The 72,089-nt window shown below is 38.5% G+C and overlaps 3 protein-coding genes and 2 long non-coding RNA genes across 5 annotated transcripts; 3 read left to right on the forward strand and 2 right to left on the reverse strand.

The window, feature by feature from the left end:
- The first annotated feature begins 11,084 nt into the window (after nucleotides 1–11,084).
- LOC137724860 (uncharacterized) lies at nucleotides 11,085–11,996 on the forward strand. Its single transcript, XM_068463523.1, has one exon. The coding sequence runs from the start codon at nucleotides 11,085–11,087 to the stop codon at nucleotides 11,994–11,996; it is 912 nt and encodes a 303-aa protein (XP_068319624.1).
- Nucleotides 11,997–25,728: 13,732 nt separating this feature from the next.
- On the forward strand, nucleotides 25,729–29,903 carry LOC137726954 (uncharacterized). Its single transcript, XR_011067707.1, has 4 exons — nucleotides 25,729–25,984; nucleotides 26,345–26,945; nucleotides 28,313–28,337; nucleotides 28,689–29,903. It is a non-coding gene; the product is annotated as an uncharacterized lncRNA (long non-coding RNA).
- A 3,091-nt stretch (nucleotides 29,904–32,994) lies between these two features.
- Nucleotides 32,995–33,723, forward strand: LOC137724861 (uncharacterized). Its single transcript, XM_068463524.1, has one exon. It carries the CDS (start codon nucleotides 32,995–32,997, stop codon nucleotides 33,721–33,723), a length of 729 nt encoding a protein of 242 aa, XP_068319625.1.
- A 1,443-nt stretch (nucleotides 33,724–35,166) lies between these two features.
- LOC137726682 (NAC domain-containing protein 6-like) lies at nucleotides 35,167–37,042 on the reverse strand. Its single transcript, XM_068465622.1, has 3 exons — nucleotides 36,793–37,042; nucleotides 36,418–36,686; nucleotides 35,167–35,825 (listed from the first exon to the last, which is right to left on the reverse strand). The coding sequence occupies exons 1-3, from the start codon at nucleotides 36,980–36,982 to the stop codon at nucleotides 35,403–35,405; spliced, it is 882 nt and encodes a 293-aa protein (XP_068321723.1). The 5' UTR covers nucleotides 36,983–37,042; the 3' UTR covers nucleotides 35,167–35,402.
- Nucleotides 37,043–43,451: 6,409 nt separating this feature from the next.
- Nucleotides 43,452–44,011, reverse strand: LOC137724552 (uncharacterized). The gene is made up of 2 exons (XR_011067456.1): nucleotides 43,761–44,011; nucleotides 43,452–43,670 (listed from the first exon to the last, which is right to left on the reverse strand). It is a non-coding gene; the product is annotated as an uncharacterized lncRNA (long non-coding RNA).
- Between the last annotated feature and the right edge of the window lie 28,078 nt (nucleotides 44,012–72,089).

Raw genomic sequence — 72,089 nt, forward strand, 5'->3', positions numbered from 1 at the left:
AAAACGCAAACACTTTGAAGAATAAAGAGCAAATTCAAAATGTGAATACTCTATTTCTTTAAAATAAAGGATTTGGCTACAAAGATTAAAAGCAAATAAAGCTTAATGAAGACATTACTAGAGAACTATGTTCCTAAAACTACAAAAACAATCCTCAAGCAGGCATTCCAAAGTCTTCAAAGTCTCCACATCGGTGGGAGACAAGGTAGGCAACTCCATAGCCATGCCTTTCTCTTGCTCTAGGCTTGACATCTCCTTTTGGTACTGAGAAATCGTAGCTTCCTGCTACGAGAGAACACCTTCAAGTTGTGATGCTTCGATTCCCAACTGCTCTCCCTCTCGCTCCAACGTTTCTCGACGCACTTGGACAGAAGCTAAGGAGGTCCCTGTGACTTGATAATCTTTCGAAAGAGCTTGCTACGAAGATCGAACTTGGACAATTGATAAATCCATTGCCACAAGTTGTTGAGCTCTAACATCTGGACTCAACTTCTTCGAGGAAATATCACGGAAGGAAGAATACTCAGTCGAGGCGGCCATAAGTTCAGCAATCTAAACCCTTAAAGGCGAGGAATCAACGTTAAGGTTGTCAATCCCAGAAACAAGTTTCGACAAGTCCTCCTTGAGCAACCCAAGGTCTTCCTATGGGCACTTTGAGTTCTTCTCCTTAATATGGTTTTTGACATCTATGGTTGCATTAAGTCTAATGCGATGGATAAGCTGCTCAGTACCATGAAGGTTCGACCCTCTTAAAGAGATCTCAGAGCTAGCTGGAAAAGATGTTGGACGCATGATGGGCCCTTGCATACCCTCACCTGCACACTGCAAATTAAGGCAACTTTGCGGATTCGGAATAAGTTGTGCATCAGACGGATCCCCAACCTCCTCGTTTATAGGTAAATTACGTCCAAGTAGCATCTCCATATAGGAATGAACGCCTCCGTTCACTAGATCAAAAGAACAAGAGGGCCCAGCCTAAACAAGACAAAGAAAGATGTTAGAAATCAAAGCTAAAACAGTGAAAGCAAAAGAAATCATAAGAAAGAAGGAAATATGTACATCTTTCTCAAGTGACACACAACCATCAAATTGAGGAAGCCTAAACACTTCTTTCTTCTTATAACGAAAATTGACGTCGCTGTCAGCATGAGCACCTTCAAGTGGTCGCTTGTTTATAATTTGTTGACGCTGCTGCAAAACAAGTCCACCTTCGCACGAATCAACTTCATCACCTGACTCTTCATAAGCATCCAGATGTTGAGGAGACAAGCACCGGCGCTGAAGAGCTAAAACCAGAGGTCTATCTTGCAAAAAAGCTGCAGTGGCACAATAAAGAGGTACTAGCTATGCAGGAATCACAAAACAACCTTCTATCGGCGCATAATTACGAGAATGAGAAGAATTAGTACCGCTTGCCATCCCCAAGTTTTCATAATGTAACTTTGACCACCAATTTATGTAAGAGCGGGTCACTGGGTTGTTCTTAAACTCATCCTTGGCCGGCAGGATGATAGAAGCATTTGTACATGAACGGGAACAAAACTCCCAATGCATATACGCGGCTTGCAGAAATTCCGATTGGGCATTTTCCTTCAACTTGCCTGGCACATGTTAGACAAAACCAAATTGCCTGCTGAGACGATGGGGACTATACGGCTGACCAATGCATCGGTCTCCTTGTCGCAAAGAAACATACCCCGGGCGAAGACTTATAAGATAAAACAAGTCTGAGAAGTAAAGATGCAAATCGTCTTTGATTCCTCGCCACGCCGAGGCAACTTTCGCTAGGTGGTCCATCTTCAAGCCTTCACAACTTCTGTACAACGCTTATGCCTGTGAATCATCAAGGCTCTTCATGGAAAGCACGCCAGAATACTTCACCATCAAAGGCCCCAACTTGACTGAAGTTAATGAAGAAGGCCCTGGTTTGCCTAAAGATGACATAGAAAAATGAGTGTCAAAGTACTCACCCAACCAACCGTACACAAAGTGGTAGGGAAGCACTGCAGCACGATCTTCAGTATTTGCCGAGTTTGAAACAATACTCAAGCCCTGGTAAATGTTAGCTAAAACCGGAATTGCAAGGCTAAAAGATTCGCCTACCGCCATCTTGCTAGCAACTTTAAAGACTTCGGGACGGATAAAGTTAACATCGTTTTTGGGGAAAACAAACTTACAGAGCCAACAAGCTAAGAAAGCGGCTAGGTAATATTCTTCCAAATACTCTAACACTATGCTAGAATCCTCAAATGCCCTCAACTCGGCAGGGCTACGGCGCCCAGCTGAACCAATGACACTGGACGGATCCAAGTTTCCCTTAGGCATGGTTGTCTTGTTGCGGCCACTTTTCTTCGAATGCCTCTTGTACTTCATGGGATCATAATACCAAAATCGGATCCATGAAGAAATCTTCACACCTGACTTACTTTGAGCTTATGGTACGCCCAGAACAAATAGCGGCAGCTCGCAGGCAATCCTCGACTGTTGCGATGAGAAAACTCCTTCGCGCTAGGAACAACCTTATCATAAAACTTTCCTTGGATCGGCAAGCCTCCTATCTTGTGAAGATCCCAAAGTGAAATCGACATCTCCCCTTGAGACGTGTGAAGTGTATTGGTCACTGAACACCAATGCTCAAAGAATGCACGAAGGACGGAAGGATGGCGATCATAACTGAACAAAGACGCATAGAAAACATGATAAAGGCCTACGTTGGTAAGTACATCTTTGGAGTGGCTCAAGACATCTTCAAGCCATTCCCAGTAAAACTCAGCAAAGGCAGCTTCTCCAATAGTCGACAAAGTGCTACTCCAAGTCACAACTCCATTACGGATACGATCGCCAAGAAGCTCAAACAAAGCCGGAGAATTATCACGCATGATGCGAAGGGTTCAAGATGAGAATTCTCGATGTACACACATTCTCCTTTGTATTTGGTCGACAAAAAACTGTCACCTCCCAAGACACTTCAGAAAACCACGACTTTATATGCATCGAGTTGTCTTTTGCAGGAAAGGTAAGTGCCTTAGAGCCTGACAATGACGCACAAAGCTTCAATGTCGTTCCCCTATCTTGCGAATAACCTTCTTTCGCAAGAATGGTGATGGTGTTGCTCTTAAAACACTTGAAAAATACCATGGCAGCAGCGGCAAAGAACCCACGGCAAGTAGCAAAGCCAGTGTGCAAGACAACGTCACCACCGAGGAAAGTTGTGACCAAAATGCACTACACAGCATAAACTCGTTGCAGTCTTTTGTACAACCCCACACGGTAAAAGTGACATACTGGAACGAGCTCCAAGCAACAACAGCAAAAAGCTCACGGCAAGTAGCAAGGTCAGTGTGCATGGCAACGTCACCACCAAGGAAAGTTGTGACCAAAAGGCACTACACAGCATAAACTCGCTGCAGTCTTTTGCATAACCCTACACAGTAAAAGTGACGCGCTGGAACGAGCTCCAAGCAACAACGGCAAAGAGCCCACGGCAAGTAGGAAGGTCAGTGTGCACGACAACGTCACCACCGAGGAAAGTTATGACCATAAGGCGCTACACAGCATAAACTCGCTGCAGTCTTTTGCACAACCTCACACGGTAGAAGTGACGCATTGGAATGAGCTCCAAGTAGCAGTGACAAAGAGACCATGGCAAGCGGCAAGAGGCACGGCAACGTCACCATTGAGGAAAGTTGTGACCAAAATGCACCACACAGCATAAACTCGCTGCAGTCTTTTGTACAACCCCACACGGTAAAAGTGACACAGTGCAACAAGCTTCAAGCAGCGGCAAGAGGCACGGCAACATCACCACCGAGGAAAGTTATGACCAAAAAGCACTACGCAGCATAAACTCGCTGCAGTCTTTTGCACAACCCCACACGGTAAAAGTGACGTACTGTAACAAGCTCCTAGCACCAAGACTCAAGGCGACGGCAGCAAGGGCAATGTGCACGACAAGAGAGAGATATATGTAGAAGATGTACAATTCCTCATACATTTGGTCTTTCTTATATAGGAAAATGAAGATGCAAAATGACAAATCAAAAACCTCCACTTACTTCACCTACAACCTCCACTCATTTCACCTACAACATCCACTCATTTCACCTACATCATCCACTTACTTCACCTACAATCATCACTCATTTCACCCACAACATCCACTCATTTCACCTACATCATCCACTTACTTCACCTACAATCTCCACTTATTTCACCTATATCATCCACTTACTTCACCTACAACCTCCACTCATTTCACCTACAACATCCACTTACTTCACCTACAATCTCCATTCATTTCACCCACAACATCCACTTACTTCACCTACAATCTCCACTCATTTCACCCACAACATCCACTTACTTCACGTACAATCCCCACTCATTTCACCTACATCATCCACTTACTTCACCTACAACATCCGCTACATAGTGGGCATTCATTTACCATCCATTCACCATCCATTTTCACAACAAATCTAGAATTTACATAACCAAAAAAATAAAAATAAAAAATAAAAATAAAAATAAAAATAAATAAATAAAGAAAAAAAAAATGTACATTGAGTCAAATAAAAGCTCATTTATTGATATCTCTGAAAAAAAATTATAGAAATGTGGATGTACATGAGTTAAAAAATAAAATAAAAAATAAAATAATTAAAAACATAATTATAAATAAAAAATAAAAAAAAATAAAAAAAGAAGAAAAGAGCCTTCATTGATCAGGTGGAGCCTCATCACTCGAAGGAACTCCAGGAAGAAGAGGCGCCGGAGGTTGATTGTTTGGAGTCTTAACACTCGATAAGACTCTAGAGATTGAAGGCAATAGGTGCCTCTGGAGTAAAGCAACAAACATCTGATGGTCACTCTGAATCCGACTTTCGGATTCCTGAAGCTGGTCAAGCTTTCTCTTCATGCTCGTTGAGTAACTATTGGCAAGCATGTGCAACTCTCTATTCTCGTGCTGGAGTCCTCTAATCTCTTGCTTAAGGCTCGCCACCTCAACCATCAAGGATTCAACCTGGCGAGTTCGAGCAAGAAGACGTTAGCCCATGTTTGATATAGAGCTCGCACACTGAACACTAAAAGCCAAAGAGTCTTGAACAGCTAGCTCATCAGACCGCTTGGAAAAGATCCTGTTATCTTTTGGGGTGAGAAGATTTCTAGCAACCACCGTGGCGGTTATGTCGTTCTTCATCACAAAGTCCCTAACTGTTAGAGGACTACTAGAGGATAAGAAAGATGGGTGCCATATGTTGTCTTGAGAAGACGTGTCAGCGTCTTCCTCAACATTCAAATCAAGATAATGGTCAAATGGGCAAGCTATTTGCAGGAATGATGAAGGAAGAAGAGGTCGTGTAAATAGAGTTCTTAAAAATACAAAAGGAGGGAAATTCCTACAGGCAGCAACTCTCTAAGTGTGTTTTTGGAACACGATTAATGCCTCTATAAAAAAAGAAGAGGTAACAGGGCCTATTTAGAAATCGAGGAGGCAGCATAGTCGTTCAGAAATCAAAGAGGCACCTCTCTAAAAGTCGGGCCGCTTGTTCAGAAATCAAAGAGGCAATAAGGCCACTTGTTCAGAAATCGAAGAGGCAACAAGGCCACTTGTTCAGAAATCGAAGAGGCACCGCTCTTCGAATTTCAAAAAACCGACTTTTCTGGATTTGTCATCACCTTCCACACGCAACCTCAGCTTTGCAGAAATCACGGGCAACTTTGTCAAAGATTTCTGACAAAGTTGAAAACACGTGAATCTTACTATTTCAATTACCCAACGATTGCTGACAAGAGTAAAGGAATAGCGCCACTACTGGCTATTGGGAAATTCCTATATATATCGACCTTCGTCCTCCAGAGCAAGGCAGACCTGCAAAAAAAATGCCCAACCCTTCCTCACCTTTGAGAGTACACTCCCAACAAAGCCTCTCAAAATGCTCAGTTTTCTTCCTTTCTGGGAATACCCTTGCAAACAAATGACACCAAAGAAAAAGTATCACGTATCATCAGGGTTGAAAGCAAAAGTATCTCATATCATGCTTTTTCCCTGTCTTTTCCTTTGCCTTTGCTCTTACCTGTAGGAAAAGGGGAAAGAGAGTGATCAGTCAGAACCTGAAATCAAACTTCCGACCTGGAACTGATTGCCTGGAACCTTTGCCTGGTTGCTTACCTTGCATTGCTCTCGAGTACTCATCATCACTGAGAAGTAATGTTCTGAAGAACCATTTAAATGCAAAGGGTGTATTCAACTCCTACATTAGGAACAAATATGGCAAGAGATTGAAGCATAAGGATCAATGATGAGCTGAAACAAATCATTATAGCACGACGCCCTTCCCTGCAAAATGGCATAATCCAGATAGAGGAGTTTAAGTTAAAACAAAGCTTAGCATCGTTGCTCTAATCAAAGAGCTCAAAAAGCTTCAACAACCTTTCACTGGCACCATCGCCGAAGAGCAAAGCCTCGATGTGCAACGCTGTCAAATCACCACCACTTCTTCGAAAGCAAGAGTTTCTCATATCGTGCTTTTTCCCTGTCCTTTTCTTTGTCCTTGTTCTTACCTGCAGGATAAAGAGAAAGAAAGCAATAATTCGGAACTTGAAGTCAAACTTCCAGTCAGGAACCGACTGCCTGGAACCCTTCCCTGATTGCTTACCTAGCATCGCTCTGCTGGGGAAATAGACAAGGCAGCAAAAGATACCACATTTGCCTGGAGAACAAATGAGGCAAACAAAAATGATACATTGAAGCATGTGGAGACAAGCACAACAAAACACGTGCTGATTCATCTCCTAACCCTCTTCAATATGAATTGGAAAGATTGAACAAATAAACAGGCCATCATCACCTCGCACTTGCCTGCCATATGTCCGAATCGTGAGAACGCTCGTGGTCCAATTTCATTCAAGATCAAGCCTCGACGGCCCTTAAAGAAATCACAAGTCCTGTTTAAGATCAAATGTCCACTACCCTTAAATCAATTTCAGCTCCAGATAAAAGAAGTAAATTTAGACATTTGGTGCAACTCTAGCAGAAGAAACCCCCCATCCCAGTTCAAGAATGAGCATGTGGAAAGTCAACGATTAGAGGAAACCAGAAAATCCTCCAACCCAGTTCAAGATCAAAGCTGTGGAAAGTCAACAAGTGCAAAGATCTACCACGTGAAGCTCCTTGTGGTCCAATTTCATTCAAGATCAAGCCTCGACGGCCCTTGAAGAAATTTCAAACAAAGTTCAAGAACAAGCCTCAACGGCCCTTGAAAAAAAACTTTCAGCCCAATTCAAGATCAAGCTTCAAAAGCCCTTGAAGAAATTTCCAGTACATTTCAAGATCAAGCTTCGACGACCCTTGGATCGACATCTACATTAAGGGACTTCAAAATGCATCTCCAACACGTGACAAGCACATGTATGGGACGCGCCTTGAAGTGGGGGCATTTGTAGACATCTAAATTTCAGTGAAATGAATGTTAACCAAAAATAAAATTTCAATGCTCACGTGTCACATAAATTTTACACGTAGCGTGTGACTCAACGAAAAATCGAAATGAATCGAAAAAGTCATCAAATAGGACATGTGGCAACACCTGGCAGAAATGATTTATTTCATCTGAATATTATATTCAAAATTAGGCCTTGAAAATTTCTATAAATAGAAGCCAATTTTATTCATTTCATTTCACCAATTCACATGACACCAAAACCTTGAAGCTTTGAAACTCTAAAGCTCTCAAGCAAATTCCAAAAGATCAAGAAAGCCTTCTTCATTCTTCGTCAAATCCTCCTTCAAGATCAAGCCCTGACGGCCATTAAAGAAATCCACACAACCATTATTCAAAGATCAAGCCCCAACGGCCCTTGAAGAAGCTCCCACTTGTTCATCATGAGATCAAGCCCCAACGGCCCTTTGGATCAACAACTTCAAGATCAAACCCCGACGGCCCTTGAAGAAACTTCCAATTGTTCATCCAAGATCAAGCCTCGACAGCCCTTGGATCAACAACACGTCAACAAACCAACATCTTACGGAGATCGAATCAGATGACCAAATTACAAAGAGATTGTAACCCCAAAATCATTAATACAAAATATTACTTTGTACATGTGTTCTTGTCTCGTTCGTTGTCAGGAAAATTCGTGTTTACAAGAAGAAAAAGGAAGTTTACTAAATTTGCCTTCTAAACAACTCTGACAAACAATAGGTGACACATCTGGTTTAATAGCAACTTTAGACTTTCTAAGTATAAGAGAGACTATGGGATTCGAAGGGTGACCTAGTCTGCAATGCCATAAGGTTGAATTCACAATATGTCCAAGAAGAGAAATAGCTTGATTAGCTTGTAGGTGAGGTGAAGAACCTACTGATAAGCCAGGAAAAGAAGGAATTAGTTACAGTCCATTGTTGCATAGCCCTTTATACAAGATTCTCCTTGTGATTTTATCTTGAATCCAAAAACAATAAGCATCGAATATTAACCAACAATTGTTGTCAAGACATATTCTATGAACTGACAACAAATCATGAGACAATTTGGGAATGTAAAGAACATAATTCAATTTGAAAGATTGTGAAGATGGTCGAATTAGTGAATTCCCAATATGAGAAACTTGCAAACCTTCCCCATTCGCAATTTGAGCAGTCTCATTATGTGGATATGGAGAGGCCAGAGACAAATTGCTTAGATCATTTTTCATGTGATTGGTTGCACTGGAATCCATCAAACAAACTTGTGGGGAGGCAGAATTGGACATGGCAGGAGCATAGGAAGTAGAAGCATTTATATAAGTAGGGGCATATGCCTGAGAACTTGCCATATGTGCAGAAGAGTTAAGATTTGGTGTACCAATTGAAGAGGACATATTAGGAGAGACCATATGCATCATAGAAGGCATATTAGAAGCATTCATCATAGAGGGCATATACAAAGGCTGTATATATCCAGGAAAAGTAGCTTGGATAACAGTCATCTGCAAGTAATTGAGCACGAAATTCTTTAAGAGGAATCACATTCTCTCTGCCACGAATTACACATTGAAATGTGTTATACTCCGCAGGCAAACCATTCAAAGCCAAGATAACAATGTCCTCATCTTCAAAATTAACCCCTGCAGCTGCAAGATAGTCCCTTGTTTCTTTAATCCGTTGAAGATACTGAGTGACAGAATATGGCCCTTTCTTGATAGTCTGAAGATCAAACTTGAGTTGAAAGATTGAAGTCTTGCTAACAATGGAAAAATGTTCTTGAAGACGAACCCATAAATCTCTAGCACTGGTACTCCTAATTGCATAAGAAATGGCTACAGACGATAAGGTTGCAGTAATAAGCTACATAAGAGCCCTATCATGCATCTTCCACACTTTGTAATCATCTGACTCAATTCTTGAACCAATACCCATTGATGAAACTTCAAAATCACTGGAAGAAATAGACGAAAATTGAGGAAGGCAGCAAGTCGAACCATCAACAAAGCCCATGATCCCATAACCTTCAACCAACAATTGCATCTGAAAATGCCATTGAAGATAGTTGGAATCATCCAACTTAACCGACACAGAGGATGATACAAAAGAAATCAACCTATTAATCGGAGACTACAAGATTTGCAATTGAGAAGCAGTAACCATTGTGAAGAATTTTCGCTAAGGAATCAAACCAAACTCTTGGTGTGCAAGAACCACCCAACTGAAGCGAAGAACTGAGGAAGGAAGAGAAACACCTAGAAAATCACAGAGAGATGAAAGATTAAGCAGAAGCACAGAAAACCAGAATCGAAGAAGCTGTCTAAGCTACTCGGGCGATTGATACCATGTTAACCGTAGTACTACAAAGCTTAATATAGAACAGAGAAGATTAGATAGAATTATGAAGAAGAAAATCGAAGAAGAAGATAGATAGATAGAGAGAGAGAGAGAGAGAGAGAGAGAGAGAGAGAAATCCTTGCATATATTTCCCTTAATAAATCAGATCAATACAATCACACATATATCTAGTGTAAGATTCTGTTACAATCTTATCCTTATCTTCTAACTCCATACAACTTGGACTAACTAACTAACCAACTCTTGTAATCTAGCTTTTCACACATTGACAGATGTCATAATCCTAATGACTTGAGTATATACTCTAACATGCTTCTGGGTTTAATTATTATACCCTTTCTACTTTTCTTAACTCAGGGAGGGCAAAATAATAAAAGAGTTAACTATGGTTATATTTAACAGACAAAAGTCTAAAAGAGTGAGTAGCAAAAGTACACCCAAAATTTAGAACTTCTCTTCGGCAATCCATTTATCAAGTTGATTACAAAAAGCAGTCATTTGTCTTATTTACAAAATATCTATCATAACCCAATCATCAAAAAATGAAATTTTAACTTGACCCCATGCATGAAATATTAAAAATTTGGGAGCAGGAAAAGATAAAACAAGCATTGCTGTATAACCAAGAAACTACACGTGATGATGAGGATTGACAGGTAATCGTAATCAATGGCGTAAATGTGTACAGTGGGCCGGCTCCAAAAGGTACTCACGTGTGCACAAGCGTGAAGCGGCCTCCTTTTGTCTTCTGGAGAGGTAGGCATGCCTAACTGAGAGGCTTTATCTTTGCGTTCCTCTCTAAATAATTCACATTACACAATGCAAATATGAATTTTGCATGAATATTTAAACCATGGCCCCTCGTGCGGCCCCATCACTAACTACTAGTTTTGCACATGAAGCAAGTCTCACTGGCTAATGACTTGGAGATATAAGTTATGATCGAGTTAAATTAATTGGGTAATGAGTTGGAGCTTGTGTTGGTGTTGGGGAACATTGCATGAACACCGCTGATAGTGTCGTAGATCGAAATCGAAATCATGCTATAGCTCGTTGATATGTGATAGGATAAGATGCTTTATGTCTCCCTACCCTTTTGAGTCTTTGTATGCCCCATTATATATGTATAGTAGGTGTCGAAGGAAAGCATAAGCAAATTTCAAACTGCTAAACTGAACTTCAAGCTTTCAAAGCCATCTCTCTCTCTCTCTCTCTCTCTCTCTCTCTCTCTCTCTCTCTCGCTAGCAAAGGAAAAAAAAAAATGGCTTCAGCCTCATCTTTAAACTCTAAATCCAACTACCATATTCGTTCGATCAGCTTGCCTTCGAAACCACACCCGCTATTTCAACAATGTGAAGATCATTTGTTGAGAATAGCAGCTTCTGATGTCTCCTCTTCGTTTTCATCATCATCGATAAGCCACAGATTGAGTAGCCTTTTGGATTTGCACAACTGTGTGAATGAGTTGTTTCAGTTGCCCCTCACCCAAGAAGCTTTTGTCCGGGAGCGAAATGAGAAATGGGTGGATGAGCTTTTGGATGGTTCTCTTAGGCTCTTGGATGTGTGTACAGCAGCCAAAGATGCCTTGATACACACAAAGGAATGCGTACGTGAAATTCAATCGATCATGCGCAGAAGAAGGGGAGGCATAAGCGGGTTCACTAACGAGGTTAGGAAATACTCAGCCTCAAGGAAGGTGGTCAAGAAGGCTATCTGCAAGGCCCTGGGGACTTTGAGGAGTTCTCAGAAGAAAGGCACCTTCTCTTCCACGAACAAAGACAATGTAGCCGTGGCTTTAATTAGCGCGTTGAGAGAGGTTGAAGCAGTCACTCTCACAGTGTTTGAGTCCCTTTTGTCCTTCATCTCCGGAGCAAAGTCACAATCAAAGATGAGTGGCTGGTCTTTCGTTTCAAAGCTTATGCTTACCAAAAAGGTTGCTTGTGATGAAGAAGATCAAGCCGATTTAAATGAGTTTGCTGATGTAGATGCTGCACTGAACTCCCTTTTATGTCAAGAGGCAGGCAAATCTGACAACGCGGTCGACAGTGAGAATGTGCAAAGAGAGCTGCAACAATTGGAACTGTGCAGTCAGGATCTTGAAGACGGACTCGAAGGTCTGTTCAGGCGATTAATCAAGAATAGAGTTTCCCTTCTTAATACTCTCAGCAACTAATTGTAAAACTTTGGCTGCACTATCATGAATATCCAGATTTTTGTTGCCCTAGAAGCTAGGTCTTTGTACATGAATGAAATATACATGTATTGTCATTTCTAATACAAAATGATATACTCTTTTGCTTAAATTTCCACTGCTCTTGTTCTCTCTTTAAAAGCATTATTTTTTGGATCATGAGTTCATGCAAGCTCTAAAATTAACATTAATCTTCGGTTTGCCTTCTCAATTTTTCAATTACGGTGCTGTGCATGGTATCCATGTAGTAAAATTGATTTAGAAAAGAACGTCCTTTTAGTCCAATTAAAAGATGAAAATAATTAACTGTAGGTCTATCAAAAGCTTTGTTAACTAATGCTATCATTATCCCCTGCAGCAGAAGCTCTCGTAACTACAATTAAGTCAATTATGTTCTTTCATTTAGCTTATGAGAGAGGTAGAGTTTTAGGAGATTTCGAGATTTCGATTGAGATCATATGGGATTTCTTTAAGCAAATTATATGAAGTTGCAAGGCTGTCAAGATTCCAAACTTGTCTCAAGGGAGATAATAGGTAATAATTAAACAGTCAACTAATGCTATTATTCATCTCACATAATTTAAGCACCAAGCGTATCCTAGCTGTCTTTCAGTTAGAAGGACAACAGGATAATTTGGCATGCTATCTCAGCATCTAAAGAGAGACTTGCATGAAATTAGAGACGCCGATGCAGGCAAACATATCAAGTGTCACTGTGCATTTGAACTTTTTCAAATAGCGTCGTCGCATGATAATTTGGGACACCAAAACTTTGGTGTCAGTGCATCATGTAAGTTTTTTTCCTGCCTCTAAACGTTTTTTTTATTAACAAAATAGAAACTTAAAAAACGTTTCAAGAAAAATAATAGTGACTAATTAAAAAGAGGTGTCAAGATATGATGTTGCTTCCTTCTTGAAATGCAATCATTTTGAAATCCATAAAATCCACGTGATTTTTTCATCAGTCAAAGTTTTTCTTGCATGTATTCTTGGTTGAATGTGGAACTTATTTAAATTGCTTGTTGGTGAAATGTGAATAAAATTTGCCCAAGTTGTGGGGTTCTTTGGCTAGTTGGTGCATACAGTAAACACAACCAGATATGAAGATTGCAGGAACTTCACATCGACGCTCTAGGAAGTTTTCTGTGACAAGTAGTGAATAATGACATCTTAATATAAATTAATCGATTATCGACACGAAAGTTCACCTCAGCCGTATTTATAGATCTAATATCTTGGATTGCAGCGCAAATAACACTGAAACATGTTTTTTTACACGTGCAGACGAGTAACACACTGTTATTTCTGCTGCATGAAATAGAAGAGACAAAAGAAAATGTATAAATATATACATGGGGGAAGGCGCTAAAGAATACGTATCGCCTTTCGTGGATATGAGGAAACGGTTTTAATCCACTCGTGCCCTTGTTTATTTTATCAGCATTGTTTAAAATATAATATGGTATGGACGACTCAGATGCTTAGCGATATGATTTTACATGTAAAAATAATTGGTTATGAGTTAAGATGCTAGGGATGGGGAGACATTGCTGAGATAACAATTTCAAATCAAAACCATATTGTATGGGAGAAGGTTTGAGAGATTCTCTTTGTTCCCCCGGGAGTCTTCTCTGTAGATTATGCAGATGCGGGCAAGCCGCGGAACAGTGGAAGAAGCTGAATCAGTAGAACGAAATGTAGATTCAACTAAATTAACTTCTCTCTGGATCAAAAAGAAGGATGGCACAAATTACAATTGCAATGCTCGCGCTGTCTAATGCAGGTAGAAACTAGCAAATCAACAGGACGTACTAAATAACTAAAATCACATGGCAACACTTCTATTTATAGTGCTCGTGTTCTCTCTGTTTGGGGAGCAATCCAGTTCATCTAGTCTGCCACTTTACCATTTTTTAAGTTCATGCATATTGCATAGCTTGTCTGCTCCCTGCTTAATGAATCGTTGATCACCATAATTGTGATGAGGTGTTTTTTTTTTTTTTTTTTTTTTTTTTTTGAGTAAAAGACGGCATTTTGTATTCCATTCAGAAGCCAACAGACTAACAATTACAATGGAGACAATCCTCCTCCAGAAGATCATACACAATGATTGGAGGGTGAACAAACCAAGTACACTCACCATCCGAATGGATGGCAAAGCGAGCTAACCTATGAGCAACATAGTTGCCTTGGCGGTGGAGATGGGAAGCAGTAGCTCCAGCGATCAAAAGAAGCAGTGACTTTGCATCCTCGATGATTGGCCCAGCTTGAGACAAATTCATTGAAGACACATTCAAGGCCAAAATGAGCCGGAGAGAATCACTCTCAAAGACAACATTATGAATTCCCCTTTCAACCACCAGCTCAAGCCCAACACGGATGGCCAATGCCTCCACTTGGACGGGTGAAAAAAACATCAGCAAAATTCCTCGTTGCAGCTCCACCCATTACAGTCCCTAATCACAATTCCCACACCCCCTAACCTCAGAGTTATAGCTCTACGCACCATCCACATTAACCTTGTGATATCCCGGAGGTGGCCTGGACCATCGCGAACAGATAATCAGGCAAGTAGGAGCTGGAGGTTTGGACGTGATTTTTAAAAATTCCTATCACCAGTTAAAAGCACGGCAAGCCACGATATTAGGCATAAGATTCAAAATCTCCACCCAGAACTTCAAGTTCCTAGCTGACCCAATAGCCCAAATCATCATCAGAATCCCATCGAAGTCGGCCTGATTCAAAGTTTGTGCCATTCGGAGCACCCAATCCACTGCAAATTCATCGACCAAAGGAAATTGGAAAGCACCCATAGGAGAGGAAATCCAAACTGCTCAGGCAAACAGACACTCTAGCAGAAAATGATGCGTAGTCTCACCCTCTGACCCACATAAAGTACAACGAGGATCAACCGGAATATGTTTGCGAATAAGATTGGCTGTCATTGGAACGATATTAGATACAAGTCTCCAGGCTATCATTTTAACTTTAGGTGGAATGTCGGCCTTCCAAAGTTTTTCCCAAAGACCATCGAAGGGACAACTTGGTGTCGAGAAGGAAGCAGCCAGAGAAGGTGGAAGAATTCAGTTCTTAGAAACATGATAAGCACTTTTGACGGTGAATTTCCCTTTATTGTCACAATGCCAGATGATTCTATCTTCCATTGGGCGCTTGCTCAAAGGAATAAACGGCACAAGGTCTACTTCCTCCTTCAAAAGAACCGACGACAGGAGGTCCACATTCCACCAAAAATCAACCGTGATGAAGTCGCGAATAACAGATATGGGATTGTTCACAAGCCTTGGTGAAGAAACCTGGAAGGTGGAGGGATAGGGCAGCCACCTATCACCCCAGACTCGCATGCGTCTTCGGTCTCCAATTTGGCAATCTTGATCCTAGTTTAATAATCTCTCAGCCCACACAGATGTTACGCCATACAACGACGCATTCGGCCGCACCACCGTATCCATAAAGGAGGAATGCGGGAAATACCAAGTTTTCAGTAGCCTGGCAACCAGAGATTGAGGTTCCACAAGTAATTTCCACCCTTGCTTTGCTAACAGCCCAAGATTAAAGGCGTAGAGGTTACGAAACCCAAGGCCACCCTTCGATTTTGGTCCGCAAAGTTTGTCCCAAGCCAACCAATGAATCCGTTCAAAGTTACTTGTATCATTCCACTAAAAGGAAACCATAATTTGATGCAGGTTGTCGCATAAGTATTTGGGTAATAGGTGACAGTACATCTAGTATAGTGGGATTGCTTGGGCAACCACCTTCACCAATAACTCTTTCCCAGTTGCATTCAGAAATTTCCCTTTCCACCTGCGGAGTTTTTTTCCAGAGACGCTCCTTTATATGATTAAAGCAAGCCCCTTGGTTTTGACCCACAAAGGTAGGAAGCCCAAGGTACTTCTCATGTCTATACACCCATTCCACCCCAAGCAAGTCAGCCAGCAATATCTGATTTCCCCTTCTAATGTTTCTACTAAAGCTCACTGCACTTTCAATAAATTCACTTGTTGACCCTATGGGTCTTCATAAGAGTTAAGAATCGACTTCACCAGCAGGCAATCTTCCCGATGAGCTCGCTCGAACACAGAGCAATCATCGGCAAAGAGAATATGATGGATTGACGGGGCATTCTGGCAGTTTGAAATTCCTTGGATAGCACCCGAGCATACATACTTTGCAATCATAGCCAAGAAACCCTCGGCACACAATAAGAAGATAAAGGGTGAAATAGGGTCACCTTGTCTCAGACCACAGGATGGTAGCACGTAACCCCTTCGAGAACCGTTGAAATAATCGAGTATGACACTGAGGAGATGCACATCATGATCAAATTCACCCACCTTGTATTAAATCCCAGCTTCAGCATAACACATTCCAAGTACTTGCTAACAGGTTGAAGGTCTTGCTGCCCAAAATTATTTCACCTTGCCAAAGTGCCTTTGTACCACGTACAGCCATTTCGAAGCCAGTATTGTATTATCTGAAATGGCTCTACCTGGTACAAAGGCACTTTGGAAAGGTGAAATAATTTTGGGCAGCAAGACCTTCAACCTGTAGCAAGTACTTTTGAGATAATTTTATACACCACATACAGAGACTTATAGGGCGCAGTTGCGTCATCCCGAGGGTGGGGCTGCTTCAGAATTAGAGCCACATTCGTAAAGTTGATTTTCCTCAACATTTGTCCAGATGAGAGGATCAATATTACTACATTAGACACATCAGTACCAACAATAGGCCAATATTTTTTGAAAAATAGATGAGGCATGTTATCGGGCCCAAGAGATTTACTAGCTTTTGGAAAGCAAAGGTATTGAAACAATGAACAACAACGGAAGAAAAACAGAGAATTTGGATGGACGAGGGAGCTGAAGAGTGAGCAAATCTAGCTCAGAGAATATGAGTCTGAGTAGTCTTTCATTCCATTTTCACGCAAAGCATATGACCGCATGCCAGTACAAAAAATAACCATTACAATTCAAAACAATCTCAACATTCTATTCTCATAGCCTATGAGCTTGAGAAACAAGGCTCCACTAAGGCTTATAAGTCATTCGAAGTTACTCTCCAATACAACAACTTGTACTTAAAGAAATTAGAGTACAAAAATCTCAAATGATATAGGGAACGGTTCCTCTCAATTTATATTTCAATACTCCCCTTTAAATTGTGCACTGATTTCACTCCAAGAACTTTCCTCAGACAATAGAATTGGTCTTTGCTTTTGTAAAGATGTGATATCCCGTCCCCAAAATTATTATTTTATTTTATTCTTGACATATTTCGAAGTTTTACTTGGAACTAGTTCGTTAATTCTCCAAATTTGAGAAAAAACAAAGTGAGGGGTGCTTTAGTCATTTCCAATTTTCTCGACCTTTTTGGTCAACTCTTGAATTGGTTAGGTAGAGTTCGTTTCCATGAACGCGTAGGCGTAAACGGATCTTATTTCCAAGTCAGAACGAAGAAGTTGGAGTTGTTTGAAGTTGGTGGCATTTTGGTGAAACCTCCAGAAAAAGAGGGAGGTTTCTGAAAAATGGGAAGAAGGCTGCTATTAACCCGTTTTAGGGGAGAATTGGACCCATAAACCTACAAAACTTGACCCGCTTGTATCTTCTTCATCCGAGCCGTTTTGGGTGATCTTAGTGTCCATGGAAAGCTCTTGATGAATCCTACATCTCTATGGTGTTAGATTTTCCAATTTCTTTTCCATCTTTGCAGTTCGAAACCACAAAGCCCACGACTTTTCCGGCAGTTTTATCATTTTTCCGGTGATTTCAGCAACCATTTCCTTCGAATGAGGTATGAAACTTCATCTACTCTTCGTAATCTTCAAGTTGGTATACTTAGTTTGTGCTTTCGTATTCATTTTAGAGTTGGGTGTTTAGAACCCTAGAAATCCAGTTTTCTCCGGTGAATTTGGACGGTTTCCGGTTAGAATTTATCATAGGCCTAGTTGTGAAAAGTGTTTCCCTTGTTGAGCTCTAGCTACCACGTAAATTTGAGCTCATCTAGTTAATGTTGAAAATTCGGGGTTTCTAAACCATCCATCTTGGCTACCACCGCGTGTGGCGGTGCGTGGGATCATTCACGAGTGTTTTCTAGGTTCCAAATACCTTCTAGTGATCCTGTGAACCTATGTCTAGCTTGGTTTCCCAAAATTCTATTGTTTGGTGTGGTGATCAATTTCGACCGCCACTTGTTTGTGTGATTGACGGCAATCCGACCATTGGATCATAAGGAAATTTTAGTATGTTATTCTAGAAGCTTAATGTGGACTTTGGGGAGTTATGGATCAGATATTGGATGTGCGGATCTTCAAGATCGAATTACGTAGAGTGGTGGACCCTATCGTTGACCGAGAGTTGAATGGTAGTCAACATGTCTCGATACGTTCTAAATAATAAAATTAGTACTATGGGAGACTTATGTGAAGTCTAGTGGGCCTACATTGGTTAGAGAGTGACTTGAACATATGTGATATGGTTATTACCTTGATTTCTTATATGGGTATCATCTGTGAATTTGATTTGGTTTTATAATGTGATTCTACTGAAATATGATTATATATATATATATTTAGCCATAGACCTATGTTTATTAAACATGATTTGGCTTGTGTACTGATGATGATCGTGATATGTGATTTGACGTGCATATTCGAAAGGTGGTTGATTTGCATAAAGGGTATGATATGATGAAATGTGAGTGACTTTAATATATGTGAAAATGGTTTTATAATTATGTTTCCTATAAATTGTTAATTTTTATATTTAGCCATCGATGTAGTTATATGAAGTGGGAATTGACGTGCATAATGGAAATATGGTTTGATTTGTATGATTGGCTTGATTTGATGAAAGGTGAGGGCTAGTGGTGGACCGTTAATCCATTGTCGTGGGGTTTGTTGCTTCGAAACGTGTTTCATCCCTCGTTTCATTATTTCATTTCTTGCTTTGTTAAGCGTTTATAACTTGAGTAACTTGATTCATGTGTTGTTTCATTGATTGGTGGTTATGCAATGTACTCCGCGATTCCGTTGAGTGAGGGTCCAGAATCGTATCTTGGTTTGGATTCCGTTGAGTGATGGTCCGGAATCGTATCTTGGTTTGGGTTCCGTTGAGTGATGGTCTAGAATCCCTCTTACTCCGCGATTCTATTGAGTGATGGTCCAGGATCGTATCCACATTGGGTTTCATTGAGTTTGGATTAAGATAGCTTCAAAGATGTAGGCTTCAGGCTTCGGTCAAACTGTATCGCTCTAACCTTACTTTTCATTATGTGTATGAGAATATGGTTGTGAGATGTTGTGATTGTTTCAGGCAAACCGTTGGATGTCTGGGTGACTCCCTCAGAGTTTTCAAAAGTTTGGTGTTGATTTCTTATGAATGATTTATATTCAAGGTTTATAAACTGTGATTGATGGCTGGTTTTATTATTGTATCACATGCTTATATAATTGTCACCCACCCGAGCCTCTAGCTTATCTGAATGCCTCATTTGCCAATGCACCAATTCCATAATATTGGCATTGACTTTACATATGACAGGTCTGGGTAGATTATGCGAAACCGCTTGATTTTTTTGGTTCCATTGAGTTGTCCGAAACCCGATGTTGTTGGATTCCGTTGAGTGATCCAAAATCCTTGCTCTTGAGGTGATCTTAGAATCCTAAATTCGAGTAGATGGGAATTACCCACAATAGATATTGTGAAAATAAATTAGAATTACCATGTTTATTACTCATAATCCAAGTGGGGAATTATATAGAGTTTGTTGGTTAATTCGTGAAATGTTATGTTATCGCACTGTTTGATTAACGTAATTAAATGCTAAGATCGTGCATCTTAGATTCATGAATTGATTAATTGACGGGATTGTGGAATGACGTTGGATATGAGTGTGGTTATTATAAGTATTTTGGTTGATTAATATTTCTAGAGAATAAAATGTACTTTGTTAATTCTTAAATATGTTACACGCTATGAAATGCGATTTTATGTGGGAAACGTGATAATTTATGTGATGGATGAAATGGAAATGTTAATCGTCATGTGGGATTGTTATGTTGGATATCATTGTTATTGTTATGATTAGACTTGTTGATAAATGTGGCTAGAGAATGGTCTTCCGCTTCATTGGTTCTTTGAAATGTTACATGTTGTGAATTGAGGTATCATGTTATGACATAATGACCTATATATAGATGGAGGGGAAATCATGATTTTCAGGTGGGTTTGTTATGTAACCCTGAGTCTAGTAATTTCATGCTTGTCAAGTTCTATTGATTGATTGAGAAATGTTATGCATTTCGACTTAATCGGACTGTGATATATGTCAATTATTATGCATGACGAACTACGAATGGCTTGATCCCTGTTTAGGGTACGTAGGCAGTCTAATGGGGAGGTTAGATGCAACCATAAAGCATACGAAAAATTACTATGCGATTCAATTATTGGGTTGTGCTTTGCCCATGTCCCAGAGGTGGGGTATGATAGATACGGGTTTTTGGTGACGTCACGTGTCAATTCTGGACGTATATCGGGATTGGGGCGTCACAAAAGATGTCTGCTTGTTGCTCATTTGTTGGATAGTAGACCAGATCAATTACACCTTTCTACAATGATTCCTTGATCAATTAATGATACCTCATGTTAATGTGCTTAGTTTTTGACACGCCCCGACCCCAAGGTCCTAGGGACATCGAGATGATCACATGCTAGCCGACACCCGAAGGGTGACGAAAGCCATTTAATTTAAACGAAACTGAGAAATAAGCTAAAATACGCAATAGGGCTAATTATACAAATAAACGTTCAAATTCTAAGTATTGAAATTAGGTAATTACACAACACGTCCAGAGCATAAGTCTATCACAGAGTACAAGCAGAAACTAAGATAGAGAAGTGCTATTACAATAGATGGCAAAACGGAGCGAATATAACACAATATCACTGGTAGGGGAATGCCTCGTAGCTCAGATCGTATTCCTCGTTCATAGGTCTTGAAGGGGCGCAAAACAAACATGAGTGGACCAAGTATATATATATATAAAATATAATAAAACAGTTATCAACGTACTAACCCCCAGGTTTTATGAAAACATAAATATAATGATAAATATAGGTTTTCCGAAACCTGGCATGCTGTGCAATGCCTCAAATCATAATTTGCATAAAATAATAAACACTAGTGAATGTCCGATAACTCTTCAGGCCCCATGCCGGCTTCCCATCTCTGAGCAGACAGTCAGAGGAAAATACACTTTAGGCCCCATGCCGGCTCCCCGTCCCTGTGCTAAATAGCCAGAGGAAACACACTTCAGGCCCTATGCCAACACCAAACTGTCACCCGGGACGGACCGGATCTATCCCTACGTCCCGTAGCCGAAAGGACCACTAGGTAAGTACAAAACCAGTTAACATACATATATTGAAAATCAACTTCATAGTATAAAGGCATCCATCATCTATACTATAAAGAAGTGTTATAAACATGTTCTACATATCATATCGTCATCCATCAGATATTCTATAAGAACATGGGTTATAAGAAAAATAGTAGTAATTCAAACTAGCCTCAGTAAGCATGTTATCTCAAAACGTTTCGTAAAACATAATTGTGAAATAATGTTTTTCTATGTATGCATTTCTACCATCAAAACATGCATTTTTAGAAGGGGTCCACTCACCGTACACCGTTGCCGTACCAAACAGGAATAACGGAATCACTGCTAAGAATCGCACATAAACACACAATTGGTACTTTCAGTCAAACTCTACTCAAACGATCGAATTTAGGAAAACAGACATCGGAAACGGGTTTAGAACGTCAAAATTAGTCTAGGAGGGATCCCGCATGAAAACCCAAAAAGTCAACCCCGAGGTCAAAGTTAACGTTGACCGTTGACTGGTCAAAGTCAAAAGTCAATGCTGACCTTTGACCCAGTCAACGGTCAACGATCAACGGGTCAAGGTCAACAGGTCATGGGTCAACCCGGTTTAGGGTTTGGGTATTGGATCCGAGTTTGGGTTAGGAAAAATGGGTTTAGGTTTTAGGTGGGCTGGGTTTGGTTTTAAACCACACGGCCCAAAGGCCCAAATAGAAAGGGTTTTGGGTTTGCTAAACACGGCCCTAAGGCCTTTGGGTCTTAACGAAAAAAGAAAAATAAAAATAAAAATAAATAAATAAATAAAAATGGAAAGGGTTAGGGTTTTGGGCTGAAAGCCGAAACAGGCCTAAGGCCCGTGGTGGGGGAGACGGCCTGAAGGCCTGGTGTGAACCGGTGGAGGATGCCGGAGCTTCCACAGCTCCGGCCAACTTCAAACGTGCAAACGAGACCCCGATCTAGGTACCAAAATGAAGCACTAGACGAGAGGAGTATTTTTATACCTTTGGTTCGCTGTAAAACGGCATGTGGTGGTCGGAAAATCCCTCGGCAACCATGAAACTCGCCGGAGATGGGTGTGCCTTCACCCGTGCCAAATTCACTCCAAAACCTTGGAAATAATAAGCCCACACTCAGTAAAACACATCCAGGCAACAACTAACATGAATAAAAGGGAAGAGACAAAGCTTACCCAACCGGAAAAACAATAAAACTCGCCGGAGGTGCTCAGTTCCTACGTCCTCCGGGCGACGAGAGCAAGGGAAAGAGAGAGATGAAGTTTGATGGCGATGATGGTGACTGTCTCCCTGAGCTGGTGCAACTATGGGTGCGTGTGCACTGTCATGGTGTAGGAGAGGGAGAGAAATGGGAGGGTTTCGAAAGAGGGAAGAAAGAGTGCAGACAAAAAAAAAAGAAAAAGAAAAAGAAGAAAAAAGAAAGAAAGGAAAGTCACGGCAAGTGGGGGGACAAAAAGAGAAAAGAAAGGTGAGTTGGGGTACTGCCACGTGGCAGCTTAGGGATAGGGTCAAATCTAAATTTCCAGATCTTGATTGGGTAAAAAATTAAGGACTAAAGTGATAATTCTATAAATTTTTAGGGAGAATTACAGAATTACACTTATAAGTAGGGGCGGGTGTAACAGTTTTTGGTGAAATATAGGATATAAGTAGGGGCAGGTGTAACAGTTTTTGGTGATGGCAATTGCTGATGTATTGTCTCAATTCAATGGAATTTCCACATTTTGAAAGTCACCAAAATCCTCCAAAACAAACCTAAGCCAAGTGGCCTATAAAGTTGCTTCTGATGTACTGGTGTACTCTACCTCTACAATTGATGGAGCTACACAATGTTGATTGACAGAAGCCCAAGAAAACACTCTTCTTCCAGATGTGAAAGCATAACTTGAAGTGCTTTTCATGTCATCTTCAGACCCTCTCCAATTATTGTCATAGAACCCAACTAACAAGGCTTTTTTCCTTTCACATACTCCAGGCCAAAGTCCAAGGTGCCTTGGATATACCTTAAAACTCTCTTGGCAGTTCCGAAATGCTTGTTAGAGGGACAATGTATGAATCTAGCCAAAAAACTTGTTGCATACATAATGTTTGGTCTTGTTGTTGTAAGATACAATAGACTGCCAACAATTTTTCTGTACTCAGCTTCATCTGCAGCACCACTTCCATCTTCCTTTTTCAACTTTTCACTAGGAACAAGTGGTATGCTTACTAATTTGCTATGTTGTAGGCCAAATTTCTTGAGCAGGGATGAAACCTAATGAAGATACTTGTCTCAATTTACATAACTCCCATGCCAAGAAAATGTGCAATCGCTATTATTTCAAAACTCTGAGAAATCATACTATGAGATTTTATATGCAAAATGGAGTTCGTACGCTGGTGGGAGAAGAGACATTGCAAAAAAAAGGCCTAGGGGACGTATATATAGATCCAAATCAAAATAGTGTTCTCTTACCGGTGGTGATTGAAGTGGATGAAATTCCATGTCCACTTGCCTCAACCAACACTACCTATTAAGCAGATGCAGATGGAAAAGAACACATCAAGTTTGAAGTATACATCAAGCAAAACTTTCAACGTTTTCTATTCTATCTTCTCACAAAACACAGAGAAGAAATGGCTTCTACACTCGTTCTAACAGCTTCCACTATAGGCCATACCCGAAGAATTGTTCAAGAAATTGACGAGCATTTGTGTAGATTGAGGCCTTCCGAGGCCTACCTCCACATCACCATCATCATCAATAAACCTAAGGCTTTGTGGCCTCCATGACCTGCATGACTGTGTCGAGAAGTTGCTTCAGTTGCTGCTCACACAAGAAGCCCTGGCATAAGAGCAGAACAAAAAATGGACTAATGAGCTATTTAGATGGCTCTCTTAGGCTGTTGGATGTTTGCAACACTACCAAGGATGTCGTCTTGCAAACTAAGGAATGTGCACTGGGTCCTTAATTAATGATACGAAGAATGCAAGGAGGTGAATCTGGAGCTCTCACAAGGGAAGTGAACAAATACTTAAGCTCCAGGAAGATGGTGAAAAAGGCATTACAAAAGACTGAAGAATCCAAACGGAATCAAAAACCCGTCCACCTACTCTTCCCTCACTGCCACAATGCTTGAATCAATACTATCCATCTCCGGGCCAAAGTGAAAACCAAGCAACTGGTTATCGGTCTCTAAGAGGATGCAATGTAAAAAAGTAGCTTGTGACGAAGAAACAGAAGTAAATGAATTTGCAGAAGTGGATGCTGCATTCAAGACAAGTAAATCTCATTCCCAAAACCAGCTTGAAAATCTAGTGTCATGCATTCAGGACCAATAAGAAGGACTTGAGAGCCTATTTAGTCAATTGATCAAAACATGACTTTCACTCCTTAACATCCTAAAACGCTAGCATTGGATCTTATATTTTCTACATGAAACATAATGCATCCTTTGCTATAATTTCATAGAGTCCGTTGAATAAAGTATTTACGAGACATTCAGGAATGAACTATTTTATGAGACATTCAGGAATGAACTATTTACCCAAATGAATTTTCTGTTTTAAAAATAAATTAGTAGTTTTCTCTGCTTTTCTATGAGTAAACTAGCAAAATATGGGATTTCAAGTTATCTACATTGAATAGTTCTGCCAACTTTTATGTTATGCATTTGAATAATTGCTAATAACTCAAGAACAAGGATGTTTTAAAATCTCGATTTTTATTTTCTCCAAGTCTTGTAGCACGTCCACTATGATGGTGAAAAAACTGAACCCTGTGATTGGACGAGGGAAAATAAAGTTCCATGGAATTCAAAGTTTAAGGTTCAGCAATCTACTATATAAAAATTAGACAAACAGACTTGAAAATGACCAAATACAATACATTTGTGAAAATCTTTAAATGACACATTTTATGGTATCATTTTGAAAGTCTTGTGTTATTACCTCTGTAGTGCACTTCTAGTTTTTTAGTTGTATTTTCTTAGTGTCAAGTAGTTCGCTAGTAGTTTTCTTATTGTGTCTTTTAAACCATGGAGTCTAAATATGATTTCCGAGTATATTTTACTAGTCCTTGTAAACTTAGTAAACATTCACGGTTGGCTTCATCTTTGCCTGCTTGTTTGTTGAAACCCAGTTCTACAGTGGAAGTGAGCTCAAAGATTGCAAACATGTCATCCCATCTCATTATTATATCACATGAAATAGAAGAGAAAAACTGTATATAGATACAAATGGGAAACACGCTAAATAGTAGGTATTGACTTTCTTGTGTGAGAAAATTAAGGTGCCAACCTAAATATGCCTAAATTAATATATACTAAAACCCAAACTCGGGTGGCACTGTTCTAGAGCAGTGTACTTCCCTTTTTACCCCTACTTCTTTTTTGTTATTTCAACTTTGCCCTTCAACATTTTTGTCCGGTTCCTTTTCTTTCCTGTTTTTACAGTGATTCCTTTTCACTGCTTTTGGTCCATTTTTTTTCCGATTTCTTTTGCTTCTCTTCTTTCGTAGCCGTCTGCTCTCTCCTCTCTTCGCCTCTGTTGGTCTCAAAGTGGATAGTTTTGTGGTGAGTTTGTCTAATCTTGCATCCACAACTTTTTTTATGCAACTGTATGGATTGTGTTCTGTGCAATTTTAGATGTTAGAAGCTTTTAATTTTTTTTTGGGTTCAATTTTAAATGAGTTGTTGCTTTCGGAGTTTTCGTTTGATGACAGAGATGGGGTTTCTGGGGAGAAACTTTTCATCCATGAGTTTTTTAGTTAGGTTGTGTTGTGGGTCTTGACAAATGGATTTTCTTTGTAAATGGATTTTCTGTTGAAATTGTTTCTCTTCTCATTTTTGGTTTTTTTTTTTTTTTTTTTTTTTTTTTTTGTGCCATCGGGTTTTGCATGTGGGTGTATAATCAGGTTTTCTTTTGAATTTCAGGGGATTCAGGTTTTTATTTTTCTAGAACTTTTGTCTGCAGCTTTGGAAGACATTTGTGCTTAAGGTGAGAAACTTTGGTTGCTTGCTTTTGGGTTTTGTTGTAGAATTATTTTTTTTATTTTTTTATTTTTTAAGAGTTACATTCGTGGGAATTCATTTGGTCTTCTTTTTTCCTGCATCTGAAAAATGCCACATGATGTGAGTTTATAATTAAATATGAATATCAAAATGGGTTTTCTGTGCAAATTTTCTTTCTGATTTTATAGAACCGAAGAGGATGTTAACAATAACATTGAATGATATGCGATCTAAAGTTCTTTGGTGAGTTATTTGGTTTTCTTGCCACATGGGATTTTAATATTTTTTTTTCGTGGTTTGTGTGTGGTTCTCTGACGTGTTTTTATTTTTAATTTCAGGAAAAGTTAAGGATACGATCAAACGTTTACTGATGAATTTTCTATTTTTCTGATTGTGTGTGATTTAATTTTTTTCAAGCTTTGGGTGTACTTTTTTGATCTGCTTTGATTTTTAGTTGCAGCAAAAGTTGTTGCTCGAATTTTCTAGTTTTTATCTGCGGCTTTGCAAGCTCTTTATCAACAAGGTATATCATTTTTATTCTTTTTGCTGAATCTTTTGTTGGATGTAATCGTTTTTTGTTTTTGGTGAGTTCTTCTAATCTCGCATCTGGTACTGTATTTTTTTTTCCGACTGTATAGATTGTGTTTTGTTGAATTTTAAATGGTAGAAGCTTCTTGGGTTCAATTTAAATGTGTTGTTATCAACTATTGAATTGCTTTCGAAGCTGTTTGGCTACTCCCTTAATGCCCTTTTTCCTTTTCTTTTCAGCTTCTTCGATTTGCAGCCCCCTTCTTTTTATTCCTTTTCCAGATTTAGCTTTTTTTCCCTATTTTGTATCTTTTGGCTGATTTTGTGGATCTTGGTCAGTGTTGTGGGTATTGGTGAATTTCTAGCATGTTTAAGCGTGCAGTTTTTGTTATAATGTATGGATTGTGTTTTGTTCAATTTTAAATCTTAGAAGCTTTTAATTTTTTTTTTTTTTAGGGTTCAATTTTAAATGGGTTGTTATCAAGCATTGAATTGCTTTTGGAGTATTCATTTGATAAGAGAGATGGGGAGGGGGGGTTCTTTTGGGTGAAACTTTTGGTCCGTGAGATTTTTAGTTAGGTTGTGTTGTGGGTTTTCGCAAATTTCTATCGTGTTTATGTGTGCATTTTTTTGTTATAGATTTGGAAGAACATAGCATTACAGGGTGTTGAGGGTTTGCTGGCGGGGGAAAGTAGTAGCATTAAGATTTTGCAGGTGAGATATTAGGGTGAGAGAAAAACGGGACAAAGAGCATCGAAGACACATTTGGGATTAGGGGTAGCAAAATAGGGGAAAAGAATATGACAAAGGAATGGACTCTTAATTTTTTCTTGACTAGTTTGGGATTTTGCTTGCCTTTGGGGTTGTCATTGGCGTCAAGCCATTTGATGTCAAGTGGTGTCTGTTTTTTCATAACTTTTATTACTAATTTTTATGTCATTTGCGATTTTGTGTCCTGGGATTTCTGAATTTTATCGTTCATTGTCGGTTTTTAAAACTTTTTTTGTCTTCATATGTTTGTTTAATATGTTGTGTTTATGCTGGGACACCGTTTTGCAAGTTCTGTTTCCATTTGGGACCACTACATTTTATAAGTGATGAGGGTGAGGTTTAGATACTCAAAACACTCCATTTTTTTCCAAATATGCGCGTTTGGTTCTCTTCGGTTTTAAGTGTTTAAAATTAAATGGTTATTTTGAGAAAATGGTTTATTAGTTTGTCTAATGTGTTGTGATCAGGAATTCAATTGGATTGGATAAAATGCTTTATCAAGTTACGTTATAGGGAATTTTGTGTATTATGGTCTGAGTTTTATTGCTCATCGTTTGTTCCTTTTTCTTTGTTTGCCGGTTTCTTTTGCAGGGGATCACTATAAAATTGCTTGAGGGTAAGATTTTGATAATAAAATTTGAAACGAGGCGTTACTTTTCTTTTTGGAAACTAAGTTAACAGCTCTGCATAGATAGTTAACTGTGTTAAAATGTCTTGATAAAACCTGAACCTTTTGTTATATGTGAATGTTCATTCCTTACTACAAATATAATAGGCATAGTGGTCTAAAAAATTAAAACCCACTGACACATGACATCAGAAATTCAAACCAATTTCTACTGTTACCATTACCTTCTTTCATTCAGATCATCAGCATGTAGTTCAAATCTAGATCAAACCTAGATGAAATTCAGGTGACATTATTTATTGTCATTTTTTAAATAATTTACATTGTTTTAGTACGTAGGTTTACAGCTTGAGCTGAAGATCCAAGATCATTTTGGCAGAGACTTAGATATTGAAGACACTAATTTTGCTCCTTATTTTGTAGTTTAATGTCCTACTTTTTACATGTTTTATACACTTATAACACCCGCAGCAACGCGCGGGCACTATGACTAGTATACATTAATGCGGATTAATTTTATATGGGTTGAGAAATCACTGATGGGGAGAAATTGCATTGAAGTCGCCTATTCCGACACTTACCATTTTGCTACATTATGGAAACAAAATGCAAGGTCACAAATTATGTTGTCTGCTCGGACGCAACAATGATGTGAGGTACCTGCAAAGTAAGGTGAGCTGACTAATCACATAGATGATTAATTTGTATTAGGTACGGGATTAAGCATATAAAGAAGGGTGGGTGTGGATGGTTTTTGCCCTTTACAATTACTGAAGGCTTACACTATAATATTGATACTCTATGATTATACATGCTATATAAATCACTTCATGAGTTGGGATGCTGCAGTGGGAGGGGACATTGCATGGACAGCTCCTAGGGAAGCATATAGATCCAATCGAAATCATGTTACCTTTGGCTGTTGATTGAAGTGGATGGGATTCCATGTCTCCATCCTCAACCAATACTATATATTACGCATATGCATATGGAAAGGAACTCATCAATCACAATTGTAAATTAGCTAGAAGGTCTTCTCTTCTATCTTTTCTCAAATCACAAAGACGAAATGGCATTCCACACTCGATCTAACAGCTTCCCGTCAAGGCCACACCCGATCGTTGAAGAAGTTTATGAACTTTTGTGCAGATTGAGGTCTTCTGAATCCACCTCCACATCATCATCAATCAGCCACAAGCTAAGTAACCTCAAAGACTTGCATGATTGTGTTGAGAAGTTGCTTCAGTTGCCCCTCACCTTACAATCATTAGCCCAAGAGCAGAATGAGAAATGGACTAATGAGTTATTAGATGGCTCTATCAGACTCTTGGATGTTTGTGCCACTGTCAAGGATACCCTGTCGCAAACCAAGGAATGCGTGCAGGATCTTCAATCCATCATCAGAAGGCGGGGAGGTGAATCTGCACTTACAAGTGAGGTCACAAAATACTTGACCTCCAGGAAGATGGTGAAGAAGGCAATCCACAAGGCTATGGTAAATCTGAAGGGGATGAAAAATAGATCAGCATTCTCTTCCCCCAACAAGGACGAGGAGACAATTGCCATCGTTAGCAAGTTGAGAGACGTTGAAGCAGTCACTCGCGAAGTATTTGAATCGCTAATGTCATTCATCTCAGGGCCAAAATCACGGTCATTGGTCTCAAAGATGATGCAGTCAAAAAGAGCGGCTTGCGAGACAGAAACAGAAGTGAATGAATTTTCACAGTTGGATGCTGCACTACACAAAAGTGCCGATAACGCGCAAAACCAGCTTGAGAAGCTAGAGTCGTGCATTCAAGATCAGGAAGAAGGGCTTGAGTGCCTATTTAGACAGTTGATCAAAATAAGAGTCTCCCTCCTTAACATCCTAAACCACTAGATTTAGATCCTAAATTTTGTACATGAAAAGTATACTTATATGCATCACATCATTTGATATGAAATTGAGAGTCTATTGAGTAAATATCTACTTTCTCGCTATTTAAGAAACTATTACAGAACAACAATCTTTGATGATAATTTTATGGGATTTTCAGAATTGCACTAATCAAATCCAATAGAATTTTCTGATTTAACAATGATTATTAATTTTCTCTGTTTATCCATGAGTGAACTAGAACCCTATATGATTTCAAGACTGGAAATTTGACCACAGTATCATCAAGCGGTAACAAAAATTAAAAATTAAAGAAAAAAAACATCTAAGAGAGAGCTGGACACGGCATGTGATTTTGAGCAGCAAGCAGAGTAAATATTAGATTTCACAGCTATCAAGATTCTTGTTGTCCAAAAAGAATTATCATATTCGTTCACCAAATTTTTATTGATAAAAAATAAAAAAAAACAAAAAAACAAAATTTTCCCTCCTCAACATCCTACATCACTAGAATTAGGTTTTAAATTTTCTTACGTGAACAGTATTAAGCAACTTAACTAGCACAATTTGAAGATCGAACATTAGTCATTAAAATAAACGCTCTGGACGCGCCACAAGTGATTTGATCACCAAGTTGGGATCCCAAATACATACTTTTAGGCTTTGTACATTTATTTGCATTTCGTTACGTCTCCACAATTATAATGGCAAGAAAGTACGTCCATTTACCATTAAAATACCGTACAGCAAGAATGTTAACGTCAGTTTGAAAAACTTAATTGTACTTGAAGTTGAACAAATTAAATTTTAGCCTACGTGTCGTGTCCTAAGTCATTATAATATTATAATGTGGAGATATAGTGATATGCGAATAAATGCATAAAATCTAACTGCAAAGACTCGGAATCCGATTCCTGTTGTCTAGAGAAAATGATCCCTACAGCTCCTATAATACTAAACTGAAAGATTTATACCCTAAATAGTCACAACAAACACGTTTAAGTAACAATAATAGTTATGGCTACCTTAGAACATTTTTAATGGGCTCTTTAAATAAGCTATTTAGCTAAAATTTAGGGAGGAGATGAAAAACCAACTGATGCTTCGTTTTCTGTTGAGAGTTGATGATGTGTGGACAATTTATCCCATATCACTAAGGGATTGACTTAGCTATGGGCTTATATATATAGTCCTGGGCTATTTCTTATAAAGGCAATTGGTTTTATAGTGGAATCTATTTTCATCTATTAAGAGTAAATCCCACATTGATGAGATGATCGACCTTGCATGTGCTTATAAGTATGGTTGGACTACTCTCCATATTGTCAATTGGTTTTATGGTGGAACCTCAACTTTCTTTATTGTATCAAAGTAGGTTGTCCCGCATGTGAAGCCCAATAGCCATACGCGCTCCACGTCACCCTCGTTGTATTATCCACGTGTTATGTTTGAAAGTTCATTAGCATGTTGAGAGTGAATCTCACATTAATGAGATGAGGGATCTTGCATGTGCTTATAAGTAGTTGGGCTACTCTCCATATTGCCAATTGGTTTTGTGGTGGAACATCAACTTTCTTTATGATCATGGTATCATAGCAAGTTGTCCCTCGTGTAAAAGCCCAAGGGGCCACACATGCATCACCCAGTTGTTGTCCACGTGTAGGCTTGAAAATCGACCACACATGCGGGGTGTGTTGAGAGTTGATATGTGGACATTTGTCCCACATCAGTGAGGAATTGACTTAGCTAAGGGCTTAGATGGTTTTGGGCTACTTCTCATATTGTCAATTGATTTTATAGTGGAGGATCCCCAATTTCAGCATTATCTAACTTTAAAATTCTGGATATTCTTCTTCACTTATAAGTGAGAGGTTGAGGAAGTTGAGGTTTCACCATAAAACTAATTGCCAACATAGAAAATAGCACGATTTTTTTAAAAGTTCTTGCAAGGTCACATATTCAATTCACGTGAATGACATTTCAATACCTAATTATTATAATTGGTTCACTTTGTGACTTAAATAACCCAAATCCCTCATCCCATTATTGCTATTGCATGTAACAGGAGAAAAAAAAAATAATAATAGGTATTGCTTTTTCTTGTGTGAGGAAAAGGTGCAACCTGAATATAAATACCATGCAGCGTCATCCTAAGGTTCAGATGCTTAGTGATTTAAAATGAGTTGATAGACAAATGATGGGGAGACATAGCATGGACATCGCCTAACTAATCTGGCAATAACCATTTTCCTACATTATAGAAACACAATGCAGCGTAAAAAATTAATACAGATTGCAGATCTTGCCTGCTCTGTGTGCAGCAATCATATCAGGGACCTCTAAAATAAGATGAACCACTAATCACATTCATTGATCACCATAAATTATTTTTTATTTAAATTAAGCATATAAGCAGGATGGCTAGCTAGAACGTTCCATGTGTTAGATGTTAATTAATGAATGCTTAATTACATTATAATATTGATACTCTAAGATTATACATGTTAAATAAATCACTTCATGAGTTGGAATGCTGGAGTAGGAAGAGACATTGCATAGGCATTTCATAGCGAAACATATAGATCCAATCTAGATCATGTTACCCTTTTGGCTGGTGATTGTAGCGGATGAGATTCCTTGTCCCCTTCTTCAACCAACACTATATGTGAAGCATATGCACATGCAAAGAAACTCATCCATCACAATTGTACATTAACTACAAGGTCTTCTCTTCTATTTTCTCTCAATTTCTCAAATCACACAGAAGAAATGGCTTTCCACACTCGCTCTAACAGCTTCCCCTCAAGGCCACACCCGATCGCTCAAGAAGTTGATGAACTTTTGTGCAGATTGAGGTCTTCTGAGGCCACCTCTACATCTTCATCATCCATCAGCCAAAAGCTAAATGGTTTACAAGATTTGCAAGATTGTGTTGATAGGCTGCTTCAGTTGCCCCTCAATCAACAAGCCTTAGCCCAAGAGCAGAATGAGAAATATACTAATGATCTATTAGATGGCTCTATCATACTGTTGGATGTTTGTGCCATTGCCAAGGATGCCGTCTTGCAAACCAAGGAATGCATATTGGATCTTCAATCAATTATACGAAGAACACGAGGAGGTGAATCTGGAGCCCTCACAAGTGACGTTAACAAATACTTAAGCTCCAGGAAGATTTTGAATAGGGCAATTCAAAAGGCTTTGAAGAATCTAAAGGGCATTAAAAACCGATCCACCTTATCTTCCCTCAACAAGGACCAAGAGACTATTGACATTGTTATTAAGTTGAGAGATGTCGAAACAGTCACCATCATGGTGCTTGAATCAGTACTGTCCTTCATCTCCGGGCCAAAGTCAAAGCCAAGCAGCTGGTCATTGGTCTCCATGATGATGCACTTGACAAAAGTAGCTTGTAAGGAAGAAACAGAAGTAAATGAATTTGCAGAAGTGGATGCTGCACTCAAGACAAGCAAATTTGATCCCCAAAACAAAGCTTGAAAATCTGGAGTCATGCATTCAAGATCACAAAGAACGACTTGAAAGCCTATTTAGGCAGTTGATCAAAACCAGAGTCTCATTCCCCAACATCCTTAACCACTAGAATTAGATATTAAATTTTTCACATGAAAAGTATACATGTAGATGTACATCATCTGATATCAAATTGATACAGTTTATTGAGTAAATTTTTACCTTCTCCTACTTAAATTGCCGAGCAGTGATATTCTTTGATGATAATTTCGGGGGCTTTCTGGATAGCACCAATTAAACTCGATTGAATTTTCTAAGTTAATAATAAGTAATAATTTTCTCTGTTGAAAAAATAATATTGGGACACACTAGTCATCAATGTAGTTACAAATATTAAAAAGGGTAATGCTACGGAGACCCAATTTTGTAAACCAAATGATGTGATTGTTGATGATTGGATTATTACTTAAGTGTTGGGTTGATTAATGTGTTTATTTCTTATTGGTGACGTATTATTTGGTTTACAAATTTGGTTTAAAAATTTGATCTGCCTAGCAATACCCTATTAAAAATAATCATCTCAAGAAAGAGAGGTGGAAACCTACAACAAAATGTGAAAATATGTTTATTACATCGTCATTATATCATCGTTGTTTTCTCATTATGCCATTATATCATCGTTGCTTTCTGGTTATGTCAACATTATATGATTATTACTTAAGTGTTGATTAATGTGTTTATTTCTTATTAGTGACACTATTTGGTTTAAAAAATTGGTCTGCCCATCATTACTCTATTAAAAATAATCATCTCAAGAAAGAGAGTTGGAAACCTACAACAAAATGTGCAAAATAGGTTTATTATGTTGTCATTGTATCGTCGTTATTTTCTTATTATGTCAATGTTGTGTCGTCAGTAAAAAAAACAAAAAAGATTTAACTACCTCTCTAAAAATAAGAATAAAAATTAACGGATAATCTCTTCTTTCTGCGTCCAAAACTATTCAAAGGGGGTCATTTTTGTAGCTATTATCACTTGGTGTAATTTTTGTAAGAGTAACATTGTATGGGTGTCATTATTGCTCATTTCCCAAAAGAAAAACAGAAAAGCTCAAAGTGAAACAAAATAAAATTTATTTATTGCCTTATGTGCCGGCCCATTTGTCCATGAAACCTCTCCTACCTACCATTAGGGTCCATTACATTATGTGTGTATGGATACTAGATAACATACTGGATCAAAAAAAAAAAAAAAAAAAAAGATACATACCATCTCTCCCTCCCTCAAAAGAAAAAAAAAAAAAAAAAAAAAAAACAAGAATGGAAAAAGAAAAACTAGAGAAGAAGCTGTTCCTCAACTAGAACAGCATATACTTGATCCCTAACTCAAAAAAAAAAAGAAAAAAAAATAAAAAAAAAAAAAATATATATATATATATATATATATATATATATATATATATATATAAACTAGAGAAGAAGCTGTTCCTTAACTAGAACAGCAGACACTTGATCACTTACAAGGTGAGGCATGACCAGACGTCCTAAAATGTGAACAAAATTTATCTACAAGAATGTTTGGATCCGAATTTTATGTCTTGCCGCATTTAGGTTTAGATGACCAATTAAAGACTAAATGAGGGCTAATGGCTTTTCGTCTAGGTTAACAAAGCTCAAACTTTATTTTATCCTAACACATTGAAGCAACTAGAAGTTGAGAATGTTGGCCAAAGGGGTCAAGTTTTGAAGCCAAGGGCTACTCATTTGGGTCCAAACTGTGTCTTGGGTCCAGTCCATGCTAAATTTAGGCACTTGGAGTTCTGGTAAATTGTATATGGGATGAGGAGACCCTTTAATCTCCATTGCATTCTCACCCTTTTGCTCTTGTGCTACCACTAGAGTTGCATCTTCCACTTCTTGCTTGAATACTACATGCTTTGTGGGAATTTGTGGCGTCAGAGCTTCCTGTATTGCTTGGCTGCCAAATGAGATGGTCTCCATGGATGTTGGAGGAGATGATGAGTTAGGGGAAGCATGAAATTCCTTTATCTGATTTTCCTCCATTGCTGCCCTTTGCTCTAGCACTTTCAAGGATGTTGCCTTTCTATATATCTTGCATAGTACAATATCCTGAGTTTACAAATAGAAAAAGAGAGAGTTTCATTAGATTGCTATCCAAGAATTGACCTATGAAACTACGTAATCAAGATTCCTTAAATGTGAAGGTGAAATTATCAATTTGGTTTTGAGCACTGTAAATGATTAGTAATTGAGACTCGGATTATATATGAGGTTGCAAGTTTCACTCAGTTAAAAGTGGCCAAATTTCTTAAGTGCATATTATTTGTTGCGTCACTTTTACCACAATTGTAATTTTTCATAAAATACAGACTCACAAAATATTCGCTGAGCAAAAACACTCAATGATTGAGAAAATAAATACATATAAACTTTTTTTGTAGTTTGCATGAAAACTACAAAAGGACTTTTTTTTTTCTTTTTTTTTTTTTCCAAATTTAAGTGAATGGAGATAGAAGGATTAAGACACTTCTATGCTTGGAGACTCCTTGATAAACACCAATGAACAAGGAATTACAAGACTTAGTTAGAAGACTTTCTAACTCCCCCTAAAGCATGTTCAAACTTCGGAAAAGATAGCGAGAAAATTAACAGGTATTAGATACTCGATTAAAAAAATTAAGTGGCATTAACAAGTAATTACCTTGAGATACTGGCAGTTATCAGGCAAACGATACTCATTCATGACCCAATCAGTCTTGCTTCCTCTTGGGGCTCTCCCTTTGTAAAAAACAAGTGTCTTTCTCAACCCTATGATCCTCTTTGGCTCCGAGAGGCTCACGATCTTGCGGTCAGAGCCGGTGGCTTTCCAAAACCCAGTTTCAGTGGTTCTGTTAGGCCTTCCTCCACTGCCATGCTTCCTGTCCCTTGGCACAAAAAAATACCACTCCCTTTCTCCGATCTTTGACAACCCTGTATAAGATAATTAGCACCCATTAATTAATTACACATCACAACCATGCCCTGATCAATAAAATTCAGACAGTATATATGCATGAGCAAAAATGTTTGTACGTACCAGGCAAGTCCCAAGGGTCATGATGGTAGATATTGAGGAATCCAATTATGTCAAAACGCAACCTTTTGCCAAAAACCATGTTTTTAAGGTAGAATTCAAGAAGTTCTTCTTCTGTTGGATGGAACCGAAATCCCGGAAGTTCGAATTCCGGAGTCATTTCATGATCAGGATTTATGGTGTTGGCTGCCATTGGAGATGCAACTAGTGTGAATTAGAGACTGTAATTCAGAGAATGAATGTTTAGTGCACTGAAGACATACACACTTTTACAGAATATTTATAAGGGATGGGAGGTGCCACCCCCCCCCCCCCCCCCCCACAAAAATGATTTCGTATGTTGGTTGATGGAGAAGCCTTCGGGGTGTGGGACCCACTTGACCAAGTCTCCAATTATCAGTCTTTAGAAATTAGAGTTATGTGGGGAACCGGACCCCACAAACGAAATGGGCCCACGCGGTTTTGGCTTAAAGTCATGAGAGAATGGTGACATGGACATGCTAAGTCTTTGCCAATTGCTTGACTTGTATTTTCTATGGGTTTTGGACTTTTACCTGGAAATTTCAGGAATGTATGCAGTTCGATCAGTGCTATTTTCCAAGTAATTAAATATCTACCACAAAATGTTTGATTTTTGTTTTTTTTTTTTTTTTTTTTTTTTTTTTTTTTTTTTTTTTTTAATTTTTTTGAAGCAAATGAAATGATGAAGAATAAATAGATGCAAAGGTTCAAACTGTACGGAGTCAGCTAGTCCCATGGTCCGTTCAATGTTTTAGTTTAGACTTTGAGCAAGTCTAATTGCTTGATACTTGGAATCCAATACCAAGTAGGAAAAAAGTATTATCACCATCTTCTAGCTAATTTGCATAGTTCAGCAACACATGTTGAGCTTCCTCCTCCTTTCCTTTCACATGCACAAAGGAAAATGAGGAATAAAAGGCTTATTAGTCCTTTGAGTTGAAACTCACATGCAGTGTTTGCATGCAAAACTGGAAACACAAAATTTAGGACCTCGAAAACTAATGCTAGTATATGTCAAGTGTTGGGAAAATTACAAAAAAAAAATTGTAATATTCTTCTAAGAAGTACATAGACAATTAGGCTGAGGCGCGGGTATCTCACTTTTCTTAAGAAGATTCAAGCCCACTAAGGTTTGACAAAAATTCACAAACCAGTGTAGCAGTATATTTCTTAACTTGTCCCCTTCAGGATATAACAGTCCAATTAAATTGTGTTTGACTCAGACCTCTGTGCACAAAAAGAGAAGAGTCTAAAGCTTCACCACTAGAACACCCTTATTTAGCCAATATAAGTAAAAGATGCAAAGTATGAAGGAATAAAGATTGTATTTATTAGGAAAGTGGTAGTGGGATCATAAATAAAAAGACAATGGGAAAATGCTAATAATTATTGTTTATTCTCACCCTTAGTGAACAGGATAATAAACACAATTTAACAAACAAAAAAAATTATTACAAGAGTTACAAAAGTTGAAAAACTAAAGACTCCATCTTAATTTTCCACTAACCACAAATAATGACAAATAAACTTACTTTCTCAGTAACAACCAAATAATAAGAATTATAATTTATTTAATTTATTTAATACCAACATCAAGCACTCATATCATGCAGTGTAGAACAAGAACATCCAAATTATAATAAAATCATAATAGTTCATCATATTTTCTAACCACAAAAAAAATTACTTATTCATAAGAGTTCATGGGTATACCGAGCTTTCCTTTATAAAATTGTCTTAATTAAGAGTATGATAGTCATCATTTCATTCTTACGTAATAGAGACAATCTTAATTGAGTGTACAAGCCACCTCGTTTGTGAAGTGTACATATGAATAAGTTATTTGGTGGAACCAAACTCTTGATATCTATAGGTCTTATATGGTTATATATGGCAGACATGGATTTAGTTAAGTTGACTAAAGTAATTTGTTTTATTCTCTGCACTCAAGTTTGAATCTCTCATTTCCGTAATTCAGTGTAATTATCCTATCATTTGTTTGAAAAAATAGAGCTTATTTATGTAAGTAGAATTTACACTTACGAAACCATCTTGTGAAAGAAAAGTGCCCATAATTAAGCTCATATTGTATATATTCCAAAACGTGTTTTCTCCAACTTTGCACATTTGTGTCCTAACACTTATGATCCAACCAAAAGAATAGATCCTTCGTAATAGACCTAAAATCAAGACACGTAAAATATTGCTTGGCATGCCGCTTCACAGGATTTTCTTGAATTTTTCATAACTTACCAAGATAGAGTAAGCTCAAATATTTCTTGTAGACTTGGTCATATACACTCTCCCTGCCTCCGAAGACATATACATTTCGATTTTAAAAGGATTAAAGTTAAGACTTAATTTTTAAAGTTAGAATATTGGGAATTAACCATAAATTACAAACTTTATTAAAAGATAGTCCATAATTTCTGATACAACCTTCACTCTATTTCTAATAAAAATTAGCTCGGAAGTTGGAAGTCCATAGTTAAACTTTGGGATTGTTGCTGAAATCTTATACTTTAAATTAAGATAGATGAACAAAAAATAAAAAAAAGAGGTAGCCAAGGTGGGTTGACTTGAGAAGTCCAGGGGAAAATGATTTAGATGTTAATCATTAACAAAGAAATTCCTCTCTTTTGTGGCCAAGTGTTTCATTAATAGGTAGGTCTGGCAATTTCTTACATAACCCGTTAACACAACACGTAAACGATACGAAAATAACAGGTTTCAAGTCAACATGATAACTAATTGGGTCATTATTGGGTCACGATAATAACCCATTAATAACAGGTCCTTAAGAGGTTTACACGAGAGTGACATGTGGGTAACCTATTTCGACACGATAAGAAAAAAATTATTTTGATGATTTTAATTTTTTAAACTACTAAAAAAAAAATTACTATAAAATACAATATATATATAATGAATAAGTATATATTGTTTATTAATTATTATACTATTATTATTCTATATAAAATTTAAAATTTAATTTTTGTTTATTTATTTATTTTTATATTATATTATAGACAAAGATTGAGATTAAAAATCATAAAACACTTTAAAAATAAAAATATCAAGTAATTTAAAAATACCAAACACATTAAAAAAATTATAATAACTAATTTACATGTGCGAAAAATATGAAAAAAAATGCAAACGCTTGTAGTCGCATCCTCTACTTTTTGAGAATGGGTATATGATCGTTTGAATTTTTAAAACCATACAAACTCTCATGAATAGTATTTTTAAGGGAGTTCAAAATAAACAAAATTCATACTCATTAATGTATGAGTCTGAAAGATGTGAAAGCATAATAAACGTTCATAATTGCATCCTCAATGCTTAGACGATGGTTACATGGTCGTTTAGATTTTTAAAACCCTCCAAATCTCATGAACATTGTCTTTTATTTGAGTGCAAAATTAATAATAACTATTGTAGAAGTGTGAAAAATGTAGTCACTCGTAATGAAAAACTTTACAACTTTCATGAAGGGGTCAACTCCGAAATTTAGTATTTATATACTAATTTAGTATTATGTTTTACATTTTTTTGGGTCATATTATGTTTTTCATTTTCATTTTTATTGATTTAAAATATATTTTTCTTAATGGGTAACGGGTAGGGTCATATTACCTAATAATATTAACGGGTTGATTTCGGGTCGGATCATATTACCTGTTTACTTTAACAGGTATGACACGACACAACCCGTTAAGCTATCTGTTATGACATGAAAACAACACGATCACAAGAAACACAACACGAATGCCAGGTCTATCAATAGGCACATAGTGCTTGCATTATTTTATGCAATATTTTGCGATTAATAATTCTTTAATTACAATTAGTGTGTTTCAATCTTTAATCTCAAAAAGTTTAGACAAAAGGTGACCAGACTGAGAGGGACTGACCACGAACAAAAACAAAACACAAGATTTTCCAAATTCTGTGGTTAATTATTCAAAGCAACTCCGCGTTGATTGCAGCCTTCTTTCACCAAAATACATAAAGAATGGCTTCTTTAGAATAGAAAGAACAATTAATTTGTATTTCATTTTTCATGGCTTCATTCTGATGGAAAATTTGACTTGGAAGTCTTCTAAAGACTTCAACAAGTCTTTCTATCTTTCTAATTAAACGACAAGCCTGCTCACCCACCATATCTATATATGTCCTCTCATCATTCTACCCTATTACATGCTGTTGGGTGTTGAGGCCTTGTTTTCTTTTCTGCCTTTAAGTTGAAAGAAAAAAGAAAACTGTTACAAATTTAATTACCTGTTCATTGCCCTTTGATTTTTCTGCTATTTCCTCGAACTTTCTCAAGCTTTGGAGGAGTAATAATTGATGGAAGAATCTGGTTATAATATAAATTAAGATTTAGTTTGAGATGTAATTTGTAATGAAATCCAACCATGTTCCATATATAAAATAAAATCCAAATTCTGGAGCATCATGTCTCAAGTGACGGAATATAACAGATGTGTGTAATTGATGAGTGTGTGAACTTCACACCTAAAGATTAAAACCTTGTCTGATAGTATAACCGATTTTTCACTTCTGCACTTATATTATTACTAATCAGTTTTAATTGGATGTTTGCATTTTAATACACGATTAGATAGGTCTAGAAAATTGGTCGTGTTTGTGTCATTTTCGTGTAATATTTGTTATCTCAACATATCGTATCGTATCAAACTTGTCAAGGAAAATATATTTAATTCGCACCAGGCCTTGTAAAAGTGAAGGTTGCAGGAGAAGAATTCAGTTCTAGGTTCAAAAGTCTTGACTATTAGTTCACCCAAAAAAAAAAAAGTCTTGACTATTATTGATCAGTGTATTCCACTCTATTTAATTACAAGGATGGACACCTATTTACAACATATGAATGAACGTGAAATAAAGAGGATTAAATAGACCTGCCATTTTTCGTGTCGTGTTTTACACCAACTTACTCATGACGAGGCCAGAAGAGTAATCAAAAGAACTCCAGCCTTCCCTTTTATTCCAATCGGCCTTCTCGTTCTCATATTTGTGTTGTTTTCATGTCATATTCGATATTTTAATAGGCCGTGTCGTGTAACACCCGTTAAAATGAACAAGTACACTACTAGGAATAACTTCTTGGGCGACGAAGGGAAAATTGTCGCGCAAAGAAAAAAACCGTCGTCGGAAACATTGGGCGGTGAAGACTCCACCGCGCAAAGCTCATGACGTCAGGCATTGCGGGACGAAGGAAAGGTCTATCGCCCAAAATGAAGATTGTGCGACGAAAGTCGTGGTTGTTTCACGTACCGAGCGACGAAACTGGGTTTCAACCCCCCAAACTCTTTCACAACGGTCACATGGGTTCGACCCACAAAGTCTTGCGCGACGGACATTCAAGTTCGACCCACAAAGTCTTGCACGACGGACATGTAGGTTCAACCCACAAACTCTTGCACAACGGATATAGAGGTCATCACAGTAAGATTTTAAAATCAGTTTTTTAAATAATTTATTATTTATTTTAAAATTAGTTTTATAAATAAATTATTTTTATTTTTTCGCTTATGTAAAAATGAATTTAATGAAAATAAAAATAGAAAATGTAAAGAAGAATATTGAATTGAAAATTTATTGTAAATGTACATACAATGGAAAAAAGTATTTTTAAATTCAAAAACAATTTAAAACAAAACTAAAAAAAGAAATCTGTGACGTCACATTCATCGGCTGGTGGTGTAGTTGCTGTGTCGGGGGGATGGGAGGTCATTTTTGGAGGTAGTTCAACATCGGGGAATTGAATGCCAGAGATCTGAAGTGCACGACCTATTTGGTACATCAAATTGTTTTGGGCCGCAATCTGAGACTGTTGGGTCACAATCTGCTCCTTCAAGCCCACCACTTCAGATGTCAGCATTTCGACCTGTTCATCTCTCTGCCTAGAGGATGAAGCAAATGGGTCCCGAAAACGGGCTTTCCCAAGCCCTTGGTGAATATTCTCATGCCAACGATTGAGGGTCTGATCAAGTGTGTCAATCATGATCTAAAACCCAGCATCCTCAGGGGGAAACACCTCCTCGATCAGGGTCTTGAGGGGAAGCTGGGAAGCCACCTCCTCTAGAACTATCTGGCCCTTCTCCACCATGGTGGACTAGAAAAATGAAAAAAAAAACAAATTAATTTGAATATACATGTAATTAATATTAATAAAAATTGAATATTATAAATTTGAAAGAACTTACATGATGCTGCTTCGTCGGCTTATCCCCCGGTCAAACGTAGACCTCCTTGAACATGTCAATTTCAGGAAACTTTGACCCCCTAAAAAAATTTAGAAAGTCTTAACATAGATTACCAATTGTGTAATAAAGAGTAAAAAGATTGAAAACTTAAAATAAATATACGGTTACCTTACGTCGCCCCTCCAACCTATAAGAGAAGCGTTGTGACCCGGATCGATGAAGTTTCTTCTTCGACCGATTGATTGAGTTTGCCTTCACTTTTTTCTGTTGAATTAAAAAAAAAAAAAAAAAAAAAAAAAAAAAAAACATATTAGTTTAGATATTTATAACAAATGAATGAAAAAAAATGTGTTTTTGAAAATTGTAAACTTTTTTATTAATATATTATTAAATATAAATTATACATACCAAGTATTTCTCGTCTTGAAAATGGCCGCAGAGCCACTCCCATTCATCCCGATAATCCAACAACTCTATAGGGCACCCAACTTTTAGAGCGACCTTCGGACCGTCATATAGCTCATAATGCTTGTGGAGGTCGCTCTTCCATTGAGTGAACCTACTGGAGCAAAGGTCATTGATGTACTCCATTTGGTTGGAATTGAGGTTGGAGAGCTTATAGTGATGCTGCAAAACTCAACAAATAAATAGTAGTTAAAATTTATAATATTTGTATACTTTAATAAAAATTTAGTATTTCAGGTTGAAAATACTTACCGATAATTCATAAAGCACGGCGTCCTTGGTTTCTTGTGGCACAGCTCTCCATGACTCCCACCTGAGGGGGCAATGGTTCTTGATAACGCAGCCAATGTCGGTGGCCAACGCATTGTGCTGCTCCTTTGTTGCAGCTGCACGATGTCGAAGATCCCACGTAATGGTAGAAAAATAGAATTCATCTAATCATACAAGTTTCTTCAAAAATCAAGAATACTATTTAATTAGATGCTCTTTGAAAACAAGATCAAAACGATTATTGTGCTTGAAGTACTTCAACTGGTGTATACAGTCAAGGATATAGAATCATTTTAAATGAGCATCTCCATAATTATATGTTCCTTAATTTTTTTGGTTAAATGTGTTTGCATATAAGCGAGATTCTACACTAATATACACCAAAAGAGGAGGAAAAGGCAGGAAGGAGGGATGGAGCAAGCTTACCTGTTTGGGATCCCTCTCTATGGATAGAGGAAGCATCACCAGATGGCTGAGCCTCCTCAGAAGTATGAGGCCGTCTATAAGTCCATTGGGCGCTTAGGACAGGATGCGTCATTGAAGAAGTTGATGACGCAGCAGCCATAGACACCGTTGGCCCCAATGGCGCAACCGGAGAGACACCCGGCGTGGCCATGTCAGGTGTGGAGGTGGCAGCAACATTACGTCCTTGAGAAGGTGTCTAATTGCCCTTACTAGCTGCCCGCCGGTTTGATATTAAGTTCGACATCTACAAAAACAATCATGAATCTATTCAGATATCTTCTTGTTATATGCATTTCATTTCACATATATAAGGTGAATGAAAACATGAGATAGGAATAAAATTGAGTATTGCAAGGAACATGTTTTTTCATGAAAACAAACAAACAAGTTTACCCATTTATAATATTTGCATGCCATTACAAAGTTAAAGCCAACATATTATCAAATCAATAATCTTCAAACACTTTTGGGTATACAACATTTTTATGCATTGAAGAAGATCACTTATAGATGCAATGAAGAATATTCTCACCACTATTTATACTAGATACAAAGCTTAATGACTACACAATCCTTATAACTACCCAATTCACTAGCTTATGACACATGTAATACATCAATCAATGGCCCATGTCATCATCTAAAACCATTCAAATCACTCAATACCTTGGTGCGAATTCGAATAAAAATAAATGAAAATAGTATGAGGACATGAACTTATATAGATGTAATTCATTTCAATTTTTTATTTTGTAATGTAGGTTTCATACTTTTGGAGCAGCAAGGCTTAGGAGGCTTTTATTTTGGAATCTATGCATGCAGGCGATGCTTTTTGAATATTTTTTTATTATCCTAAGTTAATGATGCTCATATCCCACTACTAATGTTTGGACAGCTCCTTGCGAAATATGGCTGGAAAAAGGACAAACAGACAGGGACATTGTGACGAAGTGAATGAGAGCCTTGTTCAGCAAATAAAACGGGACATCCTTAAACAATTGAACCTAGCTTTTTCCCTTTAGACCAGCTAATATAATGCAATTGGGAATGTCCTAATCATACTTTAGTACTACTCCTTTTCTCAGCGTATCACTGTGCAATATCAATAGAAGATTAGTATTCAATATCATTGATCATGCAACTAATTTTTTATTTTGTATATGTATATGTTAAGCAATAGTTATACACACACACACACACACATATATATATATATGTATATGTTAAGCAATAGTTATACACACACACCCACACACACACACACACACATATATATATATATATATATATATATGTATATGTTATAAGCAATATTTACACACACACACACACATATATGTATATGTATATGTTAAGCAATACTTACATCTAAAGTGGTATTGCAGAGGTTATCATCTATGAACTAAACAACTTTCTTTTCCCTTCTTAGCTAAACAATTCAAAGCTGCCTCGTTTCTGGTTTTACATAGGGTTGAACGTTTTGTGAAAACATTACTAGTATATATACAACGAATGGTAAGATCAATTTGAACCATTAGGAAATTCCCTGGAGTCCTATCAACTAAATTGGGGAATTGAACACAACCAAACTCACTTTAATTTTCCTTTCTATTGAATCACATTAAAGATGTTCACAACTAGGGTTCTTTTTCGCAGGACAATGACAACACAGGGCTATATATAGTACGATTCAACAATCCAACATTCACCAGTCCAATAGAAAAATAGCAGTATTAGTTGTTAGCTTGTTATAAGAAAATATTCAGAACATTCACCAATCCAACACAAGGCTATTTCAACTATGATTGAACATTTAAATTCCCTTCCTTACTAATTTCTCATAATTAAAACCCTAATTAAATAAATAAAAAATCCCCAACTTGTAAATCTGTAATTCGAACCCTAATTCAAAAACCCTGCACCGTGAGCAACTACAATTCCCAATTCCAACCCTAAATCCCTAACCCAGGATTCCCAATTCCAACGCTAAATCCCTAAATGTTGTAACTAAAACAATTGAAGATTAAAATTCAGAAAATTGCACTTATAAATAATTGAATTAAGGGAGAATGGGTCCTTACCTAGTAAAGTTGTGTGCGGTGTGGCATCGGAGTGTTGTGGTTTTGAGACAGAGAGTGACAGAGAGACAGAGAAACGAAGGTAGTGCGAGAGGGGGAATGAGAGAGACACTGAGATTGAGTCTAAGATTGAGAGAGGTAGAGTAAGGAGGTTGACTTAATGGAGAGAGAGAGAGAGAGAGAGAAAGATGAGCTTGGGTCTAAGAGGAGTTCGAATTACAAACAAGAGAGAGGAGCTTGAGTATGAGATAGACAGAGAGAGAGTGAAATGAATTGAAGGCACCAAAATACAAATGTGCCCAATTTTGGGAAAAAAAAAATCAAATTTTTACATGTTTGCGCAACGAAAATGTTTAAACTTTCGTCGCGCAACCAGTTTTAAAAAAAAAAATTGAATTTTTTAATATTTGCGCGACAAATATTTATAAAACGTCGTCGCGCATAACTGTAAATTTAATTTATATTTTGGTTTAAATAAATAAATAATTTTTTTAATTTAATTTTGTTACAAATTTGAAAGGAAACTTTTCTTTGTATACAACATTTTTAAATACCATTCAATACATTTAATTAATATACATCACAATTTTTCATTAATCCTCATCTGAACTAGAATAAAGATCATCATATCGTCAGATTCAGACTCCCATTCCTCCTCGTCTGTAGGCACACCAACATCGTCGTTTGCGTGCTCGGGTGCGTTGTATCGTGGTAGATCCCGGAGGTCAATCATAATGGAATCGATCGGTATTTTGATTTCAGGACCTCTAGCTACCTAATACGGTTCTTGTACAATAGTCATATCCCACAATGTATCTACTCCAAGTGTCATTGAAGTCGACAATTGTTGGTCAGCAACATCACCATAATCGTCATCGACAACAAGATCTCGATCCGCAATATCATACACCTCTCTGTGCTCAATCTTCTAAACTATTTTCCATCATTTCCCCGCCTTAGATCATCTATATAGAAAATTTGTTTAGCCATTGTTGCCAAAATGTAAGGGTCGTTGTTATACCAACATCTGTTAGTGTTGACCGATAGCAAACCATCGTCTCGCTTAACACCTCCAACTCGAAGTGGGTTTGTATCAAACCAGCACACTTAAAGAGGATAACTTAACACCAGTCTTTCTAAAGCAATTGCACAACACTTGTCAGTTTTTCATAAAAATCAATGTTTGCAATGTCGCTCGCACCCAGTACATGTACCCCACTATTTTGCGTACAAAGCTTGTCATCACGATCAATTGCCAAAAACTTGATGCCATTTACTTGACAACCGGAGTACAATTCTGCACTTACGGGCCCAATCGCCAAGTTGTATAATTCTTCATTGTAAGCGAGCAAATTAATTTCCTTCAATTTCTTCACCTAAATAAAAGAGAAAAAGATGTTGTGTTAGTTTAACATTTACAATTATGCAAAAAACCCAAACACGAACAACATACATTTTCAAAAACCATCGAGAAAACAATTCACGATGCTTTTTGGCATAAAAATGTGACAGATGTTCCCGCTTCATCAACTCTTCATGCTCATCTAGGTACGTAATTTTCTTGTCACAATTGTTAAGTACAAGCCAATGTGCTACCTCCATGTCCTTTTTGTCAAACACCTCCCCTCTGATTGGTTTGCCAAATAGTAGTGCAATTTGGGCAAAAACAGAAAAATTTTCACTTCTCACACCACCGTTATTATGGCGTTGTTGTTGGTTGAACGTAGTCTCAACATCTTGCAGGTACATTGCACAAAATGTAAGCGACTCAAAGCCGACCCATGCCTCCACGATTGATCTTTCAGGCTTTGCCTTGTTCCATACACTCTTTTTTAATTCACCCAATAGTCTACATCAATAAACAGATTATCGTATAAAATTAGTCTAATTGTACATACATCATGAACTAAAGTATTTATGGCGAGTATATACCTTTCAATCAGATACATCCATCGATAGTTGACAAGTCCGGCTACAAGTTCCTAATCCGGCAAGTGAATCATCACGCGGATCATGCTTGTGAAGAAAGCTGGAGGAAATATTTGTTCAAGCTTGCATGGCACTTCAATAATATCATTACACAACTGTTTAACATCGAACTTCCACAAAGTTTTTGTAGTTAATTGAGAAAAATATCTGTTAACAACATAATCGGCTTTACCACATCTTCGGGCAAGAGGTGTCGAATTCCCACTGGGAAAAGACGTTGAAGTATAACATGACAATCATGACTCTTGAGGCCGAAAAATTTTCCTCCATCCACATTTGCGCAACGGCCGATGTTTGAAGCATACCCATATGGAAACTTTACAGAAGATAGAAACTACAAAAGCTTTTTCCTCTTTTCCGTTTTCATCGAAAACGATGCCAATTTCTTTCTGGCTATGTCTTCGTCCCTCGTCATCCATAAACCTGGCCTAATGCCCATTTTTCCAAATCGATCCAAGCTTTTATTGTATCCTTTGTTTTTCCCTCGATGTCCAGTATAGTTCTGACTAATGTATTGAACTCCCCTAAAAATACTATTCACGAGGGTTTGTAAGGTTCTAAAAATTCTAACGACAATGTACCCATCCTTAAGGCGTAAAGGATGTGTGGTCACGAGCGTTTAAATATTTTTTTTCACATTTTTCTCACTTGTAAATTAATTATTATAATTTTTTTAATGTGTTTGGTATTTTTAAATTACTTTAATATTTTTATTTTTTTAATATTTTAATCTCACTTCTAAGAGGATAAAACATTTATGAGTATTACCGTATGAGACAAAGTAAAAAAAAATTTGTTAGGTCGTTGACTCTAAAATTGAAAGTTATACTAATACTATACTTATTGATTTGAATTTTAGACAACAGGTCAAGTAAAATTTATCCCAATAATGATAATAAGAAACTATCAAAGTAAAAATAAAAAATAAAAAATAAAAAACATAATTTTTTTTAAAACTTATATAGAATAATAATATTGTGAACACGAAAAATTCCTGAAACAAGAAACAAGAATACGTGTACAAAAATAATATTTTTGTGTTTAATGATTTTGGGGTTACGATCTCTCTCAAATTTGGTCCTCTGATTCTATCTTCGTAGGGTGTAGGTTTGTGGATGAGTTGTTGATCCAAAGGGCCGTCGGGGCTTGATCTAAGGATGAACAGTTCGTAGGGTGTAGGTTTGTGGATGAGTTGTTGATCCAAAGGGCCGTCGGGGCTTGATCTAAGGATGAACAGTTGATGAACGAATCTTCAAGGGGCGTTGGGCTTGATCTTGAAGAATGGGTGTATGGGTTTGTTAAGGTTGTTGATCCAAAGGGCCGTTGGGGCTTGATCTTAGGATGAACAGTTGATGAATGGATCTTCAAGGGGCGTTGGGCTTGATCTTGAAGAATGGGTGTATGGATTTCTTCAAGGGCTTTTGGGCTTGATCTTAAAGGTTGATGGATGAGCAGATCTTCAAGGGCTTTTAGGCTTAGTCTTGAAGAACGATTGGATGTGTGGATTTGTTGAGGTTGTTGATCCAAAAGGCCGTTGGGGCTTGATCTTAGGATGAACGGATGATGAATGATGAACACTTTCTTCAAGGGGCCGTCGGGGCTTGATCTTGAGTTGGTGGGAGTTCTTCAAGGGCCGTTGGGGCTTGATCTTGAAGGAGGATTTGACGAAGAACGAAGAGTGCTTTCTTGATCCTTCGGGATTTTCTTGAGAGCTTTAGAACTTTAAGGCTTCAAGGTTTTGGTCCCCCCTCCATTCCTCTTGATGGAAAAGCCTATTTATAGGCTTTGAGAGTGAATCACCACCATTCATTTTTTTGGTGAAGTGAGTGGAGGTTGTAGGTGAAGTGAGTGGAGGTTGTAGGTGAAGTAAGTGGATGTTGTAGGTGAAGTAAGTGTGTGAGGTTGGTGAAGTAAATAAATGTTGTAATTTTAATACATTGGTTAACATTTATTTTACTGAAATTTCGATGTCTACAAATGCCCCCACTTCAAGGCGCGTCGTAGACATGTGCTTGTCATGTGTAGAAGATGCGTTTTGAAGTCCTTTAATGTAGATGTCAACCCAAGGGCCGTCGAGGCTTGATCTTGAATTGGGCTGTAAATTTCTTCAAGGGCCATCGAGGCTTGATCTTGAGTTCGACCGGAAGATTTTCTGGTTTCCTCCAATCGTTGATTTTCCACAGGCTTAATCTTGAACTGGGCTGGAGGATTCTTTTGGTCTCCCCCGAAGGTCTGAACTTACTCCTTTTATCTGGAGTTGAATTTGATTCAAGGGTGGTGAACACTTGATTTTGAATCGGACTTGTGATTTCTTCAAGGGCCATCGAGGCTTGATCGAACGATTGGATGTGTGGATTTGTTGAGGTTGTTGATCCAAAGGGTCGTTGGGGCTTGATCTTAGGATGAACGGATGATGAATGATGAACACTTTCTTCAAGGGGCCGTCGGGGCTTGATCTTGAGTTGGTGGGAGTTCTTCAAGGGCCGTTGGGGCTTGATCTTAAAGGAGGATTTGACGAAGAACGAAGAGTGCTTTCTTGATCCTTCGGGATTTTCTTGAGAGCTTTAGAACTTTAAGGCTTCAAGGTTTTGGTCCCCCCTCCATTCCTCTTGATGGAGAAGCCTATTTATAGGCTTTGAGAGTGAATCACCACCATTCATTTTTTTGGTGAAGTGAGTGGAGGTTGTAGCTGAAGTGAGTGGAGGTTGTAGGTGAAGTAAGTGGATGTTGTAGGTGAAGTAAGTGTGTGAGGTTGGTGAAGTAAATAAATGTTGTAATTTTAATACATTGGTTAACATTTATTTTACTGAAATTTCGATGTCTACAAATACAATAATACATATTTAATATTCAATATATATCCTATGACCGTTGTATTTTATAGTAGGTTTTTTTTAGTAGTTTAACTTTAAAATCATCAAAATAATTTTTTTCTTAATGGGTCGAAACGAGTTATCCACGTATTACCTGCATGTAAATCCATTAAGTTCTTAAGAGGTGACCTGGTAACGACCCGATTAGTTTTAATGCTATGTTAATAGGTCGTGTAAAAAATTCTCAGATCTAGGATTAAAACCACTTAAACTTATTACAACAAAATCCTAAAAATAGGGAAAATAAAAGATACCAAGTTCACTACATATGGTTAGTAAATTAAGGCATAGTTGGAATGTTACTCGTCTCGTCAAATTTCACTTCAACAAATAATCAAACGGAAAAAAATCATCTTAAATTACTAAACATGTAGTATAGCACACTGCCACATAAATATTACTTCAAAACATAAAAATACATTTGTCTTTCAAGTACTACATAGTGTCTAGACTTGGAAAATAGGTTTTCTTTGTGTTGTTTATGTGTTCATACCCGTTATCTTAACGGGTGACCTAATAACGACCTGACATGTTAATGGTTTGACTCGAAACCTGTTACATTTGTATTTTTTTGTGTTAGATTAACAGATTGTGCAAGAAATTGCAGGCATATCAGAGCTTGCCATATAGGGCATTTTGGATAGGCAACTTTTAGTCTCTCTTGGAATCTCAGCTGAGTCTAGCTCCTTCTATAGTCTCTGTTCTTTGGCATCCCCTCCATGTTCTTGGGTCAAAGTGAATACTAATGGCTTTACTAAAGGTAACCCGGGTCATGCAGCTTATGGTGGGGTTTTTCAAGCTTCTACGAGTTATTTTCTTGGTGGTTTCTCCCTAAGCTTGGGGCATCGTACTTCTTTTTATGCGGAATTCCATGCTGTCATCCTGTTGTGGAGTTGGATCACGCGCGGGGCTAGCAAAATTTATGTCTTGAAAGTGACTCTTCTAGCGTGATATCTTGTTTTGCTTCTAGATTTTTCTCTCCTTATTGGTTGCTCCAGACATGTTGAAAAAAATTGTATTTTCCAATTGCAGAACATGGTAATCAGTTGTTCTCATACATTTCGAGAAGGGAATGCAGTTGCTGACAAATTAGCCAATTTTGGGCTTCTCTTGTCTTTACTTGTTTGACAGCATGCTCCATCTATAGAGATTCTTCCTCGTCTACACTCCGATTTCTTGGGCATGCTAGCGTACATATTTGTCTCCTCTTCTTAATGTGTGATTTTCTTGTTTACCTAATCTTGTCTTGTAGGTTCTTGCCTTTTAGGTTTATAGAGGGGTTTGGGCCTATGTCCACCCAATCTTTTTCTTGTATTTTCTTTTTGAAGAGGGGTAAGTCTATGTTCCCCCTCCTTTTACTTGTATTTGTATTTCATTTTGCTTGCTCTATGAGGGGAAAAGTTCATGTTCTCCTGATTAGGTGTAACTTCTTTTTTCATATTAATAAATTTCTCTCATACTGTTGAGGTTTTCCTAAAACAAATAATAAAATTAAAATAAAATAAAAAATAAAAGTGAGTTTCACACATCCTTTTTAACTTCTCACATACCCCTCTTTATTTACGGTTTTCAAATTAAATAATTTAAATAGAATCAACAACTAAAATTAAATAAGGGTTTGTAAAAGACTAAAAGGAGCATGTGAAAAACCTTTTTAAAACTCATTTTCTCTACATTATCGAGTTATTTCATCTCATTTTTCTTTTTCTTATTTAGAGCAGTTCCACCGGGGAACAAATAGGCCAGCACCCAGCCAAATTATTAGCCCGGCACCTAGCCATTCCACTCCAGCTCAGCAGATAGGCTGGCAACCAGCCCAAGCCAGGCAAGAAACCGGCCCAGAATCGACAGACCCAACAACGGGGTCATTTGACATTAGGTTTGCGTCAGACGTCAAAGCCTCCTGTGACCTGTCGAAAGCGACTGAGGCGGAGGAAGACGTTTGCAAAAGATAGAAAAGAAGAGGGCGTGGGCATTGGCGGAGATAAGGCGTTGAGCCGGATCGAAGGGCTTGTTGACGGCTCAGCGTCGCTTGTGTGGTTCGTCGAAACTGGCTGATCGTACGATGTCCCTTGGTATGCCTGCTTCTGCTTCTCTTCCCGCACGGTCGACGCCATGAAAGAGAAGAAAGAGAAAAAGCGCTAGGTAGGGGTGGGTTCAAAAAACCGAAAACTGAAAAAAATCGAAAGCCAAACCGAATCGAGGTCGAAAAACCCGAACAAAAAAAAACCGAACCGAACCGAATTTGGCTGGTTTAATTTCGGTTTTTGAGGTTTGGAAACCGAACCGGACTGAACCGAACCGAAAAAAAAATTATATATAAATACTAAAAAATACATGTTGCCGTCAGGGTTTGAACCCTTTCCCTGCGGGTTGGGGTTGGTTGTTGCAAGCCAACTTGACTGTAGGCTTTGTGTTGTTATAATTGTACCAGTAATTTATTTATAGGTTTCTTATGTTTAATGCTTTATAAAATTTCTTAACTTTACAAACCCTAGCCATCTCACTCCCATTTCATTTCAGATCTCAAACACCTCTCTGTTCCATCCGCTGCTTCCTCTTTGCCTTTGCTTCCTCTCTCTCTCTCTCTCTCCCTCCCTCCCTCTTCCTCTCCTTCCTCTCTTCCTCCAAATCACTCTATCTCCAGTCTTCTCCTGTCCTCCTCGCGGATTCCTTCTTCCAAACCATGATTTTCCCTCGCCCTTTTCGAGATCCGACGAAAAGAGGAATTGAAAGAGCTTACGACGATCATGGTGATATCGCTGCAACAAAGGTCGTGGTTTTATTTATTTGTCAGTTCATAGGTTTTTAATTGTATGGTTACCCATTTGAAATTTATGTAATTTAAGGTGAAAAAGTTTGTATTTTTCTCTACATATGTTTTGGAATTTTCTAGATCTATTGTGGACTTGACTATGAATTTGAATGTGGGCACTAGGCATGCGCTATTGAAGTCCGATTATGGTATTTAGAAGAACCCAATTGCTTTTGTTTTTTTCAATTTGCATCGATCAGTTAATTTGTTGAGTTATTTCATGATTTTGTAAACTTTAAAGTTTTTGAATTTTGAATCCTGGCGATGTACATTTCCTTGAAGAATATATGTTTATGTATTTGCTTAACTTTTGAAAATTTGAATTCGTTTTGCTTGATCACAAGTAGTTGAATTACTTGAATATATTCAGGATTTTGAGGCTCTCAATTCTCTGATATATGAGAACTGGGAGGTTGATAGGTAGGTTCCTTCCATTTACATCATTTAAAAATAAAAATAAAAAACCGAAAAAAAACCAAAATCGAACCGAAAAAAACAGAAACAGAAAAAAACCGAACCGAAAAAAAATGAACCGAACCAAACCGAATCAAAATTTCGGTTCGGTTTCGGTTTTGGCAAAAAACCGAACCGTTTTGAACCGAACCCAACCCTAGCGCTAGGGTCCTGTAAATTGTGGGGGGTTAGAAAGAAAAGGGCAAATGCAAAGAAATTAAGAAAGTAAACAATTAATAATATTTTTTTATAAAGTCAGAAATTAAAAATAAAATTATTATCTTTAATTATTTTATAATTAAAAAAATAATATTTTAATAAAATTGACTAGGCTATTTTTTGCTAATGGTGAATATGCATTTGGTCTATTACTGTTTATTGGGGTCTATTACTGTTCACTGAGTAGATAAATGCGTTGAGTGCTGTTGCATTTGTGTAAGGGATGGATTTGCTCTTAGATCTATCAGTTATGCATGTCAGCTTCAAGGACCCCAAAAAGTAGCATCCCCACCCCACAGAGAAGTCCTGGGTTTGGGATTAAGTCAAGTTTAAAATGGGATGTTGTCATGTTAACTGAAACGCGTCAAGTCCCAAATCACATATTGAAGATATTTGTGATGTTAAAATGCAGCACACTTGCATCAAAATGTTGACACGTAGAAGCTATTGTACCGGCGTAAATGCGGTTGGACTAATTGCACCATCGCAATCTACTAGTCATGAATTGTATTCTTTTCAAGTTTTCATGATGAAAATCCGACTATAAATACTTAATTAGGCCAAATTCAAATATACATAAAAAGTACTGTTTATCTTGTTACACCATTCGGTTTGATTTATCATTAATTAAATGAGATATTGGGAAGCAGGAATATTTTCTGGCATCGCATAAGACCTTTTAAAATTGAATAAAAGGAAAGAAAATGAAACTTTAGGGCCAATTGCTTTGGCATGTAATGGAAATTGGTAAGTGCCATTTTCATGAGAGTGGTCCAGAGCAACCTTGATTAGTAAAAGTTGCCTGCGTGTGTATATCGGCCTAAAGTCCAAGCCCGATAAAGAAGCCTTCAAGTGAGCAGAGGGCCCAGGCCCTTGCTTATGAAAGGAATTTGCCTGAAATCATTCTATTTATAAATCGAATTATTGAACTGATCAAATTTAAAGAAGTTGACATTTTCATGAATTAATAATAACATATCGATGAAACTGAAAATTGATTATTTTCATCAACTAGGATTGTCAAATTAATCATTTAAGCCGATTTTTCAATTACTTTTCACAGTTCACTTTTAGAGCTAATACTAATCCTATATATGTAAACAATAATGTTAGTTAAATCATGATGTCGTAAGTGATGTGTGCATGCTAGGTTGGGCACCACATCATGTAGAAACATATAAACTTCTCTAGTTATAGTTAAAAACCGAAACTATCGACCATGGACTCGGGAAGCAGGCTATATTGTGCCGCACGTTGATTGTATGACTCTGTGATCTGCTACTTTATGAAAAATCAAACAGTTATTGACAAAACCGAGGTACACATGCATTGTTAATAATGTAATATTGCATTTTTATTCATGTAATCTGCAAGTACATGAAAATCACAATGCTTAATATTGGTGGTGAATAGCAGAAATGGTCCCGCCGCGAGCCCTTCTGTTAGAGCCACCACCTGCCGTTGCCGTTAGCTACGGTTGAATATCATCTGTACTATATTCTCCAGACTGCCTTGAGACGTCAAAAGTGTTTACAAGAGCAAGCATCATTATTTGCAGACATCATTGCTGCCTTTGGCTTGGAGGAGGATTCTCTCCCCTCCTAATCTCTCTCCCTCGTACTTGAACGGTTACGGTTAAGTCAGGTCAACGTCTTTTATTGATTTTTTTTATAGAGACAATAAAATAAAAAACAAAGTGTGAGAGAATGGGAGGGAAGTGGAGAGAATGTGATGAGAATAGAAGGAGAGAGAATCCTACTCAGGTTTTTGGCAAACGACAGATGATGATGACGACCAGAGACTGCAAGTCTGCGAGAGCAGCAGCACAATAATATGGCAAAGGACGGACACTAACTGAATCACTGATGCACTATACCTGTAAACCCTTATCATACTTGTTTTAGTAAACCGTATGCTTAGAGGTTTATCTATATTCGTTGTGCTTTTCACACACATGTGAACAATCTCACGAAACAGCCCACATCTCTAGCTACATATTACTTTTATTTGGTGGGCAATGTATTACACACATAACTTGACGATGTTGGTTTGTATTTTGTTTTGTTTTTCCCCTTGATAATTTTCTCAGGCAGCGTATCATTTTGTGAGACGCAGATTTAGTTCCTGATGATTATGTTTTAGTTATCCAAGATTCTTACTATTCATTGAAATTTGAGGAGAGCCTTTTTCGTTTTTCTATCATTCCTTATATCTGTCTTGATCAAAAGATGTTTATAATTCATATGTGAATCACACAATATCTTTTAACTGGTAATGTTGTTTTTATGACTAATTATTATGTAGTTATTAACTTATTCTGAGTTAAAGTGTACTTTTGTTGTGGATCTTCATTTGGTCGTTTTGTTGGTGCAGCTGGGATAAACTCTCTGAAATCTTGGCTGTACGGATGCTTATTGTTTTTAGATTGTCATACTTTAATTTGGATGGAAACTAGTATGCAGCTGGAAACTACAAAACTTCCAATTCCCAAACAGCGCATGTGACAGGATTGCTTGTTGAGCTCTACTTTTGGAGAAGGAAGAAGAATGTATGAAATTAATTCCGGAATAAGTTCAATGAGGCAACGCTGTACAACGTTACCGTAACGAAGATGCCAGTAGGATTTGAATCAGTTCCAGTTTTAAGGCACTGCAATAGAATCGCCTGATGTAAGACTACTATATAAGGGTAAGTGCATAATCTGAATTTATTTTCCATTTTTCCTAGCATGAGGTGCGAGACATATTTTTCGTAGTGTTATAAGCGTATACAATTATACATATACAGTTACGGTACATTTATATATGCAAGCACGGTTCATCCTGAAATACAGAAAGATTGGGGACTACGACATGCTCAAGTGTGATGATGACTTCATTGCCTCGTGCTGCAGGATGATCATAGATGTGTTGTAAACTAGACCAAAAACCAATCAAGCAATAAACAAAACCCAACGATTTCAGAGTTCGTCCAATATAGGAGTAGCCCTCTAACAATGGAAGCTTTATTGATTACCAACAAATAAAAGAGAACTCACAAACACAAAGTGTTCTCAAGTATACAAACTTATGCCTCTCAAAAACTCTCCTACACAAAACTCTATTCCACATCCATCTATTTATGCTAATAGATGTCATAGGTTTACACAAAGTCCCTAGAATATAGGAAACCAAATCCTATACTAAAACCAAATCCCAAACCAACTAGGAAATACAAATCTAAATGTCTTGCATCCAATATATCCTAATCCTTGTTTGATTGTTATTTTAGTTTAGGCATGTTGATTTAATGCCATATCCAACAACCTCCACCTTGGCATGAAATCCATAACGAGGCATCAAACAACTTCCATTGCTCCACCATATCGCAAGATCATGTAGACATCGAAATTTCAGTAAAACAAATGTTCACCAATGCATTAAAGTTTTGACGTGTCAAGGCATACATGGCATACGCCACGTGTTGTACAAATTGTACACATGGCGTGTGACTCAACAAAATAGGAAGAAATACCCTTGAAGGATTAAACAAGTTTTTCTTCTCATTTTGGGCAATGACAAGGCAAGTACATTTCAATCCATTGAGGATCAAAACAAGTTTTTCTTCTCATGTTGGGCAATGACAAGGCAAGCACACTTCAATCCATTACGGATCAAAGCAAGTTTTTCTCATTTGGGCAATGACAAAGCATACACATTTCAAGTTTAAAATGGTGTTAAGTGGGAAATTAGGCCATAAGTTAGACCACTTCAAGTTTAAAATGGTATTAAGTGGGAAATTAGGCCATAAGTTACACCACTTCAATTTCAATATTTCATTAAGTGGGAAAATTAGGCAATGGTGCTTGGAAAGGAAAAAAATATTTTGTGGTGGTGATTCATTCTCAAAGCCTATAAATAGGCTTCTCCATCAAGGTATCAAGCATAAAGGAATTCACAAATACATTTCTCTACTCCAAAATTAGAAGAGAATTCCCCAAATCCTTGAAGCTTTGAAACTCCAAAGCTTCCAACCATCCAAATTCCCAAGAATTCCGAAGGATCAAGAAAGCTCTCTTCGTTCTTCGTTAAACCATTATTCGAGATCAAGCCCCGACGACCCTTGAAGAAAGCGTTCATCCGTTCATCCTAAGCATAAGCCCCCAACGGCCCTTTGGATCAACAACCTCAACAAATCCACACATCCAATCGTTCTTCAAGATTAAGCCCAAAAAGCCCTTGAAGATCCGCTCATCCATCAACCTTCAAGATCAAGCCCAAAAGCCCCTTGAAGAAATCCACACAACCATTATTCAAGATCAAGCCCCGACGGCCCTTGAAGAAAGTGTTCATCGTTCATCCTAAGATCAAGCCCCAACGGCCCCTTGGATCAACAGCACAAACAAATCCACACATCCAATCGTTCTTCAAGATTAAGCCCAAAAGCCCTTGAAGATCCGCTCATCCATCAACCTTCAAGATCAAGCCCAAAAGCCCTTGAAGAAATCCACACAACCATTATTCAAGATCAAGCCCCGACGGCCCTTGAAGAAAGTGTTCATCGTTCATCCTAAGATCAAGCCCCAACGGCCCCTTGGATCAACAGCACAAACAAATCCACACATCCAATCGTTCTTCAAGACTAAGCCCAAAAGCCCTTGAAGATCTGCTCATCCATCAACCTTCAAGATCAAGCCCAAAAGCCCCTTGAAGAAATCCATACACCCATTCTTCAAGATCAAGCCCAACGCCCCTTGAAGATCCGTTCATCAACTGTTCATCCTTAGATCAACCCCCGACGGCCCTTTGGATCAACAACTCATCCACAAACCTACACCCTACGAAGATAGAATCAGAGGACCAAATTTGAGAGAGATCGTAACCCCAAAATCATAAACACAAAAATATTATTTTGTACACGTTATTCTGGTTTCTTGTTTCAAAGAAACTTTCGTGTTCACAAATTTGGCACGCCCAGTGGGACATCTCTACCTCTCATCTCTATCCTCAAATCATCGAAAAACGCAAATGGCATCAAGAAAGGATCAAGCTGTTCCTGCAATCAAAGCAAAGAATAAGAACATCATCGCGCGCAAGTGGTGATATTTCGGGCACCATAACCCGAAGTAAGGCAAGAGCTCTTTTTGCCGCGGCTTCCGCCCCTGCATTAACTCTGTCAAAGGAACAAGAGCACCTGAGGCACGAGCCTGTGATCACCCTAGCCTCGCTAAGGGCATCAAGAGGGGAAAGCCTGAGGAAATACTCAGAGTCCCTACTCTCCGACGCTGATTCGAGCGGCAGTACAACCATGCAAGTCATGACCACTGGAGTAACTTCAATCAAGGAGCAGCTAGCTCAGATGAATGAAGCAATCGCAAAGCTCACACGAACTGCAGAGGAGAAAAACTTGCAAACCGCCGGACTCATCAACCGTCTGGAGGCACAACATGGCCTCAAAATGAAACCAAGCTCTCTTCCAACTAAGAAGACCGAAGAAGGCTTTAACCCAAATGCCTACGAACTCATGTCAAAAGCTAGGCATGACTTTGCTTCCTCTTCAAATCTTGGAAAGAAGGTTTCAAACACCGTCAATGACAAAGATCGTGACCTCACCGAGACTCAAAAGAAGTTGAAGGAGCATGATTACGGAGTTGACAACAACAAAGCTGGACTTGGCTTCACACCAAATACACCCGTGAAGATTTCAAGCAAAGTGAAGAAAGCTAGCGCTCAACACATCAGCGTGAGCATTGAACAAGACCAAAAAGAGCCTAAACCCGCCCTTCGGACGTCGGTCTTCGATAGGATGAGCCATTCAAGCTCCAGAATTTCAGTGCTTAATCGCATTGGTAGTCAAGGTCGAACCTCTGTCTTCAAGAGGCTTAACGCGCCAACATCCCAAAGCTCTGTTTTTGAAAGGTTGTTAAAGCCTAAGAAACAAAGCAACACAGCTATCTCTCCTCTGCGACGATCAGCTTCGGAAAGATTTGAAGATAATGAGAAGCCTTTTGGAAAGAGGAAGACAACACCAAAGGAAGAAAAGTTCGATGGGTTAGCAGAAAAAGGCGACGTTCGAAGCTTGATTCTTTCAAGGATGAAGCGCCAAGCAATCCTAGAAGTCGACACAAAAGGACCACTGAAAGTAAGGAGGCGCATCATCGTCCACACTGGCAAATCTTCATGCCAACAAACCCAAGAGGACGGCACTGAAGATGAAATCCCTAAGAAAGATGTCACTTCTGGCTCTTTCGACTCAAAGTCTTCACCTCGACTGTTGGGGGCATGCTCCAAGTCAAGTGAAATTGAAGGATGGACTCATGTCACTCCGAAGAAACTGCACGAAAAACATATGTATTCTCCACAAGTGCACCAATCAGAAAGGAGGGAAAGCAGCTTTCGCCAACCTCCAAAGCAATGTGAAAATGTTGAAGATAAGAAAATTTCAACACAAAGATCGTTCATGCGCGATCTCTTCTTCATCGAAGACTTATTCAATTTCTCGATCAAGGCTCCTTGCTATGAAGATTGTGAGGAATGCTTTTCGAAGATCGCTTCGAAGAAATTGGACAAGCAGCAACCATCTTGTCCACAAGCTCCTTGTCTGCACGAGTTGAAACTGCAAACGACACCACAAGCTCCTTGTCTGCACGAGTTGAAACTGCAAACGACACCACAAACTCCTCGTTCGCACGAGCCTAAAAGGTGACACCAAACGCTCCTTGCCTGCACGAGCTGAAACTGCAAACGGCACCAAAACGCTCTTTGCCTGCACGAGCTGAAACTGCAAACGGCACCAAAACGCTCTTTGCCTGCACGAGCTGAAACTGCAAACGGCACCAAACGCTCCTTGCCTGCACGAGCTGAAACTGCAAACAGCACCAAACACTACTTGCCTGACGAGGAGGTGTTCTACATCGACATTTTCCCAACATGGACGATGTTCTTCGACGGATCCACACGAGCAGACGGAGCGGGGGCAGGAGTAGTATTCATGTCGCCACAAAGGCAAATACTACCTTACTCCTTCCAACTGAATGAGCTATGCTCCAACAATGTTGCTGAGTACCAAGCATTGATCATCGGGCTCCAAATGGCGATCAACATGGAAATCACAGCTCTTGAGGTATATGGCGATTCCAAGCTCATAATCAATCAACTCTTAACTGAATATGAGGTGAGGAAAGATGATCTCGTCCCATACTTCCGGCTAGCGACCCAACTGCTACAAAAGTTAGAAGTTGTGACACTAGAACATGTGCCAAGAAAGGAAAATCAAATGGCAGACGCTCTCGTCAATCTAGCCTCGAGTATGACACTAGGAAAAGATGAAGTTGCAGACGTGCCAGTTTGCCAAAGATGGGTGATTCCGCTCGTTAATGAAATGTCACTAGATGATACAAATGTCATCTCAGTACTTCCAATCGATGCTGAAGAGTGGAGACATCCGCTGATCGACTACTTAGAGCACGGAAAGCTTCCAGATGATCTCAGACACCGTTCCGAAATACGTCGACGAGCACCTCGCTTCCTTTACTACAAAGGAACACTCTATCGACGCTCTTTTGAAGGAGTGCTCCTGAGATGCCTAGGTGAGGAAGAAGTTAATCTAGCCATGGAAGAAGCACATTCAGGTGTGTGTGGGGCACATCAGTCTGGACCAAAGCTACATTTCCGGCTTAAAAGAATGGGTTACTACTGGCCGAGCATGGTGAAGGACTGCCTGGAACACGCCAAAAGGTGCCAAGCCTGCCAATTCCACGCCAACTTCATACATCAACCGCCTGAACCATTACACCCTACAGTTGCTTCATGGCCGTTCGACGCATGGGGATTAGACGTTGTAGGACCAATTACGCCAAAGTCATCTGCAGGGGAAGCTTACATCCTAGCTGCAACAGATTACTTCTCCAAGTGGGCTGAAGCCATCCCTTTAAGGGAAGTAAAAAAGGAAACTGTTGTTCGTTTCATCAAGGAGCATATCATCCACCGATATGGGGTGCCTCGCTACATTATCACTGACAACGGAAAGCAGTTCTCCAACCGACTCGTGGACGAGCTTTGCAACAAATACAAGTTCAAGCAGCACAAGTCTTCCATGTATCATGCTCCGGCCAACGGCCTCGCGGAAGCATTCAACAAGACGCTGTGCAACCTCCTGAAAAAGGTAATCGGCCGAACAAAAAGAGATTGGCATGAAAGAATAAGTGAAGCACTTTGGGCATATAGGACTACACATAGGACTCCTACCCAAGCTACACCTTATTCTCTCGTATATGGCGTAGAAGCTGTTCTACCGCTCAAAAGTCAAATTCCCTCACTAAGGATGGCTATACAAGAAGGCTTGACTGATGAAGAAAATGTGAAGTTGCGCCATCAGGAGTTGGAAGCGCTGGATGAGAGAAGGCTCGAAGCTCAACAACACTTGGAATGCTACCAAGCACGGTTATCCAAGGCATTCAACAAGAAAGTCCGCCCAAGGTCTTTCCAAGCCGGAGATCTCGTGCTGGCATTGCGTAGGCCTATCATTACAACTCATAAGACAAAAAGCAAGTTCACATCAAAGTGGGATGGACCCTACGTAATACAAGAGATCTACACCAATGGCGCTTACTTAATCATGGCAGAAGACGGGTTGAAGATCGGCCCCATCAACGGCAGATTTTTGAAGCGCTACTACCCCTAAAGCAAACGCACCACGCTCCTGGCCCGCAAGAGCATAAACTGTGTACGGCAAAATCATCAAAAAAAAAAAAAAAAAAAAAAAAAAAAAAAAAAAAAAAAAACCATCACTCATTTGAACTACGTCATGACTTGATCCCTCCTCAACCAAGGGTATGTAGGCAACTTGAAACTTCAAAACTTCAAGTACAGTCACATCATCAAAAAAAAAAAAAAAAAAAAAAAAGGAAATAACACATCTTGGTGATGTATATGTTTTATCTGTATTTAGCACAATACACAAAATAAAATAAAGCATGTTCATTGATCTCCGAGAAATTACAAGTGCGTACAAAAAAAAAAAAAAAAAAAAAAAAAAAAAAAAGAGATGGAGCTTTCATAAAGGTTGTTCACGTGAAGCCCCACTACTTGGGAAAACTACAGAAGCGGGAGGCATCAAAGAAGAGGCCTTAATACTTGGTGGAACGCTAGATGAGCCAGGAAAAAGATGCATCTGGAAGAAAGCAGCAAGCCTTTGACGGTCACTTTGAATTCGACCACTGGATTCTTGCAGCTCATCAAGCTTCCTCTTCATGCCCGTCGAATAGTTATTTGCAAGCACATGCAAACTTCTATTCTCGTGCTTAAGCTGTTTGATCTCTTGCTTAAGAGTTTCCACCTCCGCCATCAATGATTCCACTTGGCGGGATCGAGCAAGTAGGCGTTGGCCCATGTTGGATACAGAGTCTGCGCACTGAACACTGAGAGTTAGGGACTCTTGAACGGCCAACTCATCGGACCGTTCTAAAAGCAGCCTACTATCTTTTGGAGTGAGGAAGTTCCTAGCTACTATCGTAGTTGTTGTTGCGTCCTTCATCACAGAATCTTCACCTGTCAAAGGGCCAATAGAAGATAAGAAAGAAGGGCACCATACATTTACCTGACGCGGCGCACTCGGATCACTGCTGAGACTCAAATCTAAGCAAATGTTAGACGGGTTAGCCATTGTCAAAAGGTTAAAAGAGAAAGGTGGATGGAGTAAAATCAGAAAGGGCCGAAGACGATTTTCACAAACGGGCGATCTTCAAATTGTGCATGTTGGAGGTGATCGATACCTCTATAAAAAGCCAAGGCGACACGACCACCGATTCAAAAAATCGGATTTTCCTGCGTGAAGTTCGGCGACGCTTTCGCGGCTTTTCAGATAACGCGTTCAACTTTGTCAAAAGATCTCTGACAAAGTTGAAAACACATGAAGGTTATCATCCCAACTACGCGTCTTTGCCAACAAGCGTGGTGACAGAGCCGCACCCGTGACTACTTTTTCGAAGAGGCGCTCGCTCAGAAATCGAAGAGACACTTGTTAAAAAATCGAAGAGACGTTTATCGACAAGGGTAAAAGAACATAACCACCACTTGCTATTGGGAAATCCCTATATGTCGACCTTCATCTTTTATGGCAAGGCAGACCTGAAAAAAAAAATGCCCAACTCTTCCTCACCTCTGAGGGCGCACTCCCAGCAAAGCATCTCGAAATACTCAATTTTTTTCTTCTTCCCCAAAGAAGATACCAGACGCCTGGAATACAGATGAGGCAGGAGGAAACGGTAAATCGAAGCATGTGGAGACAAGCACAACAAATATATGTGTTGATTCATTCGCTGCTTCTTCAAAAGCAAAAGTATCTCATATCATCAAGGGCGAAAGCAAAGGTATCTCATATCATACTTTTTCCCTGTCTTTTCCTTTGCCCTTGTTCTCACCTGCCAAGGCAAGGACAGAGAAAGCAATATGTCGGAACCTCCACTCAAACTTGCCCTGCCACCAAGAAGTGAGGGTCCATTCAAATGCAAGGTTTGCATTCAACTCCTGCATCAGAGGACAAATACTACAAGAGAAGATGCTAAACCTGCATAAGGAAATACCACTTCTGCAAAGGGAGCAAGTAAGGCAAGTGAAAATGATACATCGAAGCATGTGGAGACAAGCACAACAAATATATGTGCTGATTCATTCGCTGCTTCTTCGAAAGCAAAGGTATTTCATATCATGCTTTTTCCCTGTCTTTTCCTTTGTCTTTGTTATTACTCGCATGGCAAAGTGAAAGAGAGCAATCAGCCGACACTTGGAGTCAGTCTTCCGATCTGGAACCGACTACCTGGAACCTTTGCCTGGTTGCTTACCTAGCGTTGCTCGAGTAGTCATCTTCAACGGTTGATACACTGCCAGAGAAGGGACAAGGAAACTTCAATCTTTCCAATTCGTATTCAATACGAATTGGAAAGATTGAACAAAGAAACAGGTCAACAACTCCACCTCGTACTTGCCTGCCATATCCTGAAACCGCTCGTAGACCTTCGGGGGGAGACCAAAAGAATCCTGCTGCCCAGTTCAAGAGTAGCACAAAGGAAAATCAACGAGCGGAGGAAACTAGAAGAATCCTCCAGCCCAGTTCAAGATCAAGCCTCAATGGCCCTTGAAGAAATCACAAGTCCGATTCAAAATCAAGTGTTCACCACCCTTGAATCAAATTCAACTCCAGATAAAAGGAGTAAGTTCAGACCTTCGGGGGAGACCAAAAGAATCCTCCAGCCTAGTTCAAGACTAAGCCTGTGGACAATCAACGATTGGAGGAAACCAGAAAATCTTCCAGTCGAACTCAAGATCAAGCCTCAATGGCCCTTGAAGAAATTTCCAGCCCAATTCAAGATCAAGCCTCGACGGCCCTTGGGTTGACATCTACATTAAGGGACTTCAAAACGCATCTTCTACACGTGACAAGCACATGTCTACGACGCGCCTTGAAGTGGGGGTATTTGTAGACATCGAAATTTCAGTAAAACAAATGTTCACCAATGCATTAAAGTTTTGACGTGTCAAGGCATACATGGCATACGCCACGTGTTGTACAAATTGTACACATGGCATGTGACTCAACAAAATAGGAAGAAATACCCTTGAAGGATTAAACAAGTTTTTCTTCTCATTTTGGGCAATGACAAGGCAAGTACATTTCAATCCATTGAGGATCAAAACAAGTTTTTCTTCTCATGTTGGGCAATGACAAGGCAAGCACACTTCAATCCATTACGGATCAAAGCAAGTTTTTCTCATTTGGGCAACGACAAAGCATACACATTTCAAGTTTAAAATGGTGTTAAGTGGGAAATTAGGCCATAAGTTAGACCACTTCAAGTTTAAAATGGTATTAAGTGGGAAATTAGGCCATAAGTTAGACCACTTCAAGTTTAAAATGGTATTAAGTGGGAAATTAGGCCATAAGTTACACCACTTCAATTTCAATATTGCATTAAGTGGGAAAATTAGGCAATGGTGCTTGGAAAGGAAAAAAATATTTTGTGGTGGTGATTCATTCTCAAAGCCTATAAATAGGCTTCTCCATCAAGGTATCAAGCATAAGGGAATTCACAAATACATTTCTCTACTCCAAAATTAGAAGAGAATTCCCCAAATCCTTGAAGCTTTGAAACTCCAAAGCTTCCAACCATCCAAATTCCCAAGAATTCCGAAGGATCAAGAAAGCTCTCTTCGTTCTTCGTTAAACCATTATTCAAGATCAAGCCCCGACGGCCCTTGAAGAAAGCGTTCATCCGTTCATCCTAAGCATAAGCCCCCAACGGCCCTTTGGATCAACAACCTCAACAAATCCACACATCCAATCGTTCTTCAAGATTAAGCCCAAAAAGCCCTTGAAGATCCGCTCATCCATCAACCTTCAAGATCAAGCCCAAAAGCCCCTTGAAGAAATCCACACAACCATTATTCAAGATCAAGCCCCGACGGCCCTTGAAGAAAGTGTTCATCGTTCATCCTAAGATCAAGCCCCAACGGCCCCTTGGATCAACAGCACAAACAAATCCACACATCCAATCGTTCTTCAAGATTAAGCCCAAAAGCCCTTGAAGATCCGCTCATCCATCAACCTTCAAGATCAAGCCCAAAAGCCCTTGAAGAAATCCACACAACCATTATTCAAGATCAAGCCCCGACGGCCCTTGAAGAAAGTGTTCATCGTTCATCCTAAGATCAAGCCCCAACGGCCCCTTGGATCAACAGCACAAACAAATCCACACATCCAATCGTTCTTCAAGACTAAGCCCAAAAGCCCTTGAAGATCTGCTCATCCATCAACCTTCAAGATCAAGCCCAAAAGCCCCTTGAAGAAATCCATACACCCATTCTTCAAGATCAAGCCCAACGCCCCTTGAAGATCCGTTCATCAACTGTTCATCCTTAGATCAACCCCCGACGGCCCTTTGGATCAACAACTCATCCACAAACCTACACCCTACGAAGATAGAATCAGAGGACCAAATTTGAGAGAGATCGTAACCCCAAAATCATAAACACAAAAATATTATTTTGTACACGTTATTCTGGTTTCTTGTTTCAAAGAAACTTTCGTGTTCACAGATCAATCTTGCTTCAACTGCACCAAATCCAAGCAGTGCTCGAACTTAGCTGTATTAACCACCTTTGTCAACATGTCAGCTGGATTATCTTCTGTAGCAACCTTTTTTAGACGAGTATCACCTTCAGCTACCACTTCTCTCATAAAATGATATTGTACAACAATGTGCTTAGTCCTAGCATGATGTACCTGATATATGGCCAAATAAATGGCACTTTAGCTGTCACAATATACATCCAACTTGTATTGTTCTACACCTAAATCTCCTAACAACCCCAGAGTCCACATTGATTCTTTGATAGCTTCAATGATCGCCATGTATTCTGCTTCTGTGGTTAATAGTGCCACCATTGGTTGTAATATTGATCTCCAGCATATAGGACCTTTTTGCCATAGTAAACACATACCCAGTCGTTGATCTTCTCTTGTATAAGTCTCCAGCAAAGTCTAAGTCTACATATCAAACTGAGAACTTATCAATTCCTTCATCACATCTTTCAAAACAAATACCTTTGTCCCTCGTACCATGTAAATACCTTTAGTATCCACTTAACAGCATTCTAATGCTCGCTTCCAAGATTATGCATGAATCTACAAACAACTCGAGTTGCATGTGTTATATCAGGATGAGTACACACCATAGCATACAAATCCTTCAACCAAATTAGTATATGGAATACCATTCATCTTCATCTTTTCTTCATCAATTTTGGGACATTGTTGACCGCTCAACTTGAAGTGAGCACCTAATGGAGTTTCTACAGGCTTAGTGTCTTTTGTTACTCCAAACATTTGTAACAACTTCTCAAGATATTGCTTTTGAGACAAACAAACCAAACCTTTTTATCTATCCCTTGTGATCTCTATTCCCAATATTTTCTTGGCTTCACCAAGATCCCTCATTTCGAACTCCCTTCTCATTTTCTCCTTCAACTTTTCTATCTCTGAAATATTGCTTGAGGCTATGAGCATGTCGTCCACATAGATTAACAAGTGCACAAACGAACCATCTTTCAACTTCTTATGATAAACATAGTGATCATAGTGACTTTTTGTATAGTCTTTGACCCTTCATAAACTTGTCAAATCTTAAATACCACTGCATAGGCAACTGCTTCAAGCCGTAAAGAGATTTTCTAAGCTTACAAACCAATCTTTCTTTGCCCTTCATTTGATAACCCTCGGGTTGTCTCACATAAAGCTCTTCATCCAAATTACCATGAAGGAATGTAGTCTTCATGTCTAGTTAACCAATTCAAGGTTGAATTGTGCAACTAGGGCAAGCAATATTCAAATGAAGGAGTGCTTAACCATAGGAGAAAAAATCTCATTGTAATCAATTCCCTCATTCTGAGCATATCCTATAGCTACTAGCCTAGCTTTAAATCTTACCAATCTCTTATCATCCACTTCATCCTTCTTTGCATAAACCCATTTGCAACCAATTGCTCTCCTTCTTCTAGGCAGCTCTACCAATTCCATGTCTTATTCTTTTGAAGGGAGAGCATCTCATCGTCCATTGCATCATGCCATTTACTTTCTTCTTCACTATTTACTACTTCTTCAAAATTAGTTGGAATTTCAGCCTTAATTATTGGCAATGCATATACCATGTAGGCCATGCAATCTTTATATATCGCAGGTAAGGTTATGTCTCATTTTCCCTTCCTTTTGGCTATGCAATCATCTTGTATCTTTAGTTCTTCTGGTGGTATTTCTTCTTCGTGATCACTCTCTTCATGTTCAAGTTGATCACCTTGTCTTTCTTCTTCCACAACTTCCTTACTTAGATGTGAATTCACAATTACTTGTTCCCCAAGCTCCACCATCTGAACATTTTCCTTCAATTTCATATGACTTTCATTGAATGTCACATCTCGATTTACTATAATCTTGTTCAACTCGGGACACTAAAGTCTGAAGCCTTTCACACCACTATTGAATCCCATAAAGACAGCTTTCTTGCCTCATGGATCCAGTTTGTTTTCCTTCACATGAAAGTAGGCATTGCATCCAAACACTCGTAGCTTATCGTAGTCTTGAACTGGTTATCTAGACCACACTTTAATAGGTGTTCTACCCTCCAATGCTGTTGATGGTAGTTGATTAAGCACATGACATGCATAGCTCAAAGCTTCTGCTCAAAATCTCGTTGGTAGCTTAGCTTGAGATTGCATGCAACGAACTTTCTTGAGCAAGGTCCTATTCAGTATCTCTGCAATCCCATTCTGCTGTGGAGTATGTCTAACACTAAAATGCCGAGTAATCCCTTTCTTTTTACACACTTTCAAGAAAGGATCAGAGGTATATTCCCCTTCATTATCACTTCTCAGTATCTTAATCTTATTTCCAGTCTTGTTCTCTACCATGTTCTTCCATTCCAGGAAGATGTCAAGAACCTCGTCCTTTCGCCTCATCATATATATCCATGATCTACGAAAGTAGTCATCAATAAAAGATACAAACCATCTTTTTCACCTAAAGAAGCATTCTTTGCAAGCCCCCAAATATCAGAGTGAACATAGTCCAAAATCCCTTTTGTTTGATTAATAGCTAAGCCAAATTTCACCTTTGTTTGTTTGCCAAGAACACAATGCTCACAGAACTCTATCTTTCCAGCTTCTACTTCTTTTAAACACCCTTGCTTGATCAATCCTTGTAATGTTTTTTTCTCCTACATGTCCCAACCTCATGTGCCATAATGGAGACAAGTCACTTTTATCACTTTGCATTTCATCAACTACCATAGCCACTCTGTTTTCCAAAGTTTTTCCTTGTAGCATATAAATTAAGCTATTCCGAGACCCTTTCATTATGACAAGTGCTCCTTTAGCAACTTTGAGCATGTTGTTATTGGATTAAAACTTGTAGCCTTATGACACGAGAGTGCCTAGTGATATCAAATTTTTCTTCATATTTGGGACATACCTTACACCATGCAATTCTCAAATCACACCATCATGATGCTTGATCCTGATGCTTCCATTTCGTTGAGTTGTACATGGGTTATCATCTCCCATATACACTGTTCCATTCGTAACTTTGAAGCTTGAAAACCAATGCCTTTGAGAAGTCATGTGATAGGTATAACCTATTTCAAGCATCCATTCTTTCATATAATTCACAATGCTTGATGCAGTTAGGGCATAGACAAATTCCTCATCCTCGACTTCAACATTATTTGCTTCTAAGTCATCCTTCTTCTTTATAATCTTTTCTCTGATTTTAGGGCAGTCCTTCTTCTAGTGTCATTTTTCATGACAAAAAGCACACTCATCTTTGTCCAAGAACTTCATATTCTTTGAGACTTCTTTAGTATGAGACCTACTATTTTTCCTACATGAACCTTTCTTTTCTTTCAATCTCCCTTTCACCCTCAAAGCTTCGGAGTTATTCCTTTCTTGCCTGTCAAGGTGTCTCACCTCATGATTCATAACAATTGAGATTTCATCATACTTAATTGTCTTTCTGCCATAAATCCAAGTAGTCACGAAAGGGTCACACGATTTAGGCAATGAGTTCATCAGGATCAAGGCCTTGTCTTCATCTTTGATTATCTCTTCAAGATTTGTCAGTTCAACTAAAAGCTTGTTAAACTCTTCTAGATTGCCAATCATCTTCGTGCCCTCTTTGTACTAGAACCTGTACAACTTGCTCTTGAGATGTAGTCAATTCTTTGCACTTTTCTATATATATTTTGTCTTTAATGCAACCCACAATTCCTTGGCAGAAGTTATGTTCATCACATCATACTTATGTTGCTTTCCCAAGTATAGTCAAATTGTAGAACATGCATGAGCATTCAATCTTTCCCATTCTTCTTTTTTCATCAAAAACGGCATGTCTCCTAACACACCAACCAAACCTTGTTGTATCAGGACATCTCGAACCTCACACTGCCATATAGCAAAGTTGTTCATTCTATCAAATTTCTCAATTTCAAACCTAGCACTATGAACCGTCATCTTGACTCCGTTAGTGCCAGACTTTTCTTCAACATCATCACCACTGGTAGAATCACCAATCTTCGTCATTGCTTGATAATCACAACCCACGTAAGAACCTAAGCTCTTGATACCACTTGTTATAAACTAAACCAAAAACCAATCAAGCAATAAACAAAACACAACGATTTCAGAGTTCCTCCAATATAGGAGTACCTCTCTAACAACAGAAGCTTTATTGATTACCAACAAATACAAGAGAACTCACAAACACAAAGTGTTCTCAAGTATACAAACTTATGCCTCTCAAAAACTCTCACACACAAAACTCTATCCCACATCCATCTATTTATACTAATAGATGTCATAGGTTTACACAAAGTCCCTAGAATATAGGACACCAAATC

The sequence above is a fragment of the Pyrus communis genome, chromosome 2, assembly GCF_963583255.1.
Source record: "Pyrus communis chromosome 2, drPyrComm1.1, whole genome shotgun sequence".
Classification (NCBI taxonomy): Eukaryota; Viridiplantae; Streptophyta; class Magnoliopsida; order Rosales; family Rosaceae; genus Pyrus; species Pyrus communis.

Bases quoted from the DNA above. Each gene is read 5' to 3' on its own strand.
- LOC137724860 (XM_068463523.1), top strand. From the start codon at position 11,085: ATGGCTTCAGCCTCATCTTTAAACTCTAAATCCAACTACCATATTCGT.
- LOC137724861 (XM_068463524.1), top strand. From the start codon at position 32,995: ATGGCTTTCCACACTCGCTCTAACAGCTTCCCCTCAAGGCCACACCCG.
- LOC137726682 (XM_068465622.1), bottom strand. From the start codon at position 36,982: ATGGCAGCCAACACCATAAATCCTGATCATGAAATGACTCCGGAATTC. The intron at 36,687-36,792 runs GTACGTACAAAC...TATCTTATACAG, and splicing joins TGACCCTTGGGACTTGCCTG to GGTTGTCAAAGATCGGAGAA. The intron at 35,826-36,417 runs GTAATTACTTGT...TTGTAAACTCAG, and splicing joins ATAACTGCCAGTATCTCAAG to GATATTGTACTATGCAAGAT.